The sequence below is a fragment of the Telmatherina bonti genome (genome assembly GCF_933228915.1).
Source record: "Telmatherina bonti genome assembly, chromosome: 24".
Taxonomy (NCBI): domain Eukaryota; kingdom Metazoa; phylum Chordata; class Actinopteri; order Atheriniformes; family Telmatherinidae; genus Telmatherina; species Telmatherina bonti.
The window spans coordinates 28,284,011-28,355,324 of NC_136633.1; the positions used below are offsets into that span (position 1 = coordinate 28,284,011).

Consider the following 71,314-nt stretch of genomic DNA (forward strand, 5'->3'; position numbering starts at 1 on the left):
TTTACTTAAATCTGTGGATGCTATGGGTATAATCTAGTAGTGTAGATTTTGTAATTTGACATGTTTAACAAACAAAATTGTCTTTATTTTGATTCTTTCAGATAGTAATAGTAATACTGAAATGTTTGTGCACTAGCAAGGAACATGGAACTAGTGTCTTCGCTTAGCCTAGCTTAACTTAGTTTACCTTAGTTATGTGATTATTTAGCTTATCTTAAATTAGTTTAGCTTATCTTAATTTTAATTATATTATTTTACCTTAAATTAATCAGTTTATCTGATCTTAAATTTGTATTAAATTAGTTTATCTATCAGCTTAGGTTAGGTTAGCTTAGTTTAGGTTAGCTTGGGCTAGCTTAGGTTTGTTTACTAGAGTATAAATATATTGGCTATAGATAAGTTACTACATTAAGCTACTTATTTTTGTTAAGTTTAACTATTGTTTACCTTGTGTAATCTTAAATTAGTTTAGGTTACCTTGACATATTTAATCTTAGACAAAAGTACTCCTTCCACCGAAGCCAATACAAGGAATACTTCGAAGACCTCCTCAATCCTACCAACACGTCTTCCCATGAGGGAGCAGAGCTGGTGGACTCAGGGGTGGACTCTCCTATCTCTGGGGCTGAAGTCGCTGAGGTGGCTAAAAAGCTCCTTGGCGGCAAGGCCCCGGGGGTGGATGAGATCCACTCAGAGTTCCTTAAGGCTCTGGATGCTGTGGGGCTGTCCTGGTTGACACGCCTCTGCAGCATTGCGTGGACATTGGAGACAATGCCTCTGGACTGGCAGACCGGGGTGGTGGTCCCCCTTTTTAAGAAGGGGTACCGGAGGGTGTGTTCCAATTACAGGGGAATCACACTCCTCAGCCTCCCTGGTAAGGTCTATTCAGGGGTCCTGGAGAGGAGGGTCCGCCGGATAGTCGAATCCCGGATTGAGGAGGAGCAGTGTGGTTTTCGTCCTGGTCGCGGAACAGTGGACCAGCTCTATACCCTCTCTGGGGTCCTGGGGGGGGCATGGGAGTTTGCCCAACCAGTCTACATGTGCTTTGTGGACCTGGAGAAGGCATTCGACCGTGTCCCCCGGGGGCTCCTGTGGGGGGTACTCCAGGAGTATGGGGTACCGGACCACCTTGTATGAGCTGTTCGGTCCCTGTACGACAGGTGTCAGAGCTTGGTCCGCATTGCCGGTAGTAAGTCGGATCCGTTTCCGGTGAGGGTTGGACTCCGCCAAGGCTGCCCTTTATCACCGATTCTGTTCATAACTTATATGGACAGAATTTCTAGGCGCAGCCGAGGGGTTGAGGGGATCCGACTTGGTGGCCTCAGGATTGGGTCCCTGCTTTTTGCAGATGACGTGGTCCTGTTGGCTTCATCTGGTCGTGATCTCCAGCTCTCGCTTGAGCGATTCGCGGCCGAGTGTGAAGCGGCTGGGATGAGAATCAGCACCTCAAAATCTGAGACCATGGTCCTCAGCCGGAATAGGTTGGATTGCCCTCTCCGGGTCGGGAGTCAGGTCCTGCCTCAAGTGGAGGAGTTTAAATATCTCGGGGTCTTGTTCATGAGTGAGGGAAGGATGGAGCGCGAGATCGACAGACGGATCGGTGCGGCGTCTGCAGTAATGCGGACTCTGCGCCGGTCTGTCGTGGTGAAGAAGGAGCTGAGCCAGAAGGTGAAGCTCTCGATTTACCAGTCGATCTACGTTCCTACCCTCACCTATGGTCATGAGCTATGGGTCGTGACCGAAAGAATGAGATCTCGTATACAGGCGGCTGAAATGAGTTTCCTCCGCAGGGTGGCCGGGCTCTCCCTTAGAGATAGGGTGAGGAGCTCGGTCATCCGGGAGGGGCTCAGAGTAGAGCCGCTGCTCCTTCGCATCGAGAGGAACCAGTTGAGGTGGCTCGGGCATCTGGTCAGGATGCCTCCTGGACGCCTCCCTGGTGAGGTGTTCCAGGCACGTCCCTCTGGGGGGAGACCCCGGGGAAGACCCAGGACACGCTGGAGGGATTACATCTCTCGGCTGGCCTGGGAACGCCTCGGGATCCCCCCCGCAGAGTTGGCAAATGTGGCTGGGGAGAGGGAAGTCTGGGCTTCCCTGCTTAGGCTGCTGCCCCCGCGACCCGACCCCGGATAAGCGGCAGAAGATGGATGGATGGATGGATGGATGGACAAAAGTACTCCATCTTAACTGAATTGATCTTATCTTTAGATTAGATTTGTTTATCTTAGTTTAATTTAGCTTGACTTATTTTACCCTATCTTACTTTCAATTAGATTTGTGTAACTTTGTTTAGTATGGTTTAGGTTAGTCTATCTTAGGTTAGTCAATTATTGTGTAAAGCAGGGGTAGGCTACCCCGGTCCTCGAGTGCCACAGTCCTGCAAATGTTAGGAGTTTCCCTGCTGCAACACACCTGGCACACACCAGACCTGATTAGAAGACTTGACATCAAACTCTGCACAAGTCTGCTAATTAGCCACTGATTTGAATCAGGTGTGTTGCAGCAGGGAAACTCCTAACATTGTGGCTGTGGCACTCAAGGACCGGAGTTGCCTACACCTGGTGTAAAGTGTGCTATTGATGATCTACTAAAATATCTTTCTCTAAAGTCTAGTAGATTTATGATACTTCAAATTATGTACAAAGTAAAAAAATTATCAATTACCAAAAGCTTTTCCAGTTAACAGAGAGCATATTTGGCCTGAGAGGAGCATACATAAAAAAAAAAAAAAAAACATCTGTGAGAACAAATTGTGTTTCTACAAGAGGAGTTCAGCTCTGGAACAGCTCCAGTAAAGAAATAAAATCACGTCAATCAACAGGAAAATTTAAACAAATGATAAAAGATGATATAATTAAAGGTTATGAGGCAAATAGGGTTATTTTTTAAAGCAATTTATGTTGAATTTTTTTATTTATTGTGTGTATTACGACTGTATACTGTTTAAGTTTCATTGTAATGGAATTTAAAGTGTATTACTTTATTTTTAATGCTGTGAAAATTTTACGGTGTCATTGATAAGGAGGTTTTGGACTTCCAAAACCCTTTTTCAAAATTAAAAAGCTTGTTTTGTTTGTTGTAACCAATATTTGTTCTTTTAAAAAGTCCATATTTTAGTTAGAAAGAGAATTATTATGAATGAAAAAAGATTAGTTTATATTCAATGATTTTAGATTAGCTAAACTTATACCATGGTCTGGGTGAATTCTTGATTCAGATAGGTTGCAAGGTGTCCGTTAAAAAGTGATAATGGACACCCGTTAAAAAAAGTTACGTTAAATAGCCCAATAGCTCAAAATCATTGCGCCGGCTCAAATGCCAGTTGGTAACCATGGCAACAGAAATGTTAGCAACAAACAGGCAAAAGAGAAAGCAGAAAGAATATCTGGAAGGACTATGTCAAACAGCGGCCCATGGTTACGAATGAATGTATCTTATCTGCCAGTTTTTAAGTTATTGTATTTTTTCAGGTTAATTTAGATCAGTGATCCTCACTGTTAATTCAACAAGAGCTACATTCAATATACTAAGACAAGAGGAGAACCACACGTTCACCAGCTACGTATCCTGCTACGTTGCCAAATCAGTAGCATTCAGCTTTTTAGCAAGGAATGGTTATCCTAAATATTGTACTGAGTAACAGCATTCTTATGCAACAGTATGTGGTGAAAATACAATAATGCCTCCAGAATGTGGGCGTTTCTTTTTCAATATTTGTACAGAGCTTTCCGATGGAGCAGCTCTTTGGCAGAGTTCGGTGCAGCTGAAATCAGTCAAAACTGGCAACTCTGACGGGGTCAGTTGGGGCTGTTAGGACAGCAAAGTTTCTGCAAGCAGCCTGCAGCTCTTGTTTGTGGAGAGAACTGCAGCGTTGAGGATCATTATGACTTGTTTAGATAGCATTTTCAGAAAGCCTTCACGAGCCGCAAGTCAAGAGTCAGAGAGCCGCATGCGGCTTGCGAGCCACGCAATGAGGAATGCTGGTTTAGACCATCGGTTAAACAATAACCAGAATAGAAAAGGAAGAAGGGAAAAAAAGTCTCCCAATCCCTCCCCATCTCCCTACTGTATCATGTTCATGTTCTACCGAGATCGTGAGTTGAAATCAGTCACTGCAGATAAAATATTCATCATATTGTTTCAACCATATTAAATAATATTTAATCAGTTAGTTTGTGATGAAGCTCCAGATCTCTGAAAGAGGGACAGAGCGGCTCTGACGTCACCCTGCAGCGCTGCAGCGAACCGTACGTGTGTTTCTCTGCATTAATGGTCCAGCGGTTACGCCAATTTCACAGCCATTACGCATTTTGATTTTTCCACCGCCGAATTTTTCTAATGCTGTTATAGAAACCAACCATCGCACGTCCTCCCCCATTTCCTTCATATTGTGAAGAAATATGCATTTTCAGGCAGAAAATCACCATATTTCTATTGGAATCTGTTAAAAGGAGGGGGCGGCACTTCCATTCAACACTCTTATCTTTCAGGCTGGATCACCTGACGGTACGCCATGCACACACACTCACTCACGTCCATACACACTGAGCTCCCTGGACCACAGTAACACACATCCTATCATCAGTGATTTGTTACAATAGTATCTGCTGCCGAAGGAGCTGCAGGTGCTGCCAACGGCAGTTACCATGGCAACGCCACAACAAGAGACATCAAATAGTCTGCTTCTTGTTAAAAACATGATTTTAACAGCAAAAACAACATTCGTATTTGATCTTGTATTATTTAATTTGTGAGTGATCATGGTATAATCGGGATAATGCCCTCCGAGGTGTCCATTATCAGAAATTTATGGACGACGCAGAGGCCATTCATTTCTGATGATGGACACCTCGAAGGGCATTATCCCTTACTTAATTTAGTTTAGGTTATCTTAACATAAGTTTGTTTAGTTTAGTTTAGCTTAACTTAATTTATCTTAAATTTGCTTAGTTTAATTTATATCAGCTTTATTTAGTTTATCTTAGCTGGGGCAGGCTTAGGTAAGTTTACCATAGTGTAAACGTGTAAAATAGATAAGCTGTTAAAATAAGCTTCTTATGTTAGCTGAGCTTAACTTTGATTAAATTAGATTATCTTAAATTAGTTTAGGTCAGCTTAACATAGTTTAATGAACCGTAGTTTATCTTAATTTATATTAAATTAGTTTAGCTTCAATTAGCTTGTTTCGGTTTACTAACTGTAATAGAGTTTGGTTTAGCTCAGCTTGGGCTACCTTGGGCTATTTTTGGGTTAGCTTGATTTTGGTTCATTTAGTTTATCTTAAATTAGTTTAGCCTTGTTGGACTTAGTTTTAGTGACTTTAACTTATTTTATTAAACTTACTTTACCTCGGTTTAGTTCACATTAGATTGGTTTAGCTGAAATCTGTTTAAGTTAGGTCATCCTAATTTTGTTTTGCTAACCATATATTAATTTTTTCATATTTAGATTAGGATAGATAAGTTTAGTTTGCCTGAAATTAGTTAGCTTGGGTTAGCTTAGGTTTGTTTACAATTGCGTGAACACTGTCATTTAGAACTAGTTTGAATACTGTATCATGCATCTCAAAAATATGACTGCCAGGGTAGATATATGAGGATTATTAGCTAAATTAGCCTATTTTTGACCTGAGACAGCAGGATGACTTCATCAAAAGCCTGAAAGTTTTATTTAGTTTCTTTAACTATGTTCATTTCAAATTTATGTAAGAGCTTCTTGCTACAAATATCAGGTTGGAGACAGCGTGGAGAAATCACTGACATCCCCAACTCAAAACAACAGCTAAACGCATGGGAAATAGTTAACAAATTTTGGTGTATGACTCATTTCCTTGATACATACACACCAAGAAGTGTAAATGCAGCTGGCAAACAGGTTTTCTTCTATGTTTCATGGTTACTTAAATTAGTCTTTTTTCTGTTTTCCACAAAAAGCAGCTGCAGCCCAAAATTTAGGTTCATCTCAAAATTGTCTGTTACTGAAACATTTATACTTTTGGATCTTTCCAGCAATATTAAAACTTTTTTGCTGATACCAAAGTGCAAAGGCACGGAGTGATGTTGTGCTTGGCACTGTTGCCTCAGAGTTTCAGGTATTTCTACCCGTAACTTCATAGGTATGTCCGGCACTCACAGTTTAAGTAACCTGTAACTAGCACTTTTTATACCTCTTTGTTTTTAACAGACACACAAACAAAAACTAAAATGGTCTTTTGGCCTTACATTAAGGCATACAAGATCAGCTGTTTTCTTGTTTCTTAGAAAATTAAGTATTTTTACCCAAACATGATCGTTCTATTACTCTCCTACAGGTGTATGATCATGCTCAAAACTTCTTTCACAACAGTCATGAGTTGTGAAACATGTTTACTTGCGGTTTTTATGCTGTTTTGCAAATGTGGGCTTTCTATGTATAGAGCATGACTTAGCACATAAATGTGTGTGCGTGCATATTGTAGCTACACTGCCAGATCATCAGGACGAGCTCGGGCGCCGATGCTCCTGCTGGGTCGACTTTGCTTCCTGATCTCCATCCCTGCAGATGGAGGCTGATGCATCTCTGCAGCGGTTACCACGGTGAAGTCATCATGTGGTTGCGTGCAAGGCGACGTGGCGCTGATGTGGTCTTCATCCGGCGTTTCCTCTGGTGCGATTGGAGAAAGAGGGGTGTTGCGGGGAAGTGTGGGGAACATAGATTGTTGGTCCTCGAGAGGTGATGATGAGGAGGCAGAGGCAGGGGTAGAGGGGAGGGGAGGGGGATAGGAAGAAGAGGAGGAGGATTTTTTCTCACTCAGGCTTTGCAGCTCCAGAGCCATGTTGCTCCAGTTCTGCTCCATCTCCACAAGGCGTCCATGGCTTCCAACACTCATTTTCTCGCCGTTATCATAAAAAGAAGTAGGCAGCACCTCCAAAAGGAAGTCATCTTGATGGAAAGCAGGCGCCGATGCAGTGGTCAAGTTAGCATTTGAAGAAACCACCGTGCGGGAGGTCTCAGCTGAACTGTAGACTCCTCCATCAGCGGCTCCGTTATCCATGTCAGCATACCCTGGCAGGCAGTCAAGCGCTGACGGAGAGGTCAGTTCAGGGATTGTCTCTGCATCTCCGGACTCATCGACGCCTAGCAGCGACTCTGTGTCAGGGACACACTCAGAACTCACCCCATGCTTGACTTTCTTCCAGCCCAGGTGGTAGATCTCCAGCAGATTGAGGACCAGAGAGACACATGCAACCACCAGCATGAAGATGATGAAGATCGTTTTTTCTGTGGGCCTGATACAACAAACAGAAACAATGGATTTAATCTTTACATAAATAAAGAACATATAAGTAACATATGAACTGAATCGTATCCTTATCATTATAGAAGAGTCCCCCATGTTTACAGGGTCTGGTGGTAAATAAACACAAACAAATAAATCCTGCAGACAGCTGCATTGCCACATAGCATGGCTCTGCAACATTCCCAGAGCCTCTTTACACCAAATTATATCTGATTTTACAGTGCAGTGGGAAATGTTTCTTTTTTTCTGGTTGAATTTAGAATGCATCAAAATGAGATGCAAAAAGTATAAAATAAACTTTAGCATGAATAGAGTATGAAGGAACAGGAAGCTGTTATCAGAAAGGCTAGTAGATCCCAGTATGCAGGATGCAGTCTGATACCCCCATGTTTTTACAAGCTTTACGGTCCACAGAGTGGCTAGAGCTCACTACAGCTAGCTGCTGGACTGGCTCAATAAATTCCAGCGCAGCTTCTTTTATGGTTGGGTCAGACTTCATGATTTCAGCCCAATTTTGACCCAACAAACACTTCTAACGATCTTCTAACTTAAGTATTCATCTGCAGATATGTATGGGTGTCCAAAGTTTAGCATTGAAATGTAATGAACCATTTTACTTTAACCACAGCCTTTTAACCTGTCTCTACCTTGTTAAATTGCTCACATCAGTTTAGCTCTTTAAGCAGAAATTTCTCAAGCATTACCTCAATTTTAACGTTCAGTTAAAAAAAAAAAAAAGAAAAAAACATGGAAAACAGGCAAACAGTAAACAACGAAGCTAGCAGGAAGCTAGCAGCTAGCCTTACAGCTACTGTTGGCTGCAAGCTCGGCTGTAGCTCAGGAGGAAGAGCAGTTGGCCTTCAACTGGAAAGTTGGGGGATAGATTCCAGGCTTCCCCTAACAGGCCCAAGTGTCCTAGGGCAAGGCACTGAACATACCAAGCTGCTGGTATGAATGTGTTGAATGAGTGTGTGTGTTTGTGTGAATGGGTGAATCTTACAAGTAGTGTAAAGTGCTCTGAGTGGTCTGCATGACTAGAAAAGCACTATGGAAGTACAAGTCCATTTACTGTTACAAAGCGTGACATTTACTCATCAGGTTTGAAAACATTTTGGCTTTTATAGACATTTTATAGACATAGACAAGATTTACGGAATATGGAAGCTGTTTAAAGCCAAAATAGTAATGCTACAAACATGAGGCAGCAGCTAAAATATTTAACATAATGTGAAAAATATATTGTATGTGTTGAATCAATTTATGGTTCCACATAATTAAAAGACGGGATGAATTTGTTTTGTTTCTTGAATTAATAGATACTGAATGGAGTATAGAGTTGTGCAGGCTAGCCGAGGATTGAGAAAAAATCCTCAGTTGTGAAAGAAGGTAAGTGAAAATCTAGATAATCCTTTAATAGTCGAATCATATCACCCCGAAGTGAATATTGAGGTAACTAAGATGAACTTGAAATAAAAGAAATCACAAATGAGCATTCACACTGCTCCAAATGAACCAAACCATACGTGGAAGTGAACCAGTTCGTTTGAAGTGGTTTATCAGCGAGAAAGAGTGATGGATCAGTACACAAAGCAACAAAAATCCAATAAATACACACAACAAGTAACGGGATCATAAAATGAAATAAAATGATGTCGTCTAACCTGGAGATGAAGCAGTCCACCGTATTGGGGCAGGGCCAGCGGCCACATTTATAGAGCGGCTTCAGGTGGAAGCCATACAGGAAGTACTGTCCCAAGATGAAGCCCACCTCAAACAAAGTCTTAAAGATGATGTTGAAGATGTAGGTCCTCAGTAAGGCCCCGTGGATCCGGATCTTCCCATGCTCGTCGCGAATTGGAGGTTTCTCCTTTATCCTCCCTCTTCCACCATCACCAACTCCGGTGTAATATAGAGGGTCATGGTTCTCCTGGTGCTGACTGATCTTCCTGAGCTCCTCCTCCTTCTCCCTTCGCTTCTCCTCCATGCGAACAATGTGGAGCACATGGCCGAGGTAAATGAGGGTGGGCGTGGAGACAAAGATTATCTGCAGCACCCAGAAACGGATGTGGGAGATGGGGAAAGCTTCGTCGTAGCAGACGTTCTCGCAACCAGGCTGCTGTGTGTTACAGGTGAAGTCCGACTGCTCATCTCCCCAGACCTCTTCGGCTGCTGCCCCCAGCACCAAGATGCGGAAAATGAAGAGGACTGTCAACCAAACCTGGAGGGATGAGACGGCAGAAATTAGCCCAGGCCAAGGTGGGACATCTGGATTATTGCAAAAAGATCAAACTCTTTTGGCCAAATGCATTTACTGAGACTTCATTTCTGTCTGTCCAGAGTGTTAACATGCTGTGTAAGAAGGACGAAAACCTAAAACAAATCAGTAGTTGGTCACCTTTCCAATCACAGTGGAGTGTTCCTGAGCATTCTCCAGCAGCCGCCCCAAAAAGCTCCAGTCACCCATCCTTCACTTGATTTTCTAGCCTAGAAAAAGAGAAGAGACCGAGCTGAACAACGATTAAAAATGAAAGAGAAAGGTTGTTCTGAAATACCAACTTCTGTTATTTACAAACGTTTCCTGACTAAACAAGTATTGATCAGGTTTCTCTAAACATCTTCAGAAGAAGTAAGATAATGGAACATCTTCTAACCAATGGAGTTATTGAATTACAAGTAACTGAATGAGTAATTAGTAGTTAGCCCCTCCCTGAGCCATCCCCTTATCATGGTGGAGGGGTTTGTGCGTCCCTAAGATCCTAGCAGTTCTGTTGTCGGGGGCTTTATGCCCCTGGTAGGGTCATCCATGGCAAACAGGTGTCTAGGGGAGGGACCAGATCAAGCCCGGCTCATTGACCCCTATGATGACGACCAACCTGGGCATAAATGTTCCCTTGCCCAGATGTGGGTTACTGGGACCCCCCTCTGGAGCCAGGCCTGGGGGTGGAGTACGAGAGTGAGCGTCACATGGGCCCCACCTCCCGTGGGCTCACCATCTGCGGGAGGAGCCATAGGGGTCGGGTGCAGTGTGAGTTGGGCGGCAGCAAGGGACGGGGACCCTGGCAGTTCGATCCCCGGCTGCAGAAGCCGGCTCTAGGGACGTGGAATGTCACCCTTCTAGTGGAGAAAGAGCCTGAGCTTGTGCGCGAGGTTGAGCGGTTCCAACTATATATAGTTGGACTCACCTCAACGCATGGCTTGGGCTCTGGAACCAGAACCCTCGAGAGGGGCTGGACTTTCTTCCACTCTGGAGTTGCTCATGGTGGGAGGCGCCGAGCAGGCGTGGGCATTCTCATCAGCCCCCAGCTTGGTGCCTGCACGTTGGGGTTTACCCCGGTGGATGAAAGGGTAGTTTCCCTCCGCCTCCGGGTGGGGGGACGGGTCCTGACTGTTGTCTGTACTTATGCACCGAACAGCAGTTCAGAGTACCCACCCTTTCTGGAGTCCTTGGAGGGAGTCTGGAGGGTGCTCCTTCTAGGGACTCCATTGTTCTGCTGGGGGAGCTGCTGACCTCAACTCTGGACGTTGTGGGTCAGTGAAAGGAAGACTTCGAAGACCTCCTCAAAGAGCTGGGGGACTCAGGGGTGGACTCTCCTATCTCTGGGGCTGAAGTCGCTGAGGTGGCTAAAAAGCTCCTTGGCGGCAAGGCCCCGGGGGTGGATGAGATCCACTCAGAGTTCCTTAAGGCTCTGGATGCTGTGGGGCTGTCCTGGTTGACACGCCTCTGCAGCATTGCGTGGACATTGGAGACAATGCCTCTGGACTGGCAGACCGGGGTGGTGGTCCCCCTTTTTAAGAAGGGGTACCGGAGGGTGTGTTCCAATTACAGGGGAATCACACTCCTCAGCCTCCCTGGTAAGGTCTATTCAGGGGTCCTGGAGAGGAGGGTCCGCCGGATAGTCAAATCTCGGATTGAGGAGGAGCAGTGTGGTTTTCGTCCTGGTCGCGGAACAGTGGACCAGCTCTATACCCTCTTTGGGGTCCTGGAGGGGGCATGGGAGTCTACAGGTGCTTTGTGGACCTGGAGAAGGAGTTTGACCATGTCCCCTAGGGCTTCCTGTGGGGAGTACTCCGGGAGTATGGGGTACCGGACCCCTTTGTACGAGCTGTCCGGTCCCTGTACGACAGGTGTCAGAGCTTGGTCCACATTGCCGGTAGTAAGTCGGATTTGTTTCCGGTGAGGGTTGGACTCCGCCAAGGCTGCCCTTTATCACTGATTCTGTTCATAACTTATGTGGACAGAATTTCTAGGTGCAGCCGAGGTGTTGAGGGGATCCGGCTCGGTGGTCTCAGGATTGGGTCTGCTTTTTGCAGATGACGTGATCCTGTTGGCTTCATCTGGTCGTGATCTCCAGCTCTCACTTGAGCGATTTGCGGCCGAGTGTGAAGCGGCTGGGATGAGAATCAGCACCTCAAAATCTGAGACCATGGTCCTCAGCCGGAATAGGGTGGATTGCCCTCTCCGGGTCGGGAGTCAGGTCCTGCCTCAAGTGGAGGAGTTTAAATATCTCGGGGTCTTGTTCACGAGTGAGGAAAGGATGGAGCATGAGATCGACAGACGGATCGGTGCGGCGTCTGCAATAATGCGGACTCTGCGCCGGTCTGTCGTGGTGAAGAAGGAGCTGAGCCAGAAGGTGAAGCTCTCGATTTACCAGTCGATCTACGTTCCTACCCTCACCTATGGTCATGAGCTGTGGGTCGTGACCGAAAGAACCAGATCTCCTATACAGGCGGCCGACCCCGTGGAAGACCCAGGACACTAGACCTCTTCAACTTTGACCTTTTTTATCAAACATTTACAAACTGATATTATTCCCATTCTCCAAGGTCTAAATAAACTAAATATATCAGTTACTTTGATCTTGGAACTTGGCTATACCTGCCTCATGAGCCATGTAGTTTTATTGTTGACGTTGTTCAAAAACAATGCAAAATTCGGGACATTATGTCCTTGTTTTCATTGTAGCTTCCCAGAGGTTGATGCTATGGCACTGAAAGTTGTACCAAATGACAGCCAGTCTGGTTCTACAGAACAGTGACTGAGCTCCCAGCTCCACCAGCTCTGGTTCATCATCCAGCCCAAGCAACATTCCCACCAGTTCACTGGATGTAATGCTCACTAGGGGTTTCTGCTTACTGCGCTTGGATGGTCTTCTTCTCCTGGCACGTGAATGCAGACAACTGGAAGGCATAGGTCAGGCTCTTCATAAGTCAGGAGGTTCTTTGCAGCCTCTGCTTGAGAACTCCAGAATAGTCACTCCCACTGGGTCCAAGTTTGGCTGCTCGATTCTGTTATGCTGAGGAGGTGGTGTGCACCCAAATGCAGGACAAGAGGCAGGAATACAGAATCAAGATGTATATAATATCCCAAAAAAAACCAAAAGCAAAACACATGAAGCTATCACAAGCACACATGGACAGGCACTGGGAACAGAAACCAAGGGGTATAACTATAGGGAAACCAAACAAAACACAGGTGTAATGAATAAACTAACAAGACCAGGTGAGTCTAATCAACAGGAACAAAGGCTACATAGGAAACAAGACAACGGAACTATCCATCCATCCATTCATCCATCTTCTCCCGCTTATCTGGGGTCGGGTCGCAGAGGCAGCAGCCTAAGCAGGGAAGCCCAGCCACATTTGCCAACTCTGCGGGGGGATCCCGAGGCGTTCCCAGGCCAGCCGAGAGATATAATCCCTCCAGCTTGTCCTGGGTCTTCCCCGGGGTCTCCTCCCAGAGGGATGTGCCTGGAACACCTCACCAGGGAGGTCCAGGAGGCATCCTGACCAGATGCCTGAGCCACCTCAACTGGTTCCTCTCGATGCAAAGGAGCAGTGGTTCTACTCTGAGCCCCTCCCGGATGACCGAGCTCCTCACCCTATCTCTAAGGGAGAGCCCGGCCGCCCTGCGGAGGAAACTCATTTCAGCCGCCTGTATACGAGATCTCGTTCTTTCGGTCACGAAAAGGTTAATCGAGAGCTTTGCCTTCTGGCTCAGCTCCTTCTTCACCACAACAGACCGGCGCGGAGTCCGCATGACTGCAGACGCCGCATTGATCCGTCGGTCGATCTCACGCTCCATCCTTCCCTCACTCATGAACAAGACCCCGAGATATTTAAACTCCTCCACTTGAGGCAGGACCTGACTCCCGACCCGGAGAGGGCAATCTACACAATTCAAGCAGATTTGGAGATGCTGATTCTCATCCCAGCCGCTTCACACTCGGCCGCGAATCGTTCAAGCGAGAGCTGGAGATCACAACCAGATGAAGCCAACAGGACCACGTCATCTGCAAAAAGCAGGGACCCAATCCTGAGGCCACCACCAGGAAATTCTGTCCATAAAAGTTATGAACAGAATTAGTGATAAGGGGCAGCCTTGGCGGAGTCTAGGAAGACGTGTTGGTAGGATTCAGGAGGTCTTCGAAGTATTCCCTCCACTGACCCACAACGTCCCGAGTTGAGGTCAGCAGCTCCCCATCTCCACTGTCAAAAGGCAGAATTGAACCCTGAACTCAGTGCTGCCTACCAGTGGATAAATTAATTTAACAGCCGGAGACATAATAGTATGACTGTGGTGATGTCAACATTTGAATTGGACGTCCCTACAGTTACGTACATAGGAGCAGAAATGGGACTAAAGTCTCTTGGCTGGCCCAGGAACACCTTGGAATCCATCTGAATGAGCCGGAATAAGTGGCCGGAAGAAGAAAGTCTGGAATTTTTCCCCCAAATGGACAATTCAGGAATGTGTCATTGTTCGCTGATTCTACGATGTCTGAATTTACCAACGTACAATGTGCTGCCAGATTTCTTTTTGTTCTTTCTAAATGTCATTTTGACCAGTTAGGTGTTTCCCTGAACACATTCTTAGATAAGAATTTAAACATCTAAAATATATGTAAAATATTTGCATTATTAACACCATTTCTGGTGTTGGGGTTCAATCGGGGTGTGCATGTGTGTGTGAATGAGTGCATGTGTGCTGCAGGACCGGCTAGTGAGTGGACAATGGGAAATGAATGAGTGGACAGCAGGTTGTCCCTGTTGAATGCTGGACTCATCACATCCCAGGAATGTTGAGGGGAGCAAATGTTTCCCTGGGATTCACAAATACGAACACAGACAAACATATACATGCTTTTATACCGAGCTACTGAACCGTCACATCGGAGCGTCGATATAAATATCAGTTATTATTTCAGCAGCTCTGACATCTCGACCTTTCATACTTTACTATTTAAACTAGTAAGACATACTAAATCTCCAGGAACACTAGCCATCCCCGCCTACTAGACTCGTCTAAGAATCGTCTTTGACCGAAGCTAACGACCAGTAACAGTTACAGTATCTGTGCACAGACTTTTCCCAATCTGTCAGTGTGCATGATGTGTTGACGAGAGGAAATACCGCCTGTCAGGCTGGATAAAGCAGAAGCTGCCAGATGGACATTGTCCTGGCTGCTGTGTGCTTTTGATGGATCCGAAGTCTTTGTGCTAAAACAGTCCAAACAGTTAACTCTTGGACTGCCGTTTGCAGCCTTTTTAAGACACGCAGACAGTCGCCATGAACGCTGGTGCAACAATTCTTACTGTATGTCTGTAAATATGGACAAATTAGTAAACTAAATCTTACACAAAACAAAGCAGGTTACAGAATACACGTTAAAATTACACACATGTACAGAAAACACAAAACACTACATAACATACCGAATAATTAATATCAACATTTTTATTTTTATAGCTCATTCTATCGGCCGAGGTGCATTTATTATTAAGCTAATAGCATTTTCACTTAGTTATTATCTCACTGAATAATATTTGCATCTGTAACATATAACTGAACATTAATTATGTTTTAAGGCTATAAATTCACTTAAACCATTTTTTTAATTCAATATCAAGGTGCAAAACTTGTATTTATTGAAGATTACTTTTCTGTCTGATGAACATTTAGCCTGATGTTTTACAAGCTATTTTAAAAGGCTAATATTTAGCAAAAAATGTACATTTATGACAATATTTTTACCACTAAACATTTTTTACTTATTTAATGACTGTACTTACTGCCAACAGTAAATATTAAGCTTTAACTTTTTTTCTGATGAACAATATTCAGCTATAGTACATTTTTTAAATGAATTGGTGAAAAAAATTATTTGTTTGATTTTATTTAAAAAACATAATACCTAAATTGTGGCTAAAATCCTTTTTTGTTGTAAATATGAAGTATTTTTTTAACATTTATTTCGATATTAACCTTACATTACCTATTGATGTTTCTTGTTAAATTCAAATTAATTTCAAAAGAAAATATTTACTTTCAAGACAGTTTTGGGATGAAATACTAGACATTTATTTATTCATTTATCAGTCTAGAAAATGTGCCTGTAATGCACATAAACCAGAATCAATCACAAATTGTAAATGGAACAAATGTATATTAAATGTTTTTTGAGCATTAAATAGTAAAAAAAAAAAAAAAAAAAAAAAAAGATGTTTTAGTCAAACATAATTATAATCAGAATAGAAAAAAGTATCATTTCTGTTTTTTGAGGAGTAAAACTGTGAAGATGTTGAAAACTTATTTTTCATCCTATCATGTCTGAATGTTTTAACTCTAAAACAAGCAAAAAGCAGAAAATCGATGATTAAACCAGATTTATTCTCAATAAATATTAAAGTCTGAAACTGTCATAACTACAGAAATGTATAATTTTCTTTTTTATCTCAGAATAATTATAAAATGATAAAATACACAAGCTGTGGTGGTAAATGACAGTTTAACCCGCATTAAATCCCACATTTCTGGAAGCTGCATAGTCTTTCCCACGGGGACGTGAAGGCAGCACGAGCGGCAGGTGAGCCAGCAGGTGAAGATGATCCCTCCCACTTCATCCGTCCCTCCATCACACCTGCTTACCCTCAACCTCCCGGCCGCGCGCTTCTCCCGCTCCTTCCCGTCGTCCTCCTTCAGTCCCACGGTGCCTCGAGGCGGGAGAGTCCGTGGGGGGCGGGAAGGGACACGCAGAGAGTTACACAGAGATGGATGGTTTTACAAAACAAATAAGAAATAGACGTGAAGCCACTTTAGCCTCGGAAAAAGTGGTGAAATAGAGGTGGGGGGGCGGGAGCGAAGCGCAGCGGCTGCTTCCCGCGTGGCCAAGGCCATGCGCCACTGACACACACTGCTTCCCCACGCCGGCAGGGTGGGGGGGGGGGGGCGGTGGGTGTGGGGTGGGGGGGAGGGTTCCTGGAAAATGGAAAACACAAACATAAATAGCCTGTTTTGAGAAAAGTTAAACTTTTAATCAAAGTATTTTTAATTTTTAATTAAATAAAAGTTCATTTAATCGTTTATTTCAGACAGAAGGAAAAACTAGAAACCATTCTTTCTTCCATAAAAACGTCTCTTTGTTTTTAAACCATCATGTCCAGCTTCCTTTTTTTTTTTTTTTAATCTACACACAAAAATAGAAAAATTTATGAAGCAGATTTTCTTACGTTTCGTCCCGTCCCACATCTCAACAGCATCTTTTCCGCCTGGAGCTTGATGGATGTGACGGTTCTGAAAAGAAGAAGTTTGTTTGACACATAGACTGTATGAAAAGAGATGGGCGGAGCCTCCGTGACGTCACCCGTCGGTTTCTGAAGAGCTGAATTGAAGCTCGTTGGGCGGTTCCTACCATCACCATCTTGGCAGAGACATGCGTGTCGTCTCACCAGAAAATACAAATATGGGTAAAGAGGCGGAGCTGAGAGGGGGGCTGTGAGTGTCATGGTGGATGATTGACATCAAGCAAACTCCGAGCTTTCTGTAGCTAAGAGCTAACTGGGAGCTAACCAGCTAACGGAGGTAAGCGGGCTAAAGCTAAGTCACGTTGTTAACCGTCTAAAAACCGCGGTTGTTCTACGTTCTTTTGACTTGAAGCGGGAGATCGGGTACCTGTCAATCAAAAGGACACATCCCTAAATATGCCAAATTTTGAGATTAAATTACTTTTAAACGGGCGAGTTAGAAAAAAATTCACTCCCCCCACGGTTGTCATGAAGGTAAACCTGACCTATTAAACCGAAAATGGATTTTTGTACCAGGCTGTAAACATGTTTATTTCTGCTTTAAACATGTTTATTCCTGATGTAAACATGTTTATTTCTGCTGTAAACATGTTTATTCCTGATGTAAACATGGTTATTTCTGCTGTAAACATGTTTATTCCTGATGTAAACATGGTTATTTCTGCTGTAAACATGTTTATTCCTGATGTAAACATGTTTATTTCTGCTGTGAACATGTTTATTTCTGCTGTGAAGTTGGTCTTTTGCTCTGTTTTGCAGCCCCTAGTGGATGAAGGGGGAACTGCAGTTTTATGCACTTCTGTATGGGCTTCACTTTTAGCCGCTGGAGGGTCCGTCCATCTTTCATATTTGGTCTATGGTTTGACCGGAACAAGAGCACCGTTTGGGATACAGGTTACAGCGCCACCTACAGGTCTGGCGGTTATACTACAGAATGAAACAATCATGCATCGAGTACCCAATGAGAAGCTCTCACCTGTTTGCTTCGTTAAATCCAGGCGATGAAGGAACGAAAAAAAAAAGTTGTTATAGATTACTAATGCGAGAAAACTAGCTCATGGATTGCTAACGCAAAAGAACGAGGTAGGTAAGTTGCAACTAGCCAAGCATTGCTAACATGAAGGAACAAAATAAGTCATGACCATTGATTACCAACGCAAGAGAACGTGATCACCATTTTCTTTGCAATGATTACAAACCCGACATTACAAGATGAGCAAGCTGTCACCAGAGACTACGAGAAAGAGTACGAGAAAGATCAAGAGCGACTTAGAAAAGTATGTTGTGATCATAGATAACTAGTGTAAAAGAACGAGTTAGCGTAACAAACTATCTCGGTACATTAAATTTTTGGGTTTCTGAGTAGGGCGCATGTTCCCATAGCTTCAGCCGGCTTTTTGGTATTTTGTAGTTTTAGGGAACTAAATCGCAAAGGAGCTGCTGTTGAGTGACGCCACGATTAAAAATTAAAGCAGAATTAAATGAAATTTTTTCTATTAAAATGAGCACAACTAACGCTTGGTCAAAAGATTTAATATCTCCTCTCCTTTTTTCTATCGATTGAATAAAAACCCAAACTTGATTAATTTGGAAATAAACTTTTAAATTAGTGAAATATTGATTTTTTTTCTTGAAAAAGGTGCATAAAGTACATCTTTTAATAATCTTGTGAATATAGTGTTGTATGTAAGTGCTGGAAAAGTAGACAGGAAGCCACAAAATGACGTATTCCTGTTTATTTTATACACTCGGATTTGATCTTTGATCAATGATCGTTTGTTTAGCAGATTTTTCTACAAGCAAAAAGGCTAAAAACTCCAGTGGTTAATAATTGTTTTTTTTCTCCACCCCATGAATGTTAAAGGTATCACAGAAATCTCCCGTTTTCATCACATTCACAGGTTTTGGGTCATCGGATGACTTTGTAATGCTTCGTTCGTCCTGCTGTTTCGTCCTCAACTCGACACAAGTAGCTTCTGATTCGTTTTAATCCACATTTTCTCTCTGCTGGTTGATTTTCTCTCCTTCTACCTGCAGAAACTCCTGGAAAAATGTTTTACAGAATGAAGCTGAAATCAAAGTCAAACTTGTCATACAATCTTATTTTCATGAATGATTTGTGGTTAATCACCTGACTGATTAAAACCTCTACCTAGTGATGGCCTTGGCGATGAGGTAAGCGAGCTCGGCCATGTTCAGGACCATGCAGATGGAGGAGGAAGTCGCCATGAAGACGGTGAAGATGGTTTTTTCTGTTGGACGTGAGATGAAACAGTCCACCAGGTTAGGACACGGCCACTGGTCACACTGCACCAGCCGCGGCATCTGGAAACCATCGTACACCACATACAGGGCGTACCTTGAGAGACGAAGAGACGTTCTGCGTGTTTACACCAAGCTAGCACTCCGACAGACCAACGCAGCATCAGCAGCTGAGCTCTTACATGAATCCAGCCTCAAACAGCAGCCGGACCACCAGGCTGCAGAGGTACGTCCACCAGAGGGCGCCAGTCACTGGGTGTCTGCGCTTCTTCAGAGCCTCCAAATCCTCGTCCTGGCTCTTGCTGCTGTGGAAACCAGCTCTGCTGGAGCTCTGACATGTGGAAATAAAACCGAGATGCATCCAGTCAACGCAGCAGGACATAAGAGCTGATACATCCTTCATGTGGTCTGTTTACAGACACCTGCTGTTGAGTTTCAGGCCGGTGACACGTCATGTGGCTGGATGTCAGGCGATATTCGATGGTATCGATGCGATACCATTAGTTTTGTCAGTGAGACCATATCCACACGTAGCTCAGGTTTTTTTTTTTGTAAAACCGAATATCTGACCAGTAAAAAAAATGAGTCCACACAACCTTGTTTTCCAAAAACAAGTCTGTCCACACATATTCAAATAACCGCATTGTTAACGACATTCATAACTATTCTATTCTACGGTCATTTAGCAGACGCTTTTATCCAAAGCGTTATGTCAGACCTTTATGCGGCGGTAGCGCCCCTAAATCCTGTCCAATCAGAATAACCTTCCATCTTATGACGTCACTTCCACAAAACACACCTCCAACATGATCTGGTTTGGTGTCAGAAAATAACTGTCCTTCACCTTCGGTTGTCTACATGGAGCGGTACTGACGGCAGTGTGAAAACACACACAGCGCCTGGAAAATGGACAACGCCAACACAGTTCTGAAGACGTCCATGTTGGAAACAAAGGTTGTACATGTGACATTGTGGTATTTTCCATCGCAGACGGCGACGTTTCAACACCTAAAACCCCGGTTATACATGTCCGCATGCAGGCGTGCAAACGGAGTATTCACACTTGACTTTGGTCAAAGGTTTTTAAAGAATCGTTTTTGATGCATAAATCTGCGTTTATGTGTGGATGACAGGCCAAATTGGAGAAAATATCTTTTTGTGAGACACCTGCTGCGTGTGGAAAAGGTCTAAACTGAGCACTGACAAACTTCCCACGATTAAATGCGTTCATAATGTTTTATAAACAGATATTTATTCAATTTAAAGATCTTCATAATGTACCTGTACTTATTTGCAATCAAACAAAAGTAAAAATGTGGAGTTTTTGTTGTTATTATGCTTTTATTTTACAGATCTGGCCTCACTGGAGACTGAATTATGCTGCAAAATGAGTTTTACGCTCCTACTTTAGACAACGTGTCTCAGTGAAAGTAAAGACACCAAACTTTTTATTTGTATGTCATGATAGATCCAAATCACAATATCTAATTCGATACACTTTTATGTATAAAAATGTCATGTTTGGTGACAATAAAACGGCACACACCTGAAGTAGCATCTTCTTATCTCTATGGTTACGGTAGGCCACATACATAGCAACCAGGAGAGTCGGTGTGGAGACAAAGACGAGTTGAAGACACCAGAGTCGAATGTGGGAAACAGGAAAGAACTGATCATAACAGACGTTCTCGCAACCAGGCTGGGAAGAAAAAAAACTGTTAGTATTGCCAATTTTTTAAAGTGTTCACCAACACAGCAGTCAGCATGTAGGTTATGTTAATCATGGCTGGTTGTACAAGTCACATTGGAGAGAAATGTGAGGAGATATCTTCCTTTCAATGGCGCATTCATTTTTATTTTTATTCTCTATAAGCAGAAACAGTTGTAACATTTCTTACGACAGAACTGTTTGAGTGTTGTTAGCTAGAATTTTAGCTAACTTATACTACAAGCTAACATCTAAGCTAACTGACTTTAAATACAACAAAGACTGGGATATTTAATCTGTATTTTGTTTCACTTCTACAAAATGAGGGACAATAAAAGAAAATTATGATGAAAATCTAAAGGAAACTTTAAGATTTCAATCTATCACTATATTTTGTTAAATCTTGCTCAGACATGTAGGCCAGGATTACATAATAGTTTTTCTTTGTCACGCAAAGATTCTTCTTCTTTAGGATTATGTGAATACAGTTAAATATAACAGAATCACAGAATGAGAATAGATTCAACTTTATTCCTCTGGCTAAAAGAATGAACAGTTTCCAAACATCAGCTAGCATAAACATGACGCTAATGTCAAACTACTTTTAGCTTTTCCCTTTCTGACTAGCATTTTAGCTAAGTGATACTATAAGATTTGACCTGAGACAATTGGCAAAGCTAGCTCTCTTAAAATACACATGTATTTGGAAACAACATTCTACGATAATGCCTGTGTGAAATGAACAAAAGGGGAAAAAATAAGCGACAAAGACGTGACATGTACCAAACATTAGCTAACATATGTGTAGTTTTTAATTTAAAGGACCTCAAACAAACACAAAACTTGTAAGATAGCCATGATAACCACAGATATTTAAAACAAAGAAAAATAATCTAGCTTTTTTTTTTTTTTTTTTTTTACTAGCATTTTAGCAATTTTTAGCTATTTTTTACTAGCATTTTAGAATTAGCCAAGCTAGCTCATTATAAAACACTCAAACATTAGGAAAGGACATCCTTTCCTAATGCCTGAATAAAATGAAAAAACAACGGTGGAAGGGTGTTTGACTCAAAGAAGTAACTTTTTCCAAACATCAGCTAACAAGTTGGTCACAGTTATCTAAAACTGTAGCAAAAAAGTCCCTGAAGGTACTCATTTGGACACATTTAGTCCATTTAGTTGAAACAAGGCATCATTTGTACAAATCAAAATGTCTGCTTGAGAAAAAGTTTTACTTTGCTTTTGTTATAATTTTCTGTTACAAAGAGAATCCATTGCGATATTGACTCTAAGAGGGACAACAGTTTTTAGGTGAGCGGATGCCCTACCTGCAGTGTGTTGCAGACAAAATCCGACTGCTCATCCCCCCAGACGCTCTCTGCAGCGACAACCAGAACCATTACCCGGAAAATAAACAGCACAGAAAGCCAGATTTTACCCAGGGAGGTGGAGTGCCGGTTCGCCCCGACCAGCTGAGCGTACAGAGCAGGCCAAGACATCCTGCAGTCGCAGAACGAGACGGGAGAATGGAAAGAGTCAGAAAAATGGCTTTGCTGCAAGAGAAATCTCTAAACAACTCCTTGTAATATAATAAATTGGAAAAAGTGGATGGATTCAACAACGTTCTCTTCTCATAACACTGTAGCAATAATCTGTAGGAGACAGAGTTTAGACATTTGGAAGGAAGTTCATGGCACAACACAAAAGCAGAGACAGCCGCTGAAACAAAAGACACGTTTGAAAGAGGAAGGGGATGAAAAGGAATGAAATGAGAGGAGGATAGGAAAAGGCCTGTTGCCAGTATTCATGTGAACTGATGAACCTATCTGCCCACTGGACTGAGCCCACTCTAGTAAAACTTAAAACAATGTACAACTGAGCTTCACCATTCACAAACCCGAGCAACGCCTGATATATTAATATGAGATTCATGTCCAAAAATAGATTCATTTCACCAAAAACATCATTTAAGCACAAAGTATTTGCATAAAACTAATCTTCTCAAGTTAAAATGTCAAGTTTTCCTCACCTTGCATCCAGTGTGTCAGGTGATTTGCTGTAAAACACTCTGCATGTTCTTTTCCTGCATGAAAACAAACATTAACACAAACAGATTGTTACGTTGCTGAATCTGGAAGAAAACTAATCTCAAGCTCCTGAGTTCTCTGCATTAACCCAAAGATGCGCCTCCAAGTGTGAAGTCCACCAGGATGAAGACGATAACTTCCTGTGAAACTTCAGAATAAATCAGTTTTGGAGGAAGGAGCACTAATACTGACATAAATAGACTTAATGAGAAAAAATACATTTAAATTCAAACACGACACATAAATTATGATCAATCTAAAGAATTAATTCAGTCATTCTATATATAACCTGAAAGTGAAATTATATTGTTGCAGTATTATTATTCTTAAATTAACAAAATAGTAAAAAACAAAACAAACAAAAAACATTCATTCCCAAGGTTCATTTCAATACTTCTAAAATGTTATGCTGCAAAAAAATCAGTTTTTTGTTAGTGGTGAGGAAAAAAAAGCCAAAATGACACAAAGCACAAATGGAAAAACATTTCAGCACAGCCTTAAAAAAGACATGCAGGAAGTGCAGACTTCCTGCATGTCTTCCAACAAATCCAAATAAGTCCCACTATTTTATGTAATCTAAATTAGACCAAGAACTTTTTATTTAGAAAAAAAAAATATCAACAATCCACCCAGTAGTTTCTGCAGAAAGTTGCACATACACAGACGGGGTCAAAAACATAAGCTTCTTGGCAGATGTAATAATCACAGCTATGCTGATGATACACAACTTTATGTGTCTGTCACCAGACCACTTTAATCCAAAAGACTTTCTGTGTCATTGTTTGGAGCAAATAAAGAAGTGCTTCTCTAGTTAATGGTAAAGTTATGTAAGATGTGACCCAAAGAGAGCATGTAACAGGTGAACAGAAGGGGTCCAAATACTGACCCTGGTGGGACTCCAGCCTTCAAAACGCCACCTGAACACGTTATGGACCGCTTCAGAGAGTCCATTCCAGAACATCATCTCAGCAACAGTTAGTGCTAATAAAGTGAAGCAGAAGAAAATTAGAGTTTTTATTATTGTCAGCCCAGGATGGGTCTCCAAAATCGCCATTTTAACCCAAATCATGGGGCAACAACAACATTTGGTTTTCCAACAACAGAGAAAGTTAGTTAAAAATAACATTTTATACACAATAATAATAATAATAAATTTTATATATATATATATATATATATATATATATATATATATATATATATATATATATATATATATGTATATAAACTGTGTATGTATTTACTGTAGTGCTCATGGGTGTGTTGAATCCCACTAATGAGCAAGCCTAAACCAATATTCAGGCTTCCTGGTTTACCAGGAATTGAAAATTGCATTCAAGTCAGCATTGCCAAAGAGAAAATTTAATTAATTTTTTTTTCTTTAAACTAAAAATAGTTGGGGAAAAGTTTTTCAACTAAATACAGCATTTCAGAAAAATTTAATAAAAGATGATAAACATATTTCAGCCAGGTGATCTGATGTTGCGTTCAGTATGATCCATTTCAGCAGTTTTGTTTGGTTTTTTTGGTCTGAAATAATCAGTTTTGTCCAGTTTCGCACCATCAGTTATGAACAACACCAACTGGAAGACATCTGCTTTTAAAAGATTAAACTTTAGCATAGCCAATAACAGGAAAAGCTAACCTTAGCAGATGTTATAGCTACCAGACGCTTTGGCTAGTGGACTTTATGGGTAGTGGACATGATGGCTGGTGGACGCGATGCCTAGCAGACCTTGTGGCTAGTGACTGTTGTGGCTAGCAGATGGTTTGGCTACCTGGGGCTGTTACGCAGTGGAGGCGGTGTGGACCCAAATGGATGCAGAATTAAAGTGTGCTTAATTCCAATAACTAAACAAAAACTAACACGGGAGACGATGAATAACCCAACACAAAGCAAACACAAGCAATGAACCAGCAAACAGAAACCAAGAGGTATAAACACAAGGAAACCAAACAAGATACAGGTGTAATGAATTAACTAATAAGTCCAGATGAATCTAATGAACAGGGAAGCAAAACAGGAAACAAGACACAAGGGAGCAAAACATGGAAAACTACTAAATAAAACAGGAAGCTAGAACTAAAGACAGAACACAAAACATATCATCACGGGGGCCGTGTCTGGTGGATGTTATGGCCAACAGACTACATGTGTAGTGGATTTTATGGCTAACCCGCGTTATGGCTAGTAGACATTATGGCTAATTGATATTATGACTAGCAGACATTATTGCTAAAGCATACTATGGTTAGCAGATATTATGGCTAAAGGATACTATGGTTAACAGACATTATGGCTAAAGTATAGTATGGTTAGCAGACATTATGGCTAAAGTATAGTATGGTTAGCAGACATTATGGCTAAAGGATACTATGGTTAGCAGACATTATGGCTAAAGGATACTATGGCTAGTAGACATTATGGCTAAAGGATATTATGGCTAGCAGACATTATGGCTAAAGGATATTATGGTTAGCAGACATGGCTAAAGGATACTATGGTTAGCAGACATTATGGCTAAAGGATACTATGGTTAACAGACATTATGGCTAAAGGATAGTATGGTTAGCAGACATTATGGCTAAAGGATACTATGGTTAGCAGACATTATGGCTAAAGGATACTATGGCTAGTAGACATTATGGCTAAAGGATATTATGGCTAGCAGACATTATGGCTAAAGGATATTATGGTTAGCAGACATGGCTAAAGGATACTATGGTTAGCAGACATTATGGCCAAAGGATATTATGGCTAGCAGACAATATGGCTAAAGGATACTATGGCTAGTAGACATTTTGGCTAAGGGATACTATGGCTTGTAGACATTATGGCTAAGGGATACTATGGCTAGTAGACATTGTGGCTAAAGGATACTATGGTTAGCAGACATGGCTAAATGATACTATGGTTAGCAGACATTATGGCTAAAGGATATTATGGCTTGCAGACAATATGGCTAAAGGATACTATGGCTAGTAGACATTGTGGCTAAAGAATATTATGGCTAGCAGACATTACGGCTAAAGGATATGATGGTTAGCAGACATTATGGCTAAATGATACTATGGTTAGCAGACATTATGGCTAAAGGATATTATGGCTAGCAGACAATATGGCTAAAGGATACTATGGCTAGTAGACATTTTCATTTTGGCTAAGGGATACTATGGCTAGTAGACATTATGGCTAAGGGATACTATGGCTAGTAGACATTGTGGCTAAAGGATACTATGGTTAGCAGACATTATGGCTAAATGATACTATGGTTAGCAGACATTATGGCTAAAGGATATTATGGCTTGCAGACAGTATGGCTAAAGGATACTATGGCTAGTAGACATTTTGGCTAAGGGATACTATGGCTAGTAGACATTATGGCTAAGGGATACTATGGCTAGTAGACATTGTGGCTAAAGGATATTATGGCTAGCAGACATTATGGCTAAATGATACTATGGCTAGTAGACATTTTGGCTAAGGGATACTATGGCTAGTAGACATTATGGCTAAGGGATACTATGGCTAGTAGACATTGTGGCTAAAGGATATTATGGCTAGCAGACATTATGGCTAAAGGATACGATGGTTAGCAGACATTATGGCTAAATGATACTATGGTTAGCAGACATTATGGCTAAAGGATACTATGGCTAGCAGACATTATGGCTAAAGGATACTATGGTTAGCAGACATTATGGCTAAATGATACTATGGTTAGCAGACATTATGGCTAAAGGATATTATGGCTTGCAGACAATATGGCTAAAGGATACTATGGCTAGTAGACATTTTGGCTAAGGGATACTATGGCTAGTAGACATTATGGCTAAGGGATACTATGGCTAGTAGACATTGTGGCTAAAGGATATTATGGCTAGCAGACATTATGGCTAAAGGATACGATGGTTAGCAGACATTATGGCTAAATGATACTATAGTTAGCAGACATTATGGCTAAAGGATACTATGGTTAGCAGACATTATGGCTAAATGATACTATGGTTAGCAGACATTATGGCTAAAGGATATTATGGCTTGCAGACAATATGGCTAAAGGATACTATGGCTAGTAGACATTTTGGCTAAGGGATACTATGGCTAGTAGACATTATGGCTAAGGGATACTATGGCTAGTAGACATTGTGGCTAAAGGATATTATGGCTAGCAGACATTATGGCTAAAGGATACGATGGTTAGCAGACATTATGGCTAAATGATACTATAGTTAGCAGACATAATGGCCAAAGGATACTATGGTTAGCAGATATTATGGCTAAAGGATACTATGGCTAGCAGACATTATGGCTAAATGATACTATGGTTAGCAGACATTATGGCTAAAGGATATTATGGCTTGCAGACAATATGGCTAAAGGATACTATGGCTAGTAGACATTTTGGCTAAGGGATACTATGGTTAGCAGATATTATGGCTAAAGGATACTATGGTTAGCAGACATTATGGCTAAATGATACTATGGTTAGCAGACATTATGGCTAAAGGATATTATGGCTAGCAGACAATATGGCTAAAGGATACTATGGCTAGTAGACATTTTCATTTTGGCTAAGGGATACTATGGCTAGTAGACATTATGGCTAAGGGATACTATGGCTAGTAGACATTGTGGGTAAAGGATACTATGGTTAGCAGACATTATGGCTAAATGATACTATGGTTAGCAGACATTATGGCTAAAGGATATTATGGCTTGCAGACAATATGGCTAAAGGATACTATGGCTAGTAGACATTTTGGCTAAGGGATATTATGGCTAGTAGACATTATGGCTAAGGGATACTATGGCTAGTAGACATTGTGGCTAAAGGATATTATGGCTAGCAGACATTATGGCTAAATGATACTATGGTTAGCAGACATTATGGCTAAAGGATACTATGGCTAGCAGACATTATGGCTAAAGGATACTATGGTTAGCAGACATTATGGCTAAATGATACTATGGTTAGCAGACATTATGGCTAAAGGATATTATGGCTTGCAGACAATATGGCTAAAGGATACTATGGCTAGTAGACATTTTGGCTAAGGGATACTATGGCTAGTAGACATTATGGCTAAGGGATACTATGGCTAGTAGACATTGTGGCTAAAGGATATTATGGCTAGCAGACATTATGGCTAAAGGATACGATGGTTAGCAGACATTATGGCTAAATGATACTATAGTTAGCAGACATTATGGCTAAAGGATACTATGGTTAGCAGACATTATGGCTAAATGATACTATGGTTAGCAGACATTATGGCTAAAGGATATTATGGCTTGCAGACAATATGGCTAAAGGATACTATGGCAAGTAGACATTTTGGCTAAGGGATACTATGGCTAGTAGACATTATGGCTAAGGGATACTATGGCTAGTAGACATTGTGGCTAAAGGATATTATGGCTAGCAGACATTATGGCTAAAGGATACGATGGTTAGCAGACATTATGGCTAAATGATACTATAGTTAGCAGACATTATGGCTAAAGGATACTATGGTTAGCAGATATTATGGCTAAAGGATACTATGGCTAGCAGACATTATGGCTAAAGGATATTATGGTTAGCAGACATTATGGCTAAATGATACTATGGCTAGCAGACATTATCCCTAGTAGACATTTTGGGCTAGTGAGTGATAAGACGAGTGAAAGTTTAAGGAGAAACCAGAGCTTGGAGACTAGAAACTGTTTTTTGTTTTATTTTATTTTATATGTCATCTAATATGTTCCTGTGCACTCCAAAGTTAAGCAGGTTTCTGATTTTGCTTTTGTTCTCTTACTGAACGGAAAAAGAACTGTACTGCGTCCTTAAAGCTAAACTACACTAACGAGGGATATGGTGTATTTGCACCCCAACCATTGTCCTTCACCAGAATTCCCAGACACTTTGCAAACAGTTGTCAGTTGTCTTTATCTTTAAACCAAGCCTATGATCCATTGTTGTGCAACCTATGTTTAAAAGTAAGGAGAATTTTATATTTGTAGATTTAACCAACCAAAAGTGAGCATGTGTTCCAGGGCACTCACAGACCTGAAGGAACAAATCTCCATCGTGAAGTAACGGTGTGTATCAAAGTGTGTGTGGTGTACATGTGGCTGTAACTGGACACAGGATGAGAGTGAAAATGACTTCTCAGATGCAAAGTACCTCCTGGCAGCAATCAGCCTGCAGGACAGAGCAGCTCTGTGTGCCGCTAACGACTGCCACCAATGACTTTATCCCACTGTTTGTTGAAGTGTAGGAGCAAGAGCAACTTCTCAGTTCGCACCGTTGATGCTCTGAAATATAAAATAAAGACTGTGAAACTTGTAATGGATGGTTTTCTGGATGCAAAGCAGGAAGATTTCCGACCTGGAGACGTCACAGCCAGATACTTCTATGCAGCAGTATATGTGCATCATAAGGAAACATCCTGGACTGAGTTGGAGAGGGCGTCAGTGATTCTAATGGAGTCATTTGGGGAATAACAGTGACACTTATTCCTGATGCGTATCAGTGAATGGGTATCAGTGTCAGGGCCGGACTCAAAGAGCCACTGTTTGATCTTTCAGTCGGGACAGGGCTAAAACAGCTGGGAGAAGCCTGGCGGATTGTTTCGGAGGAGGGATCAAGAGCCGATTGTTAAAGTAGTTCCTGGTCCCTGACCAGCAAGCCAAGCAGGAGAACAGAGGGGGGTCACTGTCAGGAAGCACACACACTACCACACACTGTACAATCACATACTGTACAGCCCTCACATGTATGTTACCCGGGAAACCACACATACTCACCACGCACAGTGTAATGGCTGAGGGGGAGGGCAGCATGTGACTGAATAGCAGGTTTCAGTCCTGTAGGTGGACTTGGCAGACTGACTGATCCCAGATCCGACTCTCTCTGACTGTCTGTAAAGGCACCTTCAATCGGATTATTTTCTTCAATCTGATCAAAAATATTGTATTATTGCATACTTAACAGGGCTGCTGCTATCTGTTTGGGTGTCCAAGCCCAACTGCATAATGGTTCCCACCCCCCCAAAAAAAAAAAAAAAAATTATAAATATTTACCAGCTGCGTTGTCCTTATTTCCAAAGTAAATTGTAAACATTAACCTTCAGAGATCAATTTAATTTATTATCCTATAAGGTAGTTCAATCAATTCTTTTTCAACATTAAACCCCTTTAGAACAACTTAAATTTTACTTTAGGGGCTTCTTGCATTTGGTTGAACCAGTGAAATAAAACCATAATACCCTATAAATAAGGAATTCTCTACATTTTCCTTTTTAGTACAAAAAGTACACGTACATTATCAAAATGTTTATATTTTGTTTTCGTTTTAGAAATCAACTTTAAATTTTTGGAGAAAAATTATTGCATTTTAAAATGTATCTTTATCTCTTTCACACATTTTATTTATTTGCATATTTGATTTTGTTATTTATCATTTGATATACTATTACTATGTACTATGTATGTTTTTCATTTTAAAACAGAAAATGTATTTTATGTAAATGCATAAAAAATTTAATATTTTCATTAAGCTTGTATTGTTAATTTAGCTGTTTAATATTTTTTCAAATAAATTTGATTAATTTTAGATATATTAGATATATTCAGTGATATACCACAGAAAATAAAGACATAAAAAGATAAAGTAAGTTATATCCCTTTGTTTACTTTATCATCTATACCTGAAGTGTCTGCAAGTATCCTGAGGGGTTCATGAACCCTCATTTTGAGATACACAGCCCTAATTATTTTCATGAAAAATAAAAAATATCCAAAGAACTGCAGTTAATTTTTATGGATTCCTATTTTTCTGCTTTTGTCTTTTCTTTTGTTTTTTGCATAAATTTGTTTGAAGAAATTTGAGCTCTGCTGAAAAATTTCAAACATTTAAAGAGTTGCATGCTGCAGAAAATAAAAACTCAAATGCTGGATTCTAAAATTAAAGATTTGTAAATATGAAGCCAAAATGATGGCCAGATTGTGATATAAAAGAAATTCACTGATGTACAAGGTTTATTGTTTTCTTAATGATGTCAGAGTTTCAGATCCAGAACAATATCATCAGCAGTATCAGTTTTAAAAGCAGAAAGTTAAATCTTATAAAGTAACAAAGCTACAGTTGGATCAACCACTTATTAAATAAACAACAACATGTGTCAGAAATCACAAACCTGTCAATCAAAGTGAATTATTGATGATCATTTGTCTAATTTTGCCCCAGGCAGCAGCTCTACCTAGACACGAAGATCTTTTACTGCCTCATTTATTTAATGTTTAACCACTTGGTCCTTTGAATCCTCTTCAACAATATATCTGAAACCTTCCAATCACAGCACCGAAACATCGCAAACAATCTCCTTCTCTAATTCAAACCCTGACATTTCCCCACCCTCATCCTCCTCAAATTCACTGCGCCCAACCTTCCATCAACCTTCCATCAACTAACCATAAACATTCCATCAACTAACCATCAACCTACCATAAACCTTCCATCAACTAACCATAAACCTACCATAAACCTTCCATCAACTCACCATCAACCTTCCATCAACTAACAATCAACCTACCATCAACTAACCATAAACCTTCCATCAACTAACAATCAACCTACCATCAACTAACCATAAACCTTCCATCAACTAACAATCAACCTACCATCAACTAACCATAAACCTTCCATGAACTCACCATCAACCTTCCATCAACTAACAATCAACCTACCATAAACCTTCCATCAACTAACCATCAACCTACCATCAACTAACCATAAACCTTCCATCAACCTACCATCAACCAACCATAAACCTACCATCAACTAACCATAAACCTTCCATCAACTAACAATCAACCTACCATCAACTAACCATAAACTTTCCATCAACTCACCATCAACCTTCCATCAACTAACAATCAACCTTCCATCAACTAACCATCAACCAACCATAAACCTACCATCAACTCACCATCAACCTTCCATCAACTAACAATAAACCTTCCATCAACTAACAATCAACTAACAATCAACCTACCATAAACCTTCCATCAACCTACCATCAACCAACCATCAATCTTCCATCAACTAACCATCAACCTACCATCAACCAACCATAAACCTACCATTAACTTACCATCAACCAACCATAAACCTACCATCAACCTTCCATCAACTAACCATAAACCTTCCATCAACTCACCATCAACCAACCATAAACCTTCCATCAACTAACCATAAAACTTCCATCAACTAACCATCAACCTATCTATCTATCTATCTATCTATCTATCTATCTATCTATCTATCTATCTATCTATCTATCTATCTATCTATCTATTCATCCATCCATCCGTGTGTTAAAATAATCTATGAATTTACTTTCAGAAGTAATCATGGTCGGAAAAAAACACATTGTAGAAAAAAAGGGAAAGAAGAAAGAAAGAAAAATTAAGCACTGGACCACATGAGCAGGCGGTGTAAGTCAGGAGGGCGGTGGTAACCTAGCAACACGCGAATTGAACAGAAGAAGAAGAAGGATCACATGACCGGAAAGACTCCCGCTCCACTCCGCTAGTTGCTGTAAATGTTTTAAAGAGACGAAGCGGAGAAATTAAACTGTATTTGTGTTAAAAAAAAATAAAATAAAATAAAATTAAAAAAAAATGGCCCTAGAATCTCGCATCACACAGGAGGAAATAAAGAAGGAGCCAGAGAAGCCAATTGACCGAGAAAAGGTAAAATGATTCCTTTAGAGAAAACGTGTTTACTATCAACTAGCCGGGTTGCTAACCTGAAATGCTAACGCATCAGAATGAAATAAAAACAACTTTAAACTTAATTTTTTATCTCATTCAGCACATGTAGAGGAGTTTTGCCTTCTAGAAGCACTATTGTTAACTATTTAGAATCGTAGCTGGTGTATAAAAAATTAAATAGCGGCGCGTGTTAGCATTAGCATGCTAGCTGATCTGACTCCAACATGAACGATGTAAAAATGTTTTTTGTCATGTTGGGAGAACTGGTAGAGATTACTGGACATAAACATCCTCTACAGGGTGAACTGATGGTTTGAGTAGTGTAAAAGAAACACGGGAAAACACAGAAGTTCACCTGGAAGCCTGTTAACATCAACATGACAGCAACGTGTTGCTGCTTTACGCCAGGGTTTTGTGTGTTTCATTGAACAAGAACAAAGTCTGGCTCAGTACAGAACCAATTCAGACATTTTAATATAATTAAAAAACAAAAACTGAGCTTAATAGCCAACCAAAAAAAAGGGGCTTAGGTTTGAAAATAATGCATAAATTGGATCAATAAACATAAGGCCAAACACCTGTGTGGAAAAAATACATAAAATAAAATGAACAAGGAACAACGAGGTCTAATTGTTTGTCAAGCTTTTCTGAGCCAAGACACTTTTTTTTCACTAAAATAATCACAAAACACCACAAACCAAAATGTTTTTTTTTTGTTTTTGTTTTTTTTTTTTAAAAAGCCCATATTATTAATATAAAGTCCATCTCATCAAAGCCTCTTTAGTAGAAACCAGATAAACATGAGAAGATGGAATTTTATTATCTTCCACTGGGACCTGTTTGGATGAACACAGAGCTGCTTTTTACACCAAACAGGTGGAATTGAGTCATTTCTCAGGAGACACCTGATGACCTCTCACAGTTTTATGCTGTTAAGACGCAAAGCTTTTCAGTCCGTCTAGAAATGTGGACATTTTCTTTAGAACTGCAGTCATCGCTGTGTCTACAGCAGAAAACTACCTGTATTACCCGCTAGAGGTCAGTGAACGCATCAATCAGGCGTTAACTTGATGAAAATGTTCAGATAGTAAAAGTATTTGTTGTAAAATCCTCTCTATCCACCTCCTGAAAGCTGACGCTGTTTCTGTTGCAGACGTGCCCCCTCCTGCTGCGAGTGTTTACCACCAACAGCGGCCGGCATCACAGAGTAGACGAATTTGCTCGGGGCAACGTTCCGGCCAGCGAGTTGCAGATATACACGTGGTAAGACGCTGAAACTCTTCACGCCAAGTGTTTGTTGGCGTGTGGATCAGAAGCTGAAGCCGACGTGTCCTTCTGTGTCTGGCTGCAGGATGGATGCTACTCTGAAGGAGCTAACCGGGCTGGTGAAGGAAGTGTATCCAGAAGCCAGGAAGAAGGGAACACACTTCAGTTTCGCCATCGTCTTTCCAGATAACAGCAGGAAGATGTATAAGTACGTATCACACAGCTGGAACCGCAGTAAAGCGCTCTTATTCACATCTACAAGGAGTTTAGTTCAACCTTGTTTTTGTGATCCTGCTACTTACACCCTGCAGGAAGTGGGAAAAAAAGACGTTCCCATCCCAATTGGAAGAAATTTAAACACTTTTTCCAAGGAGTACTAGTGGCGTAGTGAGTCAGTGTGCTTCAGTACAGAAGTTCATGGCTTCTATCCTGATGTGGGGCAAATGGAAAAAATGTCACTTGTGCTTTTTTCCATTTCTTATACTTCTGCCGTTTCATTTCAAGCATTCAGCATAGTTTAATAAATGTGCATTCACAGTTGCTATTACCTCAATTATAGCTGTTTCTAGTGATTATTTAAAAACTTTGTTTCTTTCAGTCTGAAGAAGATCGGCAGCACCATATCTGGCAGAAAGGGTCCCGACGACTCCATGACGTTGCAGTCTCAGCGTTTCCAGATCGGAGATTACCTTGATATCGCCATCACGCCGCCCAACAGAGCCCCGCCCCTCAACCCGCGCATGAGGCCTTTCTAAACACGTCGTTTCTGTCCCCCTAAATGGCTTTTTTCATTTTATACAACATGTTTAATAAAGTTGGTTTTCCCAAACAGACTCTTTAAGTGCATCACTGTGTTATTATGTAGTTTCTGGCAGGAAGGAGCTGGTAACAAGCTGGATGCTCCCTCTCCTCTTTAGTCTGCAGGACACGCCGTCCATGCTGTCCACAAACTATTCCACATCTTCATCCAGGTTTCCACTCAGAACATTTTAAATGAGCTTTGGTCCAGAGAAGACGGCGTGTTTCTGGATCCTCTTCACATATGATGGAGCTTTAACCTGCATGAACTGGGTTCACACTGGTTTCTGGAAGCTTCCTGAGTCCATGCACTGGTTTCTGTTAGGTCTGGGCGATTAATCGGATTTTAGTCTAAACTACGATCTGGGTTTTCAACGATGATAAAAATAAAAGTGTGTGATTATTTTTCTCTGCAGTTTCCTCTCCTGCTGTCTTCAGCTGCTAATCGAGCGTCTCTGGCGTTGCAGCGCTGTGCTGTAAACTCCTCCCACAGCCGCTTTGCTTTCATTCAGACACTGTTGCCAACTTGGAGACTTTCTCGCTAAATCTGGAGACTTTTTGTTAAAAGCGACAAATCTAGCAGCTTTTACTGGAGTTATTAGAGACTTTTCTGGTGTTTTGGCGACTGACTTGAAGGCACATATTGTTCTGCAGTTACTGTAAGGAAGGAGCAGCGGGAGCCTCTCCCGTCCTAAAGCACTCCCAGGCGGCCAGTCTCAGTCGGCTCCGGCTGCAGGTCCATGTAGAATAACTGCAGTAGGTTGTGGAAGTTCACCTAAACATAGTTTATACCATTGTCACTGACAAGTGGCTGCATTATGTTCCTATACATAGTTTGGCCAGTTAAACACTGTAATATCCCTCCGTTACGGGGCGTTACCATAGCAACGCGTTAACCAGCTGGTTCAGATCAGCCGTCTTTTAACAGGTGGATGAGAGAAACGCGCTGCAGCCTGACAGCGGTTGTTTGGTATAAAACGTACATCCAGGCCAACGTAAAATAGTTCCTATATAAGCGGTAAAAGCGGTTTAAACAACTCGGAACCGTCCATTAGATGGTTATAATGTACGACACGGAGTCTAGAACACCATGACGCGCAGCGTTGTTTATAAATACTGGATAATTGTGTTAAATAATCCAGATCTCAATTTCAGTCAAAATAATCGTGATTATAATTTTTGTCTTTATCGAGCAGCCCTGGTTGCTGGAATTTTCCTGATCCATGCACTGGTTTCCAGTAGAGGTCATGTCTGCTGGTAATGCAGAAGATCACCAGAATACAGAGATTCCTTCTGATTCTCAGAATGTTGATATTCTACACCGAAGATGGTGGGATCTTTAAAGTCTGTGGAGCATTTTTCTCACATTTTTAGATCCAGTTTGTCTCAGATTGGTGAAGCTCTGTTCATGTTTCCAACTGAGAGACTCTGCCTCTCTGAAATGCTCTTTTATACCCGTTATGTTGCTAGTGAAGCTAATTAGTTGTCAAACCTTCTCAAGATGTTACTTTTCCAGCTTTTTATTGCTCCTGTTAAAACTCTTATCGGTCGTGTTGCTGCATCAGATTCACAATCGGATCATATTTTTCATGAAAATGATAAAATGTTTCAGTTTCAGCGTCGGATACGTTGTTTATCTTCTGCTGGGAATAAAAAACTGGTTTATGAGATTTAGATATCATTCCTTTCTTTTTTATTGACATTTGACACTCTAATTTCTGCAACTCTTAGGTCCTCTTCTCAACTATTACTTAAGGTCCCATTGGCCAGATTAAAATCCAGGGGTGATGGAGCCTTTTCTGTTGCTGCTCCTCAGACATAGAACAGCCTTCCCCTTCACATCCGAGCAGCTCAGTCTGTCTCTGATTTTAAGTCTGTCCTTAAAACCCACTTCTTAACACTGGCATTTGGTCATACCTGAGCTTTTTCTTTGTGTATTTTAATTTGTTTTTACTTTTATTTGAGATTTTTGTTTCGTGCAGTGTTTAATTTGAAATTGTTTGTTGCTTTACTGTTCAGCACTTTGTGCAGCTGCTGCTGTAGAAATGTGCCACATAAATAAACTTGAGCTCTGAAGCTGCTAACGTTGATAGTTTAGCAGTTTTATCAAAGTTGTTAAAAGAAAAGAAAAAAAAAAGAAATATTGACCCATTATTTTGAGGCTTTTCTACTGAAAGGTTGGAGCGGAAGTTGTCGTCTGATGCGGTGCATGCGCTGTTAAACCCAGACGGCTGTTAGCTGTAGCGGCGTTAGCATTGTGCGGACTGGAAAAGCAGAGATTGGCGCTAAATTAACGCGTTGAAATGTTTCGCAGGAAGCTGACTGCTCTGGATTATCACGACCCAAACGGATTCGACTGTTCTGGTAGGAGGAAAGCCGCCATCTGAGCAGGTTGTGAGGTTTATTAATGAGCCGGCTAACGTGTGCGCACCACGTATCCCGGGTCCTGACACAGTCCGGACAGCTAACTGCCGGACTAAAAATAGCTGCTTTTTGGGATTTAGCAACGTTTGGTTAAATGGCCTGAAACATGTTTTAGAAAGACATGAGACTAACCCGGAATGTTTTTATCTAGTTTTATTGTTTGTAGCAGCTGGGCTGTTGTCACGCGCAGGGGCGCCGCCAGGAATTTTGGGTCCGATCAAAGACAATGGCACCCCACCACCTACCCACTCATCCATCTTTCCATCCACCCACCCATTCATCTAACCACCCACCCACCCATCTAACCATCCATCCCTCTGTCCACCCAACTATCCATCCATCTAACCATCTGTCCGTCCATCCACCCATCCATCCGTCCATCTACTCACCCATCTAATGATCCATCCACTCCTCCATTTAACCATTCATCCATCCATTTAACCATCCATCCATCCATCCACCCCCCCATCTAACCATCCATCCATCCACTCACCCAATTAACTGTCCATCCATCCACCCACCCACCCATCTAACCATCCATCCATCCAACCCCCCATCTAACCATCCGTCCGTCCATCTAACTATCCGTCCATCCATCCATCCACTCACCCATCTAACCATCCATCTTCCTAACTGCTTCATCCCAATTAGACCCCACTACTAGATCACAAACTTTTATATTTTTGTTTTTGCTTCAAGCTGATAAAAAAAAGCTTTTCATGTTAATAATAAAGATCTTGGGCTGTTTAACCCTTTATGAAGAATTCCGTATTTTTGATCACTTTGTTTCTTTTCATATTTCTAATTTGAATGTATTTTATTCAGTACCCTATAAAGTACGGGTGTCAGACTCCAGTGCTCGAGGGCCGGTATCCGGCTGGTTTTTGTTGTTTCCCTCCACCAAAGCAGCTGAAATCAAATGGATCCAGCAGCTTCTTGTCAACCTGTTAAGTTTTGGTCAGGTGTGTGTTGGAGCAGGGAGTCAACAAAAACCTGCCGGATACCGGCCCTCGAGGACTGGAGTTTGACACCTGTGCTATAAAGGGTTAAATCACAGTGCAAACATCTAACTAGGTTATTTTGATATAAATGTTTATCAGTTTATATTACTGCTATATTTTATTACAAGTATTTATTATTTTTAATGAAGGTTTATTGGTTTTCTTACATAGTTTTTGGGCCCCTATGGAGTCATGGGGCCCTTAGATCTTCCCAACCCCCCCCCCCCCCCCCCCCCCATGTGGCGCCTCTGATCCTGTGCTCTCTGTGCTCAGATGAAACACAGTTCAGAAACTGCATCGTGTGGCTGGAAGACCAGAAGATCCGGCATTATAAGATCGAGGACCGAGGCAACCTGAGGAACATCCCCAGCTCGGACTGGCCCTCCGCCTACCAGAAGGTCAGACGGATGGCTTCTGTCCAACTCGCAGCAGGACGTCTGACTCTGTCTTGTCTCTGTTTCTGCAGTACCTGCAGGATCTGAACTGTCCGTTTGGAGTCCAGGAGAGGCGCGAGGCTGCAGACTGGTTACTGGGTCTGGCTGTGCGCTATGAGTATGGAGATAATGGTAAAAACCCAGTTGAAGTGCTGGTGATGAGCAGCAGATGGCGCTATGACTGCAGGAATCATGTCTGAGGCTCAACCAGCTGCTTTTTAATCATGAAAAGGTTAAAAGGTTATTTACAGCAGATTGTTTTGTGTTTTTACCTTCAGTGGAAAAGTATAAGAACTGCCAGCCGCTGGCAGCTTCTGGAAACAGCGACAAGTCTGTCGACCCGCTCGTCAACCTGGACAGTAAGAACCAACTTCTGCTCTTCTTTATCTTTTACTTTTTCATTTAAAAATTATGGTTATTTTTATGTTTTTTCAGTTTTGTCATTTTTATTTTTTATTTGATAAAAAAAAAAATCTGAAAATGTTAGTTTATTTTATTTTAATTCCAGTTCATTTAGTCTTAATTTTTCATTTTTAAAATAATTTTTTATTTTCCTTTTAAATCAAATGTTAAAATTGAGTTTTTTTTATCTTTTTAGTTTGTCATTTTTATATTTTATCTTATAACTTTTTATTTGATTTGTCACTTTATACACAGAATAAAATAATCTGAAGTAATTTGATGACATCATGATTTATCGATCTTTTTCCACGTTAAACGTTTTATAATCGCTGCTGTAAAATGTTTTTTTTCCTTTTCTTGCAGGTAATTCTCCGGACTTCAAAGCGGGAGTTACAGCTCTGGCCAACATCCTGAAGATACAGCGGCATGACGATTACCTGGTCATGCTCAAGGTGAGCTTCCATCTCCTGAACTCCAGGTGAACCTCAGAAAACGACGTAACTTCAGGAATAATGAAGTAGGAAGACGCGACTGGGACCGCTTTCCCTGCTGGAGAGCTGCATCTGCAGCAGGGAAACCTCTAAAACCTGCAGGACCGAGGATCCCTGGTTTAGAGTTAGACGCCATCACACTAAGTTTGCCTGTTGTCACGGTGACGTTGCAGGCCATCCGGATCCTGATCCAGGAGAGACTTTCTCCAGAAGCCGTCGCTAAATCCAGCCAGAACCAAGAGGTGAGTCAGAACTGTTCCTCCAACGTGAAGTTCTGCAAACACACAACTCCGTGGTGTGTTTTCTCTCTGCAGGGGGTCCCGGTCACCTTGGACAAACACATCTTGGGTTTCGACACTGGAGGTGAGCGCTCGTGATATTAGAAGGAATCCCTGTATGTTTGGGACGTCGTGCAGATCTTCCCTCCTCTTCTCGCCTCCAGACGCCACCCTGAACGAAGCGGCTCAGATCCTGCGACTGCTGCACATCGAGGAGCTGAGGGAGCTGCAGACCAAGATCAACGAGGCCATCGTCGCCGTTCAGGCCATCATCGCCGACCCCAAGACGGACCACCGGCTGGGCAAGGTCGGCAGATGAGACGGGGAGGAGGAGACGGACTGAACCACGGGAGACTTTTAGTTCTCAAAGAAAAGGCCTTTTTTCTGTCGTTGGGACGAGTTGCATGAGAAGAAGCAGTTTTTTTACAGGACGGTGAATCATTTCAACCGCCTGAAACTCCCGGGATTTCCAGCCGAAAGGCTGCTTTTGTTTTAGTTTGGACATTTTCTGTTCCTGCTGGTGGAATAAACGATTATTTCAGATTTCCATGAATGCAACGACATCAAGCCTCCAAACGTCAAGTATCAAATCACATTTTATTGATATAAATATCACATCTCATTAACATAACAAAGTGAAATGTAGTAAAAATACTTTGCAGTAACAGATTCATGTAAGAACGTCGCAAGTCGGCGTTAAAGACGTTTAATCTGGTCCGATCCTTGCTAAGATTCTGCTGCAACGCCACAAAGAAGAGTTAAAAACCACGTTTTAAGAGTGAAATGTTACCTAACACAAAAATAAAAGCCCCTGATGTTCAGTTTTGTAGCAGAACGTTATGAAAAACTCACATTTTAACGTCTTAGTTTAGTTTTTTTGTAGCTTTAAATGGTAAAAAAATAAAACGAAACACACAAAGTATAAAAAATACAGTAAAAATGAGGTATAAAACAAATTTACATAACATTTACTTTGGGTTATATCCTCGGGACAGTGGCTGGTCTGGCGTCTGGGGGGGTCTCCCTGGGGTGGTCCTGGACCTGCGTTGCACCCCTGCGGCTGGCGGCCCGTTAGAGGCTCCCTGTGAACGCAGATAAAAGAAACTCCGTGATGGAACGAACTAAACGCCCCTCTTCACACGTCGGACAACAACACCTTTTAAGCCTCTTAGAGCCGACTCCCGAAGCCCAAAGCTGTGCTTTAGATCCGTCATCACGGCCAGAATTACAGCGTGTCTGAAGCCGGCGACGTGACTTTCCAGCTCCGCTGATGGCCGTCATCCTCACACAGATGTGTGACATCTGCTGCCGTGCTACTTTGAGGATTATCGTGTGTTTTAGGGGCTGTGTTGGACTTTGAAGACGTTTAACGCCAGGCTTTGAAAGGACATCAAACGTGACCCAAAACACAGGTAGAGGGTCACCGACAGCTGTGTAATCACTGCTCTTTGCTCTCACACACACAGCTGTCATCGCTCGGCTTCATGGATGAAGCCAGCTGAGTCAGGACAACTTCCGGGACCATGAAACATAAACTTTGGCTCCTGCAGACATGAAACGTTTCTGCTGTGATGAAGTCATCAACGCTGCCTGGACTCCTCTGTCTGCTCGGATCTTTAGCCTGTCTTTGTTTCTGGAATATTTATCTCCACCCAGAGGTGCGTTAATCTTTTCTCCTGGACTGATGATGGGAGAGTTCGACTTCCAGAATCTGGACTGTCTCCCGTTACCTGAACCACACTCCACACACCATGAATCCTGGTGTTGTCGTCTTCATCTGCATCCCATCTCTTCTCTGAGATCTCTCCAGCCAGTAAAAGTCATCTCAAGTCATCTCTGGTCTTTGCACTGACCCTTCCTCTCTTTCCTTTCATTCTCACATGATGTCCTTTTAGGTTTCTTTGTTAAATCAACACTAGTGCGCGTTTGTTGATATCCAGTTGCTAGCGGACCCGGCGGTCTGGATTTATCAGATCCTTGTGGTCTGGGCAGATTAGATTTCTATGAGAACTTGGACCAAACTCTTCTCAACCCTGTGAGTAATTCCTCCTGTCCAGAACCGCCTGTCGCCTCACACATGTATATTTGGTTGTGTTCACCTGTGACACCATGCGCTGAACCCACAATGCACTTTGTTTTGTAATCCACTTCCTGGATTTGGTTTCCTTCAAAAGATCAAAACATGCTTTCACACAAGCAGCAACTTCCAGCGGTTAAAACTGCAGTTCCCCCTTCATCCACTAGGGGCTGCAAAACAGAGCAAATCCCCATAGACTCCCATGTTAAAAAGACCAACTTCACAGCAGAAATAAACATGTTTACAGCAGAAATAAACATGTTTACAGCAAAAATAAACATGTTTACAGCAGGAATAAACATGTTTACAGCCTGGTACAAAAATCCATTTTAGGTTTAATAGGTCAGGTTTACCTGCATGACAACTGTGGGGGGAGTTTTTTTCTAACTCACCCGTTTAAAAGTAATTTAATCCCAAAGTTCAGCATATTTAGGGGCGTGTCCCTTTGATTGACAGGTACCTGATCTCCCGCTTCAAGTCAGAAGAACGTAGAACAACCGTGGTTTTTAGCCGGTTAACAACGTGACTTAGCTTTAGCCCGCTTACCTCCGTTAGCTTGTTAGCTCCTGTTATCTCCGGGTTAGCTTTTTGCTACAGAAAGCTCGGAGTTCACTCGATGTCAATCATCCACCATGAAGCTCACAGCCCCCCCTCTTGGCTCCGCCTCTTTGCCCATATTTGTATTTTCCGGGAGAGACGACATGCGTGACGCTGCCAAGATGGTGATGGTAGGAACCGCCCATCGAGCTTCAATTCAGCTCTTCAGAAACCTACGGGTGACGTCACAGAGGTTCCGCCCATCTTTAGATGCAATCTGAAGCTGGACGAGTCAGTTCTTTTTATCTGAACTAGAATTAATTTGCGAGTGCCCACAGAGCACCAAACAAATTGAATTTCTGAGCAAATGGACTCCGATTCAGATCAAAAGTCCACCTTGTCGGCGCCCGACATGTCGCCTGTATAAGCAGCAAACTCCTTTAGCCTCTGAGAACGTGAAGAAAACCCAGACTGATGGAGCTGACGTCAAGGTTCATGAAGCCATCATACAACGTACGCGCTACACCGTGACTTTGACATATCTTACCCACTAATAAATATATATTTATGCATAAATTGACAATTTGTCAAATATGTGTGAGGCAGTGTGAGTTTAGCTTAGTGTGTGTGCTAGTGCGAGCTCTCTAGGGTACTGCATGCAGAATAAATTTAAAGGTTTTTCTGTTTAATTTGGGTCAAAAATACATCGGCATGGTCGTGAAACGTTGCACCAGAACAGTTGTCCTTCAGGTGTTTAGCCAACTTTCACAAAACAAGAGCTTTCTGGGGGTTCTTTAGATCTCACCTGGTAGACAGTGGGTGGTTGCTATGGCAATGCCATACAGATGAGAGCGCTGGTCGGGCAGGTATTCATCAGTGAACTTGTTGCTCTCTTTGCTTACTACGATTACTCCGTCCCTGTTAAACAGAAGGCAGAAAAAGCCACTGAGGCTGCATGCTAACAAGTTGGATAAAAAACAAATCAGTAACGGATAAAAAGAAGAATGGATCCTAAGAAGCAGGGAGAAGAGAGATGATGCTACCTCCTCCAGTCAGTGTAGTAGAAGTGGTTTCTGTAGTAGACCATGCTGAATGGGTAGTTGAGGCTGGGGTGGATCACTCTGCGGCCAGAACCATTCGGAGATATACACTCTAAACGCTTTGTACCTGAAAACACAAACATGTTTACACTTTTCCCTCATTTCTGCTACTATCTACCTGCTGTCCTCACTGCAGCACCTCCACCTCAGCTGCATCCCAAACGTCTTCTTGGCTTTATTCCAGCCATAGAGGATCATTATTTTCCTGCTTTTCTCATCACTTGTTGATCTTTGGCTGCTCCTGATTGGACGTTACCGTCAGTTTAAGCTCTCTGATTGGTGGAAAGTCTGACAGGAAGTGTCTTCATCATCATGTCCAGGTGAAAATAGAGGTCTCTTAGCAACATGGTAGTGATGGTGATGAATAATGGTGGATTCACCATCTAGAGTCTCTGAATAAACACTACATGTTGTGTCTGGATTGTAAATCTGAACAAGTTAGAAATGCTGGAAAACTTCTGGGGATCACCTGAAGGGTCCCTAAACATTACACGCTACTATTCCTGAGACACTGACGATGAGGGGTATCGCTGATGATCTAGTAGAGTTATAAGGGTCCTAAAGTCATGACCAAGAACCACAAAAATATTTCAGTAATTGGACAAAGAAATGTCCTTTTTGTTTTTCTTTTCCTTCAGTTTTCTTTCTCCGGGGGTCAAAGAGCTGATTTCTCCAGATACAAACCCCACATTGAATCTCTCCCTGGTGTACCCCTGTCAACCTTTGGCCAGAATCAAATTCCTCCCAAAGCTTCTTTTTGTCCTGAAAGTCTTGAAACTCATTGGCTGCGATAGACGTCTTTAACGTCTTCTGAGCTTTTGTGGTTTCTGTGTGCCGATTTAGCCGAGCACATGTCAAACATGCCCTCGAGCGCGCCCCCAACATGTTCTGAATGCATTTTGAGTGTGCACCTAGAAGACACCCCAATGCACACATCCGGCCAAATCGGCCCCCCACATTACGCTGTGCTGATAAATGCACCAAAATGCACCGAAATACACGTTGCTCTGTGTTGCAACAATGCTTGGCAGACCATGAGTTGAAGGGATCCTGGCCATAACCAGCTTGTTTACAGCTTGGTTCGGTTTGTTCATGGCATCTTCTTCTACAGCAGCTGGTTATTACGTTGGAGATATAATCTGGACAATATCGACAAATGAATGATCAGGAGGTTCCTATTTGCTCTGAGTGTTGGTGGCATTGATTGAGCCACTGTTGGTACAATCAGACAAGTTTTTTTTAAAGGTAATATGTGCAGCCAGTTATTAAAACCCGCTGGAAGTCCACTGGTAAGCAGCAGTGGATGGACATCAGTGTAAACTCCATGATATTGTATTTACCTGCATCGGCCCAGCAGACTTGTTCAGAAGAGGAGTCGTATGTTAAAGCGTTGGGCAAACCGATCCCATCCGAGACAACCACTCTGCGGTTCTGACCGTCCACAGACGAAGTCTCGATCTTGGGAGCCTCTCTGTTCCAGTCCGTCCAGTACAGAGACCTGCAGGGAGATGCGTTAGATTTGCATCAAGTCAAGTGGTTCTCATAGCTGGGTCAGGTAAGTTTGTTCTGTAACCAAGCGTCTGATCGGAAAAGCTAAATGAGCTACAGTCATTTCCAGTCTTACTGGAAGTTCAGAGTGACTTTTAACTATTTCTGTCCCCATTTAAAACCAATGAATGCTCGACGCTGAAGACGCCTATGCAAACAGTCTCGCCCATCCCCACCATTGGTTACGTACATAATTTGGTCCAATTTGAAATGACTAAGCTGTCCGTTACTTGACGTAGAAAACAGAGCAATACCACCGGCAAACACGGAGGGCAGTGTTGAGTTGTACGGCTGACACACGACCGGCAAACGGAAAAAAACCAAAGAAGAAGAGAAACAGGAAGAACCCGCCAAATAACAAGGACCTGAAGAAGAGACAGAAAAAATTTGAGAACAGCAAAAGACTTCTCTCCCTTTATCTCTTTCCCTTTTCTTATGAGGTGTTTCTTCTCCTTTCTCTTTCTGTCTTTTGTCTGTCCTCTCTGGTCCAGCAGTACAAACTCTACAATTCAAACAACAATACAAAATAAACATAGAAATAAAATAAAAAATCAGAAAGTCAAGGGGATCATTATATCTATAAAGCTTCCCTTGGCAGAGAAAATTTGCTCAGCAGAACATCCAGACCATCATTCTGCTTGCCTAAATGCTGGACAAGACAAAAAAAAAAAAAAAAGACTTCGGCCCAGTTTTCCCACTTCCACCATTGTGCTTCTAGATTTCGCATTCGCGTCAAAGTTCCTGCATCGATGTAGACTTCACTGAAGCATATTACCCACAGTTCATTGCTGTATGTGATGTTTTGAACCAAGAAGGTGGAAAAATTGCTGTGGTTGGAGACCGAGCTCCTGTGCCGGAGGTGAAAACATGACAAAAAATATGCGGAAGTGCCAAAAAAACTGCAGTTCCCCCTTCATCCACCAGGGGCTCCTAAACATGTTTACAGCCTGGTGCAAAATCCATTTTAGGTTTAATAGGTCAGGTTTACCTTCATGACAATTGTGGGGGGAGTGAATTTTTTTCTAACTCGCCAGTTAAAAGTAATTTAATCTCGAAGTTTAGCATATTTAGGGGCGTGTCCTATTGATTGACAGGTACCAGATCTCCCACTTCAAGAAGGAGGAAAGTAGAACAACCGCGGTTTTTAGCCGGATAACGATGTGACTTAGCTTTAGCATGCTTACTTCCATTAGCTGGTTAGCTCCTGTTAGCGCCAGTTAGCTTGATTAGCTCTTAGCTACAGGCAGGTTGTAGTTCGCTCGATGTCAATCATCCACCCCCACACTCACAGCCCCCCTTTCAGCTCCACCTCTTTGCCCATATTTGTATTTCCTGGAAGCGACAACACGTGTGATGCTGCCAAGATGGTGCTGTCAGCCCATTTACTTTTTACTATAAGTGTGTCTCTGATCACAGTACATATTATATAGATATACTGCAATTGTCGAACACGCTGCTTTTATTGTGAAGCAAGCGGAAGCCCATTTGCGATTTCCAAATTTTCTTTTAATACGAGGCCCACAGCGTTCTCAGGTGAGAAGAGCTGTGCTTTGCCAGCTAAGGCTTCAAGTCGTGTAAGTGTCTTCCTTTTTAATCTTTTGCACACTAAGATTAATCCGAATTTAACTTAAAATGTACACTATGTGTTTTTCATAGGGGACCTACGTGTGTTTGCATATTTGTTCCATGAAAACGTGAAAAAAGAATAAAATAAAGACAAAGAAGGAAGTTGCTGGACTACTGTTCATTATAAGGGTGCAACAATGGCGATGGTAGGAACCGTCCAATGAGCTTCAAGAAACCTACAAGTGATGTCACGAAGGCTCCGCCCATCTTTTATCGACGGTCTATGGTCTGAACACAGGAGCGAATGCTGAACTCAGCACTGCCCCCTTGTGGATGAACTGAAAATATAAAAGTCGCATGGAAGTATGAAAATGGCGACACATGATAACATTTGAAAAGGACGTCGATGTTTACATACATGTGGAGCAGAAATGGGTCTTTATGACATTTTATATGACAGGAAGTTAAAAAGATCATTTGCACTGATCGGGTATGAAACAGCGTATAAAAAGCCTCCTTTGCCACAGGAGTGCGTTACGTATGCATAAGGTACAAAGATAAACTATAAAGTGGCTTTGGGAGATGATGCAACCTGAGATGCTCATCTTTGCTTTGCAGCAAAAAGAGCTGAATTTCTATCACAGTTTTTTTGCAAAATAAAAGTGAGGAAGCCGTTTTTGAGGACTAGATTTTACGAGAATATCGAGTGACATTTTTGTGCAGCGCAAGCTAAGTCTTGTCATTAGCTGCATTTCATTACTGTTTATGGATTTAAAAAAAAGCTCTATTTCCAACATTTTGACAAAGTAAAATTGCAGTTTGTATTTAATACTTGCCAGATGATATTTTACAGAATTCCGTCTTATGTCGGGTCGGGTTGTTTCCACGGCTTTTCGTAGCCCTTCTCCCTCATTTCTCTGATTACCTCCGCCAAGGAGGTTGTTTTTACCGGCATTTATCTGTCTTTTCATAACTTTTTAAGTTATGAACGGATTGTCATGAAATTTACAGGAGTTGTTGTAATGGTGAAAAGGTAAAGGTGGTTTATTTTGGTGGTGATCCGGATCACCGTTTGGATCCAGGAACTGTGGCGCCTGGCGGAGGTTTGGACGCTCAGAGTGCTTTTCTACTTCCTTGTGAAATCGGCATTTCGCTGTTGTGTGCTATCAGGATAGAAATAACATTTTGCTCTTTCATTATTTGTAAAAAAAAAAACAAAAACCAGAGCTCATGGTCAAACCAGAGCTGAGTTCATGGTCAGGTTAGTCATGCGACCTTTGACCAGTGCTCTGTTGCAGGTCGTTTTCCATCTGCGTACATCGGAACGTCTCCAACCAACAGACCCGTTTCCACCGGGAATCAAACCATCCTCCGTTTGTCCAAATAGAATAAATCTGCTGGGCGGCACGGTGACGCAGCTGTCACACACATCCACGCTGCATTTCATCCCGAGACGTTCGCGCTCTGTCTGGGAGTAACACACACCACATGCACCATGTGCAGAAGAACTTGCTGAGGGGTTGGAGCAGCAGATGTTTGTCGGGGTTGTACATGTCCCCGGCTGACGCAGTAATTACCTTCACAACTCGCTTTCCAACAAGAACACACACATTTTGGCTGAAAGTCAGAAAATCAACATAAAACTTTGAAACCAGCAACATAAAACACACATTTTGAGACTTTATGATCTGAGTTATTACTCTAATGTATGAATAAGTCACATTATAACTCTTTTTATGTAGAAGCTGAAGCTTTTAATCCCAGTCAGCACACACACACACACACACACACGATGTTTCCACCTCAGCTGTCAGACTAGGAGGCTAAAATGGTGTAAAATGAATATATCAATAGCAGCATAATCTGCTACTATTTCCCTTTTTCCTCACAAAACTCAGCTGATTTCTGCATCCCAAACGTCTTCTTGGCTTTATTCCAGCCATAGAGGATCATTATTTTCCTGCTTTTCTCATCACTTGTTGATCTTTGGCTGCTCCTGATTGGACGTTACCGTCAGTTTAAGCTCTCTGATTGGTGGAAAGTCTGACAGGAAGTGTCTTCATCATCATGTCTGAGGATTCCCAACAACATAGTAGTGATGGTGACCATAGAGGCTGACACTAAACACTACATGTTGTGTCTGGATTGTAAACCTCCTGGACGGGGTAGAAACTCTGGAAAACCTCCGTAGACCAGCTGGAGGGTCACATGACCGTCCCAGTTCCACGCTGCTGGTCCTGCTGACAGTAAGTTCCATGTTTTAAGGGTTAATACACGCAGACTTGCGTAACTGTTGATGTGGTTAGCTGGAGTGATGAAAAGCAGATGCTGAAGCGGAGGATTAACAGCGTTTGACTTTCTTGGCACTAAAAACTCACCTCTATGAAACATGCCTTGCTAAAAGGGACGCTCCACCCTCCAACCCAACCAAGACCGGATTGCATTACGGCCTCGAGCCGGGTCTCCAGACTCAACAAGCTTTTGATTTGCTCTGCACTAATTTATTAGTTTCAGACGTTGTTGACTCATAGCCTGTTGGAGGACTTGTGTTTGGTTTTACAGTTGAAAAGCATCTGTTCTGATAGAAAATCACCCAGGATGACTCATTCCGTCTCGGTGGAGCGCTTCCAGGATGTTCCACTCCACCGCGAGGAGTGTGTGTGGGCGGCTGTTTGTTTCTTCCTCAGCAGAGATGTGCACACGCCTGCTGCAGGGTCGTACAACAAGGTGAAGAAATGCTGTTTACCCAGTGGAGGAAACCACTATGATGGCCCGAGGGTTGACCAAGTCCGTGTCGAACAGCGTTCGTCTCCCAGTGCCGTCCAAGTTGGCGCTCTCGATCACGTCGGGGGATGAGTCGACCCAGAACAACAACCTGCGCTTGACGTCCACCGCCAGACCCTCTGGACTGAAGAGATCTACGGGCAACAGAGAGACCACACAGAGAACATCACACAACACCCATCACTGGGAGGCAGATACACACACACTTATATATCTATGAACTCATTCCTCACACACCCACCATCTCCTCTGGATAGGATGGTGGGACGGTTCAACTCCAGCTCCGGTCCTCTAACAGAGCCCTGGGAGCTCAAGGCTCCTACTATCATAGATAAAAGTCAGAGCCTCTGAAACGTCACCCGTAGGTTTCTGAAGACCTGAACTGAAGGCATGAGGCAGTTCATGGGATAGCTCCCATCGTCGCCGAGGTAACAGCGTCATGCTGTCAATGCTCCCACGAAACACAAACATGGGCAAAGAGAGGGAGCTGAAAGGGGAGTTGTGAGCGTGGAGGTGGATGATTAAGACTCAAACTCCAAGCTGCCTGTAGCTAAAAGCTAACCGAATCTAACGGGAGCTAACTGGCTAATGGAGGTAGGAGGGCTGTAAACATGTTTATTCCTGCTGTAAACATGTTTATTTCTGCTGTAAACATGTTTATTTCTGCTGTGAAGTTGGTCTTTTTAACATGGGAGTCTATGGAGATTTGCTCTGTTTTGCAGCCCCTAGTGGATGAAGGGGGAACTGCAGTTTTTGGTACTTTTGCACAGGCTTCACTTTAAACCGTCTGAGGTTGGCTCTTGGCCCTCTTCAGTATCTTAGCTGTTCCTAGGACTGATCTCTTCTGGACGGAGATGTCTGATGTTTCACCAGGTATCTGTTGGAGCCACTTCTCCAGTGTGGGGGACACGGCCCCCAGTGCTCCCATCACTATGGGTACTACTGCTTTCACCCTCCAGGCCTTCTCCAGTTCTTCCTTGAGGCCTTGGTACTTCTCTCGTTTCTCCTTTTTCCTGATATTTCCATCATTGTGGATGGATACATCGATCACTACGGCTTTCCTCTGCTGCTTCTCCATGACCAACATGTCCGCTTGGTTGGCCACCACCATTTTATCTGTCTGGGTCTGGAGATCCAGACAGAGTAAAGTTATGCAATGTCTCAAAAAGAGTTTGCAGCAGAAATGATTTTATTATGCACCCGCATAAATACCCGCATTTTATATATATATATATATATATATATATATATATATATATATATATATATATATATATAATGCGGGATGTATTTATGCGGGTGCATAATAAAATCATATCTGCTGCGAACTCTTTTTGAAACCCAGTTGAGTACAGATACTTGTCTTCTGCCCCCTGGTGGACACATTTGGCACTACACTAGTGAGGTATTACAAATGACATAAACACAAATTATTTTGTTTCCTTTTTAAATATATTTGTTAAAGAGACAAACAAATAAACATCCAGCTGTGTTTATCGTGACAAAGAAGAGAATTGTTTCAGTCTTACCTGTGTTGATAAGAATCTCAGGCTCGGCTCCAGATGCCATTGACGCTCTGTTGATTGTTCGTGCAGATAAATCGGTCCAATACACCTGATTTTCTCGGCAGTCGTAGGCTATTCCAACAACTATGGAACCCTGCATATTTAGGAAAATACAGACATCAGTTCTTATGCCTACTTTTAGTCCTGATCAGACAACAACCGTGCTGTCTCAACCTGCTGTGAAAAGAGCAGAACATGCCATCAATCTCTTACATGCAAAGTTAGCAGAGTTTTGGACTGAGCTGCATCTAGTCTGGTTCCTTGGAGAGGAAGCGCTCCGATCTTCTGTCCCTGGGCGTACAGCAGGGTGACCTCAGTGGTTGGGGGAGGGGTTACATCTGGGCGGGGCAATGGATGGACGGTGGGCGGGGCCACCGATGGAAGGCCTGGGACAAGATGCACAACAAGCATGTCTACTTCTGATTCTGGAAACATCCAAAGGACTCTGTGGTTACTTACATCCAGGTTTGACAGCGTCATGTGATCGGGTACCAGGAACCTCCCGTCCATCCTGGTCTACACACCAACAGTAAGTGGTCTCCCCATAACACTGGACTGGACTGAAAATGCACCAGAATCAGAATAATTTTATAATAAGTTATGAGGTGTTAACTTGATGCCAGGAAGGCAAGACATCAGCAATGATCTTAGAGAAGCAACTAACGCTGCCCAGTTGTCCCAGGAGTGGACGTCCCAGTAACTGTATAAGACCCAACATCTCAGACTCTCCAGGCCTTAGTTAGCACGTTGAATCTAAATAAAGTTCATGAGTCCAGTTAGAGAAAGACTGAAGCAACCAACCAATGTCCTCCGGACCAAGCAAACCAAGTGGACTTGGTCTGAATGTACATTGCTTCTGCTTTAAGAACTAAGACCGTTTATTTACCTTCATGTTTGACCCAGCAGACCCGGGATTGGTGGATAAATATTCTGTAGTACAAACTTTAATATCAGCCAGTCAAAATATCAGACTTGATACTTCTTTGAGTATCAAGATACTACTCTGATCATATAAAACATGTTATTTTTTCCTCTTCTGGGAGTTTAATGCAATAAAACTGCATGTGAACAGTGTTTCTGTGTCACATGATTAAGGCAGCCTATCAGATGTCTCGGTGCCATGACGATGCTGCTGGACGTGATGATCAGCTTTTGTTTTGATATTTTACTGATTTAATACAGGTCATTGCCCATTATATTATACTTTATCACATTACTTTTAAATATTACATTTAGGATTTTCTATTTAATAGATGTGAATCATGTCATTGACTTGTTGTTGATTTTATTTCCAAATTATTCATTATGATATTAATTTATGATCAATTTAAAAGTGCTTCTTTGGAGTCATGTTCAGCACTTTGTTGCAGCTGGCGTTGTGTAAACGTGTTACATAAATAAAGTTGAGTTATTGATGTTCTTGACTTTTATTTAGATTTAATTTTTCCTTTGCAATAAAGACATTAATGCACACAGTTTAGTTGTGATTTACCATTAAATCAGTGTTGTATTGATTAAAGTACCAGAAACTAATGGCATCGAATCGACAGGAAAAGTTCTGATATCGTCCATCCCGACTCCGAAAAGCTCCAAATTTAGAATGAAAGCCATATTTTCTACTTAGGAGACAGCGGTGATGCTTACCTGAACTGTCCGTCTGCTTCACACTGAGGCAGGTACTGCTGTGGGTCCGGTTTTCCACCGTAATGTTCGATCAAATTGGCCCTCCATCGTTCACAGACGCTCTCCGGCCGCCTGTTTGGAGCCACGGGACCTACAGGGAACATCCACATTCACCCCATGTCTGGAATATTATAACTCAGATCCTCTTCTGCTGACATTTATCATTATTTATTACATCTTGGAGTTTGTACTGCAGATTAATGGGCCGCATCTCACTGCAGTCCAAACATAACGGGCTTCATAGAGCCGCTTTAGAACCAAGCCTGAAACCACTTCAGGCTTCGACTCGTGTTTATTCTGCAGTTTTTCGTCTCACAGTAAATTTTTATTGTCAGATTCCACTACAGACGCTGCTCTGCAGCGAGACGTCAGGATATTAAAATAAATAAATGAACCTATTAGGCTGATCTAGATTTTAGAGCAAATATTACGGGAAGCTGAAAGTCTTGTCCCTCCTTTGGTTTTACTTGAACCACATAAGCATACGGGTGATTTCTGCCAGCTCAGTAAACACAGCCTGACTTTCACTAGACTTTAATGAAAGCATATGATTTTCTACTGAATTACAGAGAATATAAATCCCAAACCAAACCCATTTAGTGCAACTAAAAGTACATTACTCCAGAGCAGTGGCCACCCACAAATAAAGATGAAACAAGGCTGTGGTCATACTGGGAAGATATGAACAAAGTAAAGGGAAGACTGAGGATTAATGCTACAATTTTTACATTTTCAGACATAAAGACAAAATTGGTTTTCTGAAAGATTTATTTGATTTTCACATCACGTGTGTGTGCTTGATTTTATTTTCTTGTCTTAGTTTATCAAAGGCTAAAGTTGACTTGAGACATTTTTTTTCACCAAAAACAAAAGCAATATTTGTCAGTGTCGACAAACAACAATTGCGACTTGCAGATTTTTCCATTGAGCAGTGTTTTGTACAAACGCCCCATTTTTTGTAAAATCCCGAAAGCCGGGCGAGTTTTTGCGAAAAATGCGGCTTATGCTAGGTAGCCATGTAGCGCTGTTTTGGGGTTTTCTACTTGCTGTGGAGAATTTGCTTTAGCTTTTTTAAGCTTTTTGCCCTCATTTTCTTTTCTAAAACTCTGAAATTTGCTGTTTGTTCCACACCGCGCCATCTTTACTGGAAATGAACTGGTCACATGACCTCCCACGTCATGTCCACGTACAAGCCAAATGCGAAAAAAAGTGTTTCCATTACACTTTTGCAATATATTTCTATATTAAAACGTCAGAAAAACCACCTCATGAGAGCGTGAAAACTTATTGATATTTGAGACTTTTTCGAAATGTAGGTGTTTCCATTAGCAACTTTTTTTCTAGGTGTAATGAACTGAGTTTCCATTAAATTGTTTTTGCAAAATAAGTGCAATATTTGTACGTTTCAACAAACAACAACTGCAATTTACAGGTGTTTCCATTGAACAGTGTTTAGCACAGAAGCCTCAGTTGCCAACACTGCCTCTTTATGGTTTCAGGTGGTACTGCACCATTTGCTTCACAATGGTGCAGAAAATGGACCAACGCATGTAAATGAAGAAATTGGGCTAACTGCTCTGTATCTAGTGATGGGAAGTTTAAAGATTCAGTTCATTTGGATTCGATTCCTTAAAAGAGTTGTTTCTTTCTGCTCCAAAAGGATTCATCAATTAGTTTCACTCAGAGGATTTAATTTAGCAAGTGAAAATGTGATGGAGTGGCGACCTGTTCAGGGTCTACCCTGCCTCTTGCAAAATGATTGCTGATATAGGCTTCAATTTCCCCGCGACCTTTAATCGGACTATGTCCATCCATCCATCCATCCATCCATCTTCTGCCGCTTATCCGGGGTCGGGTCGCGGGGGCAGCAGCCTAAGCAGGGAAGCCCAGACTTCCCTCTCCCCAGCCACATTTGCCAACTCTGCGGGGGGATCCCGAGGCGTTCCCAGGCCAGCCGAGAGATATAATCCCTCCAGCGTGTCCTGGGTCTTCCCCGGGGTCTCCTCCCAGAGGGACGTGCCTGGAACACCTCACCAGGGAGGTCCAGGAGGCATCCTGACCAGATGCCCGAGCCACCTCAACTGGTTCCTCTCGATGCGGAGGAGCAGCGGTTCTACTCTGATCTCCTCCCGGATGACTGAGCTCCTCACCCTATCTCTAAGGGAGAGCCCGGCCACCCTGCGGAGGAAACTCATTTCAGCCGCCTGTATACGAGATCTCCTTTTTTCGGTCGCGACCCACAGCTCATGACCATAGGTGAGGGTAGGAACGTAGATCGACTGGTAAATCGAGAGCTTCGCCTTCTGGCTCAGCTCCTTCTTCACCACGACAGACCGGCGCAGAGCCCGCATTACTGCAGACGCCGCACCGATCCGTCTGTCGATCTCGCGCTCCATCCTTCCCTCACTCGTGAACAAGACCCCGAGATATTTAAACTCCTCCACTTGAGGCAGGACCTGACTCCCGACCCGGAGAGGGCAATCCACCCTATTTCGGCTGAGGACCATGGTCTCAGATTTGGAGGTGCTGATTCCCATCCCAGCCGCTTCACACTCGGCCACGAATCGCTAAAGTGAGAGCTGGAGATCACGACCAGGTGAAGCCAACAGGACCACGTCATCCGCAAAAAGCAGGGACCCAATCCTGAGGCCACCAAGCCGGATCCCCTCAACACCTCGGCTGCGCCTAGAAATTCTGTCCATATAAGTTATGAACAGAATCGGTGATAAAGGGCAGCCTTGGCGGAGTCCAACCCTTACAGGAAACTAATCCGACTTACTACCGGCAATGTAGACCAAGCTCTGACACCTGTCGTACAGGGACCGGACAGCTCGTACAAGGGGGTCCGGTACCCCATACTCCCGGAGTACCCCCCACAGGAGCCCCCGGGGGACACGGTCGAATGCCTTCTCCAGGTCCACAAAGCACATGTAGACTGGTTGGGCAAACTCCCATGCCCCCCCCAGGACCCCAAAGAGGGTATAGAGCTGGTCCACTGTTCCGCGACCAGGACGAAAACCACACTGCTCCTCCTCAATCCGGGATTTGACTATCCGGCGGACCCTCCTCTCCAGGACCCCTGAATAGACCTTACCAGGGAGGCTGAGGAGTGTGATTCCCCTGTAATTGGAACACACCCTCCAGTCCCCCTTCTTAAAAAGGGGGACCACCACCCCAGTCTGCCAGTCCCCCCCACCTCACTCGGGACATGGTTGAAGCTCTGCTGAAGGTGATAGTTGAAGTTTGCTCTGACATGGGACTCTGCCAGACCTTCCCAGCAGACTCTCACACCACAAAAATTTATTTACAAAGCGCCTTTTGCAGCTCTGCACATAAAATGAAGATAATATATTGAGTTATATGAATCAGCCTGTTTTAGCAATTTTTTATTATCTTTTTAAATCACAAGATTCTTTTGTCGAGTATTTGTTTTTCCATTATTTCTAATATTTAAAACCTTTAAGAAGCAGAGGAACACAGAACCACACCAAGGCCAAAGTCTGAACATTATGACACTTTAAAATTCACTATTTTCTCCATTTTGTTTCTGACTATTTAACTTTCTCTGGTACTGGTCTGTACCAGTACACTCCTCATCTTCCTTCTTTACGAAGTGGTTTGATCCCAGTCTTTCCTCCTATGGAACTGATCCAATAGTGTGCCCATCAAAATAATGTCCTTCCCCTTCTAAAGACTGGATTTTTAGAGAGGAGTTTTTTCATTTGGTTGACAAAAAGGGTGGGCTCTTAGAGCCAGCTCATTCATCGTTAAAGATTCTTCTCACCTGGTCTGTCACAGTCTACAGGTGCAGCACCAGGGGAAGTCCTGGTTCCTGCTCTCTCTTGTCCACTTCTGTCAACACACCAACAATCTCCAGTGGAATCATGGCACTGAAATACACCATAAATTCCTTTATATAGAGGAAGATGATCCAGGAAACCAAAATAAAAAAAATGCCAAAAGGATCAGAGAATGTACACAAAGGATCCAGATTCACCTGTTGAGGTAGATACTGTCCTTCTGCGTCACACCGGGGAACAAACACTCCTGTGACGGGGAACCCCTCTGGACTGGTGGTCTGAACGCCGTCTCTGTGCTGCTCACACTGAGTTTCAGCTCGCTCTGGTTCACAGAGGAAACCATTGTTTTAACACAATACAGGTGAATGGAGTCACATTTATAACCAACAGCAATCATACTGAGCATTCTGTTTTCTTCCTGACATTAACATGATGGTTGCTGTAGGCAAGTTTTCTGAAATTTTAGATTTAGATATGTTAAATATACAATATTATGGCCAAAAATGTGCAAAAATGTTTGAACCCTAACAGAAAAGCTGCACGAGTTTCACATGTATATAGACATGTAAACCACATGTGCAAATGTGGAACGTTTTGTGATTTACATGTGGTTTCCAAGTTTTTCTTATATAATTAGCATTACAACCATATTTGATTGACATGTTCTTCACATGTTTTCATGTGTATTTCACATGATTTACATTTTCTTCACATATGATTCACGTTCTTCACATTTGATTTATATGTTCATTATATGAGATTTACATGTCAGACACAACTGCTTCACATGTTCTTTACATGTGATTCACATGTTCTTTACATGTGATTCACATGTTCTTTACATGTGATTCACATGTGGATCACATGAAGTTTCAAAAACACATTTGCACATGCAGTTCATATGTGAATGTGCATGTGAATTACAAATGAACACATTCTTTATATGTGGATAAAATTTAAATGTTTGCACACATGGTTCACATGTACATGCAGAACATGTGATTTTTCTGTAAGGGAAACATCTCTACACTCCAACAAGGTTCAAAGTTTTTACTTTGTTGAAGTATTAAATTCAAAACATTTTTGATATCTTAATTCATCAATTTAACAATTTCAGAAAATACGAGTGACAACTAGAAACACTACTTTTTTATTTTTTTTATTTTACCATGTTTTAAGAAGAAATGTTCTGTAAATCAGGCTGTTAATTAGTTTTAGAAAAATCCATTGGTAAGCACACAGGAGCAACAGTGGATGGTTTGGTGTCTAACAGTGCTGCTGAAGCTGAGATTTTAGATTTTAAGAGGAAAAACGTTTTGGATCGACAGTTTCAGGACATTTTTGTTCTTTAACACTTAATTTAAACATTATGTTCAATAAAATGAATAAAAGCAAAGCAGAAAATTGATAATTTGCAAAGCATGGTGACTAAAACATGCTAACTTAATGGTCTATACCACTGCTAGCTTATTTTCTTTCATGATATGATGAAACAAAACACCTCAAATGTATATTTTTGACCCAGGTAATAAAAAACATCGTCTGTTTTAGCTTGCTATCATAAGACTGAATATGCAGATGTAACTCACCTGTTCACCTCTGACAAAGACTGCAGATCAAGGTTTGCTAAACAAACAGCATCAAACCCCATCTTCCCCTGTATTCATGGTCAGGAAAACTTTGACCGCTATTGCACAAATCAAGCATAAATCTGCAATCTCACCTGGTTTGTCACAGTCTTTAGGTTGTGTACCAGGTGGCGTCCTGGTTCCTGCTCGCTCCTGTCCACTCTTGTCAACACACCAACAATGTCCAGTTGAACTGTGGCACTAAAACAGAAACAAGCTAGCTTAGGCGCTGCATTTATGAGGCAAGTTAAAATGAAACAGCTCTGTTATTCTGCAGACCTGCCGTGGTATGTACTGTCCTTCAGCATCACATTGGGGAATATAAGCTTCAGGCGTCAAATATCCCTGCTGTGCTCTTTCTCTGTGGTGTTCACACACAGTTTTGGGTCGCTCTGGTTCATCTGGAAATAGAGTTATCATGTAAACAGTCAAGCAACCAATGTTTTAAGTGAATTATAAACAATCCACAACAGTCTCCAAGTCCATGCTGCAGCTCAAACAGGCCATGTTGTTGCATTATGCTGATGATATTCAACTATTAGTGCCGTCAGACCAGCCTCACCTGGTCTATCACAGTCTCTGGGTGGTGTTCCAGGTGGAGTCCTGGTTCCTGTCCTCTCTTGTCCAGTGCTGTCCACACACCAACAGTGACCAGTAGAACCATGGCACTATCGCCGTAATACGAGATTGTGTAGTTATGATTCAAGCTGATGCACAGTTAAAGTAAAATTCAGTAAAAAAAAAAAAAACTGAGATGCAAACCTGCTGTGTTTGATATTCTCCATTTTCATCACATTGTGGTACGTAAGCTCCAACTGAAGTTCCAGAGGCCTGGATGCTGTCTCTGTGGCGGTCACATGGGCCCCGTCTATCACCTGGGCAAGAATTACTTACATTAACACAATTTATTTACCAAAAACATGCAGATAAGTTCTGTAAGAGACTAAGAATGATTTATGTGGTTCATGTAAAGATTAGAGTGTGGAAAGGTTGGGAGGGTGCTTTGTTTGTTTCAGAGTAGGAGTGAAAAGTTTAGTTTAAAGAGGACCTGACCTGTTAGTTTCCTTTCATTTCATTATCTTGGTTATGTCTAAACTATTGCTGAATTAAAAGGATTTAGGGTAAGCATCTTCTGATTGGTTGGATTCCTAAAGGTTTGTCAAGGAGGCAGCAAAATCCACACACATCTGGAGCAATGTTGTTTTCCTGTGTTTCCTTGTCCAGTTGTCCTGTCCCTTCTAAAGCTGCAACCCAACCCTGGATATGCAGCAGGAGATGGATGGATGGATGGATGGATGGATGGGTGGATGGATGGATGGATGGGTGGATGGATGGATGGATGGGTGGATGGATGGATGGATGGATGGGTGGATGGATGGATGGATGGGTGGATGGATGGATGGATGGGTGGATGGATGGATGGATGGATGGGTGGATGGATGGATGGATGGATGGATGGATGGATGGATGGGTGGATGGATGGATGGATGGGTGGATGGATGGACGGATGGATGGGTGGATGGATGGATGGATGGATGGATGGGTGATTGGATGGATGGATGGGTGATTGGAGTATGGGGTATGAGTGTGTTGAATGAGTGTGTGCATGTGAATGGGTGAATGTGACAAGTAGTGTAAAGCGCTTTGAATGGTCTGCATGACTAGAAAAGCGCTATATAAGTACAAGTCCATTTACCGTGGATGGATGGATGCATGGATGGATGGGTGGAGAGATGGGTAGATGGATGGATTGTGGAGGTTTTCCACGACTTTTAGAAGCCTTTCTCGTTCATTTCACTAATTCTGTAAAACTCTGCAGTTTGCTGTTGTTTGTTATCATGAACCCCCCGTTCATGATAGCAAACCTTGATCTGCAGTCTTTGTCAGAGGTGAACAGGTGAGTTACATCTGCATATTCAGTCTTATGATAGCAAGCTAAAACAGACGATGTTTTTTATTACCTGGGTCAAAAATATACATTTGAGGTGTTTTGTTTCATCATATCATGAAAGAAAATAAGCTAGCAGTGGTATAGACCATTACATTTTTCTCTTTAAATACTTGTAAAAATATGTCCGTCTCCTCGTACATACATACCGCACCAGCTTTACATGAAATGAACTGGCAACATGACTCCAACGTCACGCCTGGTGACGTGTAAGTACCAAAAAAGGGTTACCATTAAATTTTCAGGATATACTTTCATATGGACACATCTGGAAAAAAAAACACCAGATGAGAGCATTTCGCGATATTTGAAAGGGGTTTGAAACGTAGGCATTCCCATTCCCAGTTTTTCATTGCAATGTTTATGTTTTGCCCAGTTCAAAGGTTAATGGAAATGCAGCTCATGAATTCCACACAAACTAATAAGCTTAAAATACATGTCTGGATGTTGGGAGAAGACTTTGTTTAAATCACTTTTAATCATTGAAAGATAAGCTGAAAGATAATTCATGATATCTCGTTATTTCAATCCCATTTTAATATTCATTTTGGGCAGCTGCTTTGTTTCTGCCTTGGCCACGAGACCTTTAACATGAAAAGACTTGACTTTGTGCAGCCACTGACGACCTTTCTAGAGTTTATAGTGATGCAGTTGTTTCTCTTTACATGTTATCCCCAATGTTTTGAAGGCTTTTCTCTTTTTAAGATTTTCAAGTGGTTTAAATAACAATTTTGCTTGTTATTGGTTGAACAGTGTGGTTTGTTGTGTTTTTGGTAAATATTTGCTAAAGAACTCTAAAACGGGTCAATTTTACTGACACGTCTGTAAAATACATACTTTTTGCATGATTGTATGGTAAAAACTTTGCTCAAAACGATCTGCTACATGTCTACCGCCCCCTGGTGGAAGTCTTGTGCACTACAATAACTTGTACGTATTAAATTTTAATAAACAGTGCATATATGCAACTTACAGTAGTTTTTACACTTTGTTAAAGGGCTGAATAAAGAAATTCTGATTTTAAAAATCAGAATTTCTGGCATCAGGCTTTAACTGGATTATATTTTAATACAAACTGCATTTACAGTGTAATGCATATTAGGTAAGGACTGAACAATGAGGGGCTGTACATTACACAGTTTTAATGTATGATGGGAGTGCAGAACACTATGACACAGTGAAGTGCAATAAAACCGTGTAATCCACGGATCCTAGGTATTTATCCTGTGTGGGAGCATTATACCATCATGGGCCAACACAGTAAACATTCTAAAACAAATGTTTATTTAGTTTTTTACAAAACCTATTTAAAAAACAGCTAAACATACTGAAGTATAGAAGTATGAATTTTGACATTAAAATTCTCACTGACCATGCCATAAAGATGAATAATTTACATGAACAGCTTTTGGAGATCTACGATCTCCGGAAGAACACCAGAAAGTGTCACTAGATTTGGAGCTAGCTGCTTTTGGTAAAACTTGTACTTTAGCTCTGAGGTTTCAGGTCGAAGGTGATTGGAAGACGTCTGGAACCATTTGTCGGCACTTTTTCAGAGCCCAAACCAATCTGTTGGTTCTGCTTCCTCAAAGCTTGGTCATTCACCCTGACGGCTCATTTCCTACAGCTCACGGCGAAGCTGCTGAATGATTGCTTCACATGCCAGATATTCTGCTTTTCCCTTCCAACGAGACTCACCCACTCTGTCGCAGTCCACTGATGGGGAACCAGGTCCGGTTCTTGTCCCTGGCCTTTCCTGTCCTGTACTGTCCACACACCAACAGTGTCCAGAGGAGCGATGACACTGGACACAGTAACAGAAGATGATGCAGTTACAGCTGCTGTTGTATATAAATGAAGTCAAATGAAAGCAAACGGTTAAACGATGTTACTGATGCGAACCTGTCGTGGTAGATACTCTCCATTCTCATCACACTGGGGTACATATGCTCCAGTTAAAGGGTATCCCTCTGGACTGGTGGTCTGCACACTGTCTCTGTGGTGCTCGCAGCGGGTCCTGGGACGTTGTGGTTCATCTGGATAACAAAAAAGGGGCACCGCTGCCTTCATTTTTTGACAGTCATGATGCACAGGTTTGGGATGTAAACGCCTCCACAGATCGGAACTGTGTCACCCATGTTCTTCATCCTCCAACTTTACTTTGAGATGAGACTAGGGAGTACTTAGGAAGTACTAAGGAAGTTGTATGAAGTACTATGGTTGTCTTTGAAAGTAGTTTATTGCTCCTAGGAAGTAGTAAGGTTGTTTTAGGAAGTAGTAAGTTTATCCTAAGAAGGAGTAAGGTGGTCCTAGGAAGTACTCAGGTGGTCTTAGGAAGTCGTAAGATGGTCCTAGGAAGTAGTAAGGGGGTCCTAGGAAGTACTCAGGTGGTCTTAGGAAGTAGTAAGATGGTCCTAAGAAGTAGGAAGGGGCAGACAAGGTGGACTTCCGGGATGAGGCGGAAGCGAGCACAAGCGTGAGGTTTTACCTCTCAGACGGTCCGACACTCCCTGACTAAAAAAAAACATTTTAAAATGTGAAATATCGGTTAAAATAGTATGTCAGGGAGTAAGCAAAGAAAGACAAGGGCAATTCAGCAAGAAACTGCGAAAAACAAAGAGCCATCGCCCTCCGAGACCAGTGCGGCTAACAAGCTAGCTATGGAAGCTAGCATGGAAGCTATCCAAGCTAACATCATCGCGGAGTTAAGAAAGGTTCAAGATGACGCCAAAAAGGAGCTGATTGACAACATCGAGGCTTTGAAAACTGAAGTGACTGGCTTTAGAGGAGAAATGGGGAAACGCATGGATGATATTGCAGAAGACCTGAAAGGGGTTACGCAAAGAGTGGAGGAGACGGAGCAGAGAGTGGCCGACATAGAGGAGTTCAATGTCGATGCGAAAGAAGCCTTGGAACACGCTCTGCAAATGCAAGTAGATCTTCAAACGCGTATATCAGATCTAGAGGCACGGTCACGTAGGAACAACATACGAATACATGGGATTGTTGAGGAGGCCGAAGGAACCAACATGCTAACGTTTATGGAGAACTTTTTGAAGTCTGAGCTCAACCTCTCAAACACGCCTCTTAACATCCAGCGTTGCCACCGCTCGCTTGGCCCCAAACCCCCGATGAGCGCTAGCCCGAGGTCTATCGTCATGTGTTTCTTGGAGTATACAACTAAGGAGAAGGTATTGCGCACGGCATGGGAGAAGAAGGTCATCGAGTTCAGTGGGAAACGTGTGTATTTTGACCACGACTATCCCAGTGATATTCTGCTCAAGCGCAAAGCCTATAATCCTATTCGCAAAACATTGAAAGAGAAGGGGTATCGTTTCCAAACTCTGCATCCAGCCAGGCTTCGTGTGTTCCTCGATGGTACCACTATTGTTTACAACAACCCAGATGATGCTACGGACGATCTGAAGAAGAGAGGAGTGATACAAGCCGGCACCGATGACACCGCGCTCAGCCACAAGCCAAGAAAAGCCGCCTGGGAAAAAGCACGAAGAACTGGATGGAGCAGAGATGACCATACCAAGTACATTCAAGATAAACTGAAAGGATTTAGACGCCCCCAAACTACCGAATGATTAAGACACTTTGGTGAACATTTTCCTACGTTACAACGAGCTCCACTGATGATCACCGCCCATAAAGGTTGAAGATATAAGAGACCGTCACCTGCGGAGCGTTTTCGCCACGTGCTGCTACTATGGACAGGAGTTGGAGAAGAGTAGAAGCACGGAGAGGGGCCCCCCGGTTTCCCTGGGACTCCCCTCCCAACTATGAAGGTGGATTTATACCTCACTTTTGGAAGTCATTTGAGTTATTTGTTCAATTATGTTTCATATTTTCAGTTCTTGCAGATCCTTTTGTGTTTAACAGAGCATTTAGAGAGGTGCATATGTGTTCCACACCTTTAGATTATGGCTAAACAACATTATAAAGTAATCTCACTTAATGTAAATGGTTTACATAACCCCATTAAAAGAAGCAAAGCTCTGGCTAAAATGAAACGTGATAAATATGATATCATTTTCTGGCAAGAAACACATGTTTCTGATGCAGAGCATGAAAAAATACGTAAAATGGGGTTTAAAAACTTGTATTACTCCTCATATACAAAAGGTAATTCTAGGGGTGTTGTGATCTTAATACCAAACAGGATAGACTTTCAATTTTCATCTCAAATCAGTGACAAGGAAGGACGTTATATACTTGTAAAAGGTTTCATAGATCACAAAGAAGTAACTTTGTTAAATCTGTACAGACCACCTGGTAAAGACAACTGTCTAATTAAGAAAATATTTGATCTTATAGCAACAGAAATATCTGGTGTGTTTATCTGTGGAGGTGATTGGAATATCTGTCTGAACACCTCCATAGACTCTTCAAGCAAAATTAAAAAAACCCAAGCAGAAGCAACCTTAACTAAAAAAATGCTTAAAAAACTCGGAATGATGGATGTATGGAGAAATCTGCACCCAACGGATAAAAGTTATACCTTCTTCTCACACTCCCATCACGTACATTCAAGATTAGACTATTTTTTTATGCTAAAGTCAGAGAGACATAGAATCGTAGATTGTAAAATAGGAGTAAGAGACATATCTGACCATGCATCTGTTTGTTTAACATTACACCTGGATAATGACCGTAAAGAAACATTGTGGAGGTTTAATACTAGCTTTTTGAAATATAGAGAATTTCAAAACTTTGTTGAAGAAGAAATCGGTGACTATATTCACCATAATGATGGAAATAACATTTCTCCGAGCATTTCATGGGACGCCTCAAAGGCTGTTCTCAGAGGAAAATTGATCATGTGGTCTTCTATGAAGAAAAAAGAAAAAGAAAGTCACATTATTAATTTAACTGACAAATTAAAGTCCCTTGAAAAAGAACATATGCAAAGTAATAACAATGATCTACTAACACGTATTGCAGAAGTAAAGCAAACATTGAACAAAGCATATGAAGATCAAATAGAAATGAAAGCCAAATTTATGAAGCAAAATTACTACGAAAATGGACCTAAAGCCAAGAAACTTCTCGCTTGGAGGATACGAAAACAGCAGGCCGACAGATTCATACACAAAGTGAAAAGTCCTCTTGATAATAACGTATATCATAATTTAAAAGACATACAGAATTCATTTGTAGCATATTACACGCAACTATATACGCAACCACAATCAGTGGATCAAGCAGCTATAGACCGTTTTCTCTCCTCCCTCGACCTGCCATCAATAGGAACAGAACAAAATAAAAGATTAAATCAACTAATAACAGAAGAAGAAATTGGCAAAACAATTTCTAAATTGAAAACAAATAAAATGGCGGGTGAAGATGGTTACCCTGCAGAGTGGTACAAACACTTCCGACACTTAATTATTCCTCAACTTAAAAACTGTTTTAACCACGTCTTAACAGGAGGAGAAATACCACCGTCATGGAAACGGGCAGTAATTTCAGTCATCCACAAACCAGGTAAAGATAAAACTCTATGTGGCTCCTATCGGCCAATTTCAGTTCTAAATATTGATTACCGTATATTTACAACAATATTAGCTAAAAGACTTGAATCGATCATCCCTGAAGTAACAGACACAGACCAATCGGGTTTTGTCTGTAATAGACAAACTCATGATAATATAAGGCGAGCCCTTCATCTTTTTAACAAAATGAAAAATAAAGAATCAATAGCTGTCAGTCTTGATGCTGAAAAAGCATTTGATTCTGTTGGATGGGACTACTTATATTTAGCTTTGAACAGATTTGGTTTTAATAGCAATATAATTAGATGCATACGATCTTTGTATGATTCTCCAACCGCCAGAATCAAAATCAATGGCGGTCTCTCTGACATAGTACACCTAGAGAGAGGTTGCCGCCAAGGCTGCCCGCTCAGCGCGACGTTCTTTGCCCTCTTTATAGAACCTTTAGCTCAGGCAATCAGAGAACATAAGGACATCTCAGGTATCATCATAGGAGACACAGAACACAAGGCCTGTTTGTATGCCGACGATGTTCTTCTTACATTATCTAACCCCAGTGTAAGTCTGCCCAATCTCCTGTCTTTGCTAAAAGAATTTGGTACATATTCAGGGTACAAGCTAAATTTACAAAAAACCCAGGTTATTTCATTCAATTATAAACCATCTTTAGAAACTCAAAAAATATCTAAATTTAATTGGAAAAATAATAAAATTAAATATTTAGGTGTCCAAATTCCAAAAGATTTATCACAATTATTTGAAGAAAATTATACAATTTTGACTTCAAATATTAAAGCCGATTTACAGTGTTGGTCCCTGCTGCCAATGAATATGTACAATAGAATTGACATAATAAAAATGAATGTCTTACCGCGAATTCTTTACCTGTTTCAAGCACTCTCAATTTCAGTTTCCTCTAAGCAATTCAATGACTGGGATAGAATGATTTCAGATTTTATTTGGGGAAAACGAAAACCAAGAATAAAATTTCAAACATTACAATTACGAAAGGAGGAAGGCGGATTAGCCTTGCCATGTCTAGAAAATTATTACAGAGCAGCACAGCTGCGGATACTTATGTGTTGGTGTGACCCATCATTTGAGGCCAAGTGGAAAGAAATGGACCAATCCCATTTTGACACTCCTCTTCAGTCCATGCTTGGTGACAGACCTCTTCTTAAAAAATATTTAACTTCACAATTATTACCCATTTGGATAGTTGTACCAATAAACACTTGGTTTAAAATACTTAAGGACAGCGACACTGAGAGGAGTGCCAAATTTTTACGATGGCCAGCCTATGATTCTGATTTTTTGCCCTCAAAGATAGATACTGGTTTTACACAGTGGTCACAAAAAGGTATCACAGGATATTGGGCTATCTCAGAAAAAAATGTTCTAAAAAGCTTCTCACAACTTTCAGAGACATACAGTCTGGAAAAGCATGATCTATACAGATATTTTCAGTTACGGCATTATTTTGATAAGAACGTTAAGCTCCCAAAGAAAGAAGAAGTAGGACTTGTTAAGATTTTCTTGAAATCTTGCAAAGGTAAGACTCCAAAGAAGCAAATGTCAAAGCTGTACACTTGTTTACAATCTTTAAAAAAACATTCAACTATATATATTAAAAAAGCTTGGGAAAAAGAAATTGATGTGATAATTTCTGAAGATGACTGGTTAAATATGTGTAAAGTTGCCATGACTACTTCCTCTTCTAATCTTTGGAGAGAGTTTACATGGAAAAACATTGTACGTTTCTTTATACCACCTTATATTACAAGTAAACAATGTAAAGATCCAGATAAAGCTTATTGTTGGAGAAACTGTGGAAATGCTTGTGCAGGACACTTTCATGTTTTTTGGGACTGTGTCAAGATCGCACCCTACTGGGCAGAAGTTCTAAAAGAAATTAAGAACATACTTGGGCTGGACTTGCCATACGACTTTATAATCATATATTTAGGCAATGTACCTCAAAAACTAAAGAAGTCGGACAAGTACTTGTTATCAATACTGTTGGCAGGGGCAAAGAAAGCCATAACACGCAAATGGTTACAAGAAGATGTCCCCTCTACACTAGACTGGATACAAATTGTTTCTGAAATTTATGACATGGAAAGACTGACATTCTCTTTAAGGTTGGCCGCGGAAAAATGTAAAAAATATTGGGAAAAATGGGACAGTTACACGAAAAAAAGGACTTTGTGATGGACTTCCTTGGAAGAAGGGAAGAAAGAAAAAAGAAGAGAGGGAAAAAGAGGAAGAGGGAAAGAAGAAAGAGAAAAGGGGAAAAAAAAAAAAAAAAAAAGAAAGGGGGAAAGAAAGGGAAAGGAAAGAAAGAGAAAGGTATATGTATAAAACCAATTACAATGTTCATGCCTTGCCTGAATGTCTAGATGTACCCTGTATGCTCTGTGTTTTTGTGTTCATTTATTATGTAGTGGTCTGCATTTTTGTTTTGATCTGTTTAAAATTTAAAAATGTCACTTATAAAAATAAAGTTTAAAAAAAAAAAAAAAAAAAAAAAAGAAGTAGGAAGGGGGTTCTAGGAAGTAGTGAGATGGTTCTATCCATGCCTGATGAATAAATGATGAAAATACGCTAAAACAGTGAAGCTGAACAGTTTTACAGATCTTTGAAGGCAAATATATCTGTAATCCAATTTTAACTATCAGCACTTGTATTGATTGTGATATAATCAATAACCCCCAAATTCATCTGAGAAACAGCACAAGGATCCAGAAAGAAGCAAAGTCCAAGATGATGAGGAGAGGGAATACTTCACTATGAGACCTGCTCCATGGTCCTGCTGGTTGCCATGGAACACCAGCCGGACCTTCATGACTCATTTAAAGTCATTGGAGACACGTTAGCAGAGTTTCCGTCTCACAGTGACGTCTTTGTAACCAGCAGTCTCTGCTTTCATACAACACCTTGTTTGTGCGGAGATACGACCAGAAGCTCTAAAGCGGACAGTGATGTTCTCATGCTTTGTTTTATTTCCATATAACTGTTTGCAGTTTGTCTCATTTATTGTCTTTTAGCTGAGTCATGTTGCTATGCTACATGTTAGCATCGCTGCTACCTGCTGTCTCCAAGGACGATGCTTCCTCCTGAACAGGATCATGCTGAAGTTAAATTCCTTCCTGTTTAGCTTTACGTTGCTTGGCAACTCATTTGGACTCGTAGAAATCTTCCTTATAAGGGCCGATACAGGAGACTCCGTGGAGATCCACATCAGCTGCTGCGTAACTGAAAACTGAGAAACGTGCAGTCCTTCCACTTCCCACTGCACTCGTTCACACCTGTTTCTTCAGGCCTTCCGAGAACATGACCCAATGACCTCAGCCGAGCACAGCCCTCAGACTCAGAGACACACTCACATAAACATGCCTTGTGTTTGATTTGTTAGCGAGCCGAGGAATTGGGGGGGGGGGGGGTCACAGGTCAGTGTTTTACAGGAAAGCAGAGAGTCGTGACATAATGCACCTGCTGGAAAGTACGAGTGGGAAGCTGGACGAAGGGAGGGAGCTTTCCGTTTGTGTATATTTGTCTTGACTCACTTGGGTTGTCACAGTCTTTGGGTGGTGCTCCAGGCGATGTCCTGGTTCCTGGTCTTTCCTGGCCCCCACTGTCCACACACCAACAGTATCCAGAGGAACCATGACACTGAAAACATAGTGTCCAGTTGCAGTTTAACAGAAAATTAAAAACTCTAGTTTGGAAATGATCATTCAGGTGCTGACCTGCAGTGGTGTGTACCGCCCTTCTGCGTCACACTGGGGAACATATGCACCTGCTACAGGGAGGCCATCTGGGCTGGTGGTCTGGACACTGTCTCTGTGGCGCTCACATGCGGTTTTAGGCCATTCTGGTTCATCTAAGCCAAACAAACAGCTTTAACTAATCCAGTTGTTTTATTAGATATGACATCAAGAAAAAGAGGTAATACCTGCTCTTTCACAATCTTTGGGTGCAGTCCCCGGTGGAGTCCTGGTTCCTGGTCTCTCCTGTCCACTACTGTCCACGCACCAACAATGTCCGGTGGAGCCGTGACACTGCAACATGCCATTAAACCTCAGAATCAGCCTGTTCATGTAAGCTACGACCCGGACATGCAGTTAGCTAGCCTGTGCCCACCTGCAGGGGTCGATATCGCCCATCAGAGTCGCACTGAGGGATAAAGGCTCCGAGACTCGCACGTCCATCACCGTCTCCACTCTGCAGACTGTCTCTGTGCCTCTCACATTGGCTCTTCGACTGACCTGGTTTCATGTGAGAAAACAGCCATTAAAGTTGGATTTCAGGTGCTTGTTTAAGCCCCTGGGGGGAGATTATTATGTTGTAAGGTTTTGGTTTGACAGTGTCAACCGTGTAATTTAGGATGTCAGTTTTCTCCACATCTTTCAGCTACATGAAGAAGCCTCTGACTGAACATGTTGCTGTTTTCTCACTGTGTTGTGTAGAAGGTGTGAGGAATTAGCTTCTGCTGCAGTTCTACCTCCCATGAACTGATCTTTTCAGCGACCATGACATGTTAAAGTTCATACGGACTGCAGGATCCCGTCCTTTTAGCTTTTTGTTAACATTGACTTGATCTACTCGTACAGTCTTAAAGCAGCGTACAGACCACAGACTGTATATAAAAGATGGGCGGAGCCTCCATGACGTAACCTGGAGGCTCCGCCAGTAGGTTTCTGCAGCGTCGCGTGTGTCATCTCTCACGAAAAATACAAAAATGTCCAGAGGTGGAGCTGAGAGAGGGGCTGTGAGTGTAGGGATGAATTATTGACATCTAGCAACTCACTCTGACCTCCTTGTAGCTAAGAGCTAACCTGGAGCTAACGGGAGCTAACCATCTAATGGATGGCAGGCTAAAACCAAGTTACCCTGTTAACCGGCGAAAATCTGCAGTTATCCTATATTCCTTCTTCTTGAAGCAGGATATCTGGTACCTGTCAATCAAAAGGACACGCCCCTAATTATGTCAAATTTTAAAATTACTTCGAAACAGAGAAGTTAGAAAATCATGAAGGTAAAGCCGACCTATTAGACCTATAACATTTTTTGTCGAAGGCCGTAAACTTGTTTATTTCTGCTGTGAAGTTGGTGTTTAACTCTGTTCTGGAGCCCCTAGTGGATGAAGGGGGAACTGCAGTTTTTACATTTCCACATAGGCTTCACTTTTAACCGCCGGAGGCTGCCGCTTGGTACAGACACATTCGAGTCCAGGACATGTTGCTGCAGCCATGTCTTGGTGAAACAAACACTGCATGGAAATATTCCGTATGTCTCTTCGTTAGCGCTTCAAACTTGTCCACATAGTTAGCCAACATTAACATGGAATAGACTTTTGAAATTCCTCCTTTTTTCTCTCGCCTCCTCCCTGACCTGCTTCGTTTTCTCTTCATCTCGTCTGGGATTCAGTGTTATTTTACTCATTAACTTGCTCTTGGAGAATCAGTTGATCCTGCTGGTAAACAACTTATAATAATACTTATAGAAATGAGAAGAATCCAGTTTATGGGAAGAAACCAGTTGAGAAGCAAAGTGGAAAGTTGGTTGTTTATATATAAATATACAAATTTAGTTTTTTCTACGGATAGAGATGGTTCCCATGACAGATCTGCATATGTCTTCTATTACAGTAAAAATGGAAAATGATTAGTCATTTTGCAAACTGAATCACTTCCAGACCCCACCACAGTAAGAACTTTACAGACCTTCCTGCTGGGCGCAGTGGAAACCGTCGCCATTAAACCCTGGCTGGCACCGACACTGGAAGGATCCCAGTTCATTGATA

The 71,314-nt window shown here is 41.9% G+C and overlaps 5 protein-coding genes across 7 annotated transcripts in view; 2 read left to right on the forward strand and 3 right to left on the reverse strand.

Moving 5' to 3' along the window:
• Positions 1-6,454: 6,454 nt before the first annotated feature.
• Positions 6,455-9,740, reverse strand: LOC306773769 (gap junction alpha-3 protein-like; the record flags this gene model as incomplete). Its single annotated transcript, XM_079263671.1, has 3 exons — positions 6,455-7,265; positions 8,938-9,494; positions 9,672-9,740. 3 exons carry the CDS (start codon positions 9,738-9,740, stop codon positions 6,455-6,457), a joined length of 1,437 nt encoding a protein of 478 aa, XP_079119797.1.
• Positions 9,741-19,005: 9,265 nt separating this feature from the next.
• On the reverse strand, positions 19,006-22,326 carry LOC306773770 (gap junction beta-6 protein-like; the record flags this gene model as incomplete). Its single annotated transcript, XM_079263672.1, has 4 exons — positions 19,006-19,216; positions 19,302-19,450; positions 20,666-20,818; positions 22,156-22,326. The coding sequence occupies 4 exons, from the start codon at positions 22,324-22,326 to the stop codon at positions 19,006-19,008; spliced, it is 684 nt and encodes a 227-aa protein (XP_079119798.1).
• Positions 22,327-32,463: 10,137 nt separating this feature from the next.
• On the forward strand, positions 32,464-34,776 carry sap18 (Sin3A-associated protein). The gene is made up of 4 exons (XM_079263685.1): positions 32,464-32,656; positions 33,831-33,940; positions 34,029-34,151; positions 34,542-34,776. The coding sequence occupies exons 1-4, from the start codon at positions 32,585-32,587 to the stop codon at positions 34,696-34,698; spliced, it is 462 nt and encodes a 153-aa protein (XP_079119811.1). The 5' UTR covers positions 32,464-32,584; the 3' UTR covers positions 34,699-34,776.
• Positions 34,777-36,965: 2,189 nt separating this feature from the next.
• On the forward strand, positions 36,966-40,316 carry rtraf (RNA transcription, translation and transport factor). Its single transcript, XM_079263886.1, has 8 exons — positions 36,966-37,105; positions 38,440-38,564; positions 38,633-38,732; positions 38,879-38,959; positions 39,366-39,454; positions 39,667-39,735; positions 39,808-39,856; positions 39,936-40,316. Exons 1-8 carry the CDS (start codon positions 37,045-37,047, stop codon positions 40,088-40,090), a joined length of 729 nt encoding a protein of 242 aa, XP_079120012.1. The 5' UTR covers positions 36,966-37,044; the 3' UTR covers positions 40,091-40,316.
• Positions 40,317-40,424: 108 nt separating this feature from the next.
• The window catches only part of nid2a (nidogen 2a (osteonidogen)), a 94,815-nt gene continuing 63,925 nt past the window's right edge, over positions 40,425-71,314 (reverse strand). For all 3 annotated transcript variants that reach the window (XM_079263883.1, XM_079263884.1, XM_079263882.1), the window contains 22 exons: positions 71,235-71,314; positions 69,652-69,776; positions 69,464-69,569; positions 69,258-69,391; positions 69,075-69,180; positions 61,910-62,043; positions 61,706-61,811; positions 58,822-58,934; positions 58,622-58,727; positions 58,339-58,460; positions 58,155-58,260; positions 56,629-56,753; positions 56,416-56,521; positions 52,593-52,722; positions 51,408-51,508; positions 51,162-51,334; positions 50,913-51,042; positions 49,346-49,517; positions 44,826-44,983; positions 43,429-43,552; positions 43,191-43,303; positions 40,425-40,853 (listed from right to left, as the gene is read on the reverse strand). The exon at positions 71,235-71,314 is cut by the window's right edge and continues 46 nt beyond it. In XM_079263883.1, coding sequence (XP_079120009.1) covers positions 40,843-40,853; positions 43,191-43,303; positions 43,429-43,552; positions 44,826-44,983; positions 49,346-49,517; positions 50,913-51,042; positions 51,162-51,334; positions 51,408-51,508; positions 52,593-52,722; positions 56,416-56,521; positions 56,629-56,753; positions 58,155-58,260; positions 58,339-58,460; positions 58,622-58,727; positions 58,822-58,934; positions 61,706-61,811; positions 61,910-62,043; positions 69,075-69,180; positions 69,258-69,391; positions 69,464-69,569; positions 69,652-69,776; positions 71,235-71,314 — 2,581 coding nt within the window. In that variant the 3' untranslated portion in view covers positions 40,425-40,842. The remainder of the gene's footprint in view (positions 40,854-43,190; positions 43,304-43,428; positions 43,553-44,825; positions 44,984-49,345; positions 49,518-50,912; positions 51,043-51,161; positions 51,335-51,407; positions 51,509-52,592; positions 52,723-56,415; positions 56,522-56,628; positions 56,754-58,154; positions 58,261-58,338; positions 58,461-58,621; positions 58,728-58,821; positions 58,935-61,705; positions 61,812-61,909; positions 62,044-69,074; positions 69,181-69,257; positions 69,392-69,463; positions 69,570-69,651; positions 69,777-71,234) is intronic.

Excerpts from the sequence above, each read along its gene's own strand:
- sap18 (XM_079263685.1), top strand. The coding sequence starts at position 32,585 with ATGGCCCTAGAATCTCGCATCACACAGGAGGAAATAAAGAAGGAGCCA. Across the intron at positions 32,657-33,830 it reads AGCCAATTGACCGAGAAAAG|ACGTGCCCCCTCCTGCTGCG; the intron begins GTAAAATGATTC and ends TTTCTGTTGCAG. Across the intron at positions 34,152-34,541 it reads AACAGCAGGAAGATGTATAA|TCTGAAGAAGATCGGCAGCA; the intron begins GTACGTATCACA and ends TGTTTCTTTCAG.
- rtraf (XM_079263886.1), top strand. The coding sequence starts at position 37,045 with ATGTTTCGCAGGAAGCTGACTGCTCTGGATTATCACGACCCAAACGGA. Across the intron at positions 38,565-38,632 it reads GGCCCTCCGCCTACCAGAAG|TACCTGCAGGATCTGAACTG; the intron begins GTCAGACGGATG and ends CTGTTTCTGCAG. Across the intron at positions 39,455-39,666 it reads ATTACCTGGTCATGCTCAAG|GCCATCCGGATCCTGATCCA; the intron begins GTGAGCTTCCAT and ends GTGACGTTGCAG.